Source organism: Miscanthus floridulus, chromosome 2 (genome assembly GCF_019320115.1).
Source record: "Miscanthus floridulus cultivar M001 chromosome 2, ASM1932011v1, whole genome shotgun sequence".
NCBI classification, from domain to species: Eukaryota; Viridiplantae; Streptophyta; class Magnoliopsida; order Poales; family Poaceae; genus Miscanthus; species Miscanthus floridulus.
Window position 1 is genome coordinate 37,208,122 of NC_089581.1, and position 72,089 is coordinate 37,280,210.

General features: G+C 45.9%; 1 protein-coding gene, 1 long non-coding RNA gene and 2 pseudogenes across 2 annotated transcripts; 2 read left to right on the forward strand and 2 right to left on the reverse strand.

Annotated features, from left to right (window-relative positions):
* Nucleotides 1-22,095: 22,095 nt before the first annotated feature.
* LOC136536353 (phospholipase D alpha 1-like) lies at nucleotides 22,096-23,776 on the reverse strand (annotated as a pseudogene).
* A 163-nt stretch (nucleotides 23,777-23,939) lies between these two features.
* Nucleotides 23,940-28,108, forward strand: LOC136538481 (uncharacterized; annotated as a pseudogene).
* A 224-nt stretch (nucleotides 28,109-28,332) lies between these two features.
* On the reverse strand, nucleotides 28,333-34,755 carry LOC136521993 (ARF guanine-nucleotide exchange factor GNOM-like). Its single transcript, XM_066515781.1, has 2 exons — nucleotides 33,688-34,755; nucleotides 28,333-32,123 (listed from the first exon to the last, which is right to left on the reverse strand). Exons 1-2 carry the CDS (start codon nucleotides 34,432-34,434, stop codon nucleotides 28,620-28,622), a joined length of 4,251 nt encoding a protein of 1,416 aa, XP_066371878.1. The 5' UTR covers nucleotides 34,435-34,755; the 3' UTR covers nucleotides 28,333-28,619.
* A 17,305-nt stretch (nucleotides 34,756-52,060) lies between these two features.
* Nucleotides 52,061-53,093, forward strand: LOC136538482 (uncharacterized). The gene is made up of 2 exons (XR_010779356.1): nucleotides 52,061-52,723; nucleotides 52,832-53,093. It is a non-coding gene; the product is annotated as an uncharacterized lncRNA (long non-coding RNA).
* Nucleotides 53,094-72,089: the final 18,996 nt, after the last annotated feature.

Sequence of the window (72,089 nt, forward strand, 5' to 3'; positions counted from 1 at the left end):
ACTATGTCATGAGCATCATATTTATGTGTCAATGCATATGATAAATTATGTAGATCAATTTTCATAACTCAAAACGATCAACAAAAATGCGAAATGGAAGTTGCTCGGCGAGTTGTATAGTTAACATTTAGGGGTGTAAACTAATTTTTATTGAACAAAAATACAATAGAACACGTGTGTGATACTTAAATAAGGTTTGAAGTACAAACTTTGTAGATGACAGTGAAATACTTACGGTCAAAAAATAATATTACTAGCTAATATTTCCACTAGCTTAGAAATTTCAAATTGAAAACAAATACTGCTCAAAAACTTAGAAAATTCCAAGTTTGTCAACAACTAGACATCGCTATGTTTAGCAATTTATTGTGAGAGATTGGGTTAAGGAGTGGTGTAGTGTTATAGCTGATTTGATAGATTTATATGCCATCTTGAGCATGGTGAAGATGGTTTAGGTCCAGAAGCAACCGTTAGGTCGTGTTGAGCGCCTTAAAATTCTTGCATGTCACATGTCTCATCGAATCGTGGTGCATCACTAATGCTTACCCATCACCTCTATTATTTGTTGTACATTGTGGTTCACCGGAATGCGGTTACCACCACTGCAGGTCATCGCCGCCGGGGAGAGCCCGCTCTGCTTCACCCCCGTTCATGCAACCACTGGCCATCATCGCACGTCGGCCCATAGGTGAGCATCGATCCACTAGCTAGGTCTATAAGGGTCTCGGGTGGCCTGCGTACCGCCTAGTGCCACCGCCTGCCATGCTGGCAAGCACGGGGCATCGCAGGGACCTCTCCGGTGCGAAGGTGAAATGATACGAGGGCTCTGTTGCCAAGTCATTGTCTATAGAAATAGTACGTGTAGTGTTCGTGCTATTATATGGCAACACGAGGGCATTTTTGCAGGAGTGCCAGTGCGCGTGGGGGCTCCCTGTCGCGGGCCGCCTCCATGCGTGGGTCGCGCCCTGCGTGGGCCGCGTTGGGCCGAAATCAGTTTATCTTTTTCATAGAAAATAGAAATAGCTTTTCATTTTAATTCTGAGCTGAACTTTGGTAATTGATATAAAATAATGTAGATATCTAAAAATTATGAAACAAATTTTGTTAGGTTCTTAAAATTGTGCTCTATCTGTTAGTTTATTTAGTTCATATATTTGCTTGTTGATACCAGGAGCCCAGCCTGTCTCATCATGGCCAGCTCCAACCTCGCCATCTCGCGTCGAATTGACCGCACCACTAGCCTCGCCTAGAACCCTTCTTCGTTGTGCACACACTAGTCGTAGCCCTAGTGCTGCCTCCATGCCACTGACATAGCCGTGTCACTGCGGTTCACTGTCGAGCTCGCCGCCCGCATGCGGCCAGACTTGTTGGGGGCGTCTCCGGCCAGTACACCGCCACGAGTAGGATCATGGTGCATCATTGATGCTTTCCCATCACCTCTATTATTTGTTGTATGCTTTGGCTCACTAAAACGCAGTTACCGCTACTGCAGGTCGGCGCCGTCGAGGAGAACCCGCTCTGCTTCACCCCCGTTCATGCAACCACCGCCCATCGTCGTGCGTCGTCCCATAGGTGAGCATCGGTCCCCTAGCTAGGTCTGCCAGGGTCTTGGGTGGCCAGCATACCGCCTAGTGCCACTGCCCGCTGCGCCAGCGAGTGCGGGGCATCGCGAGGACCTCTCCAGTGCGAAGGTGAAAAGATACGAGGGCTCCATTGCAAAGTCGCTGTCTACAGAAATAGTACGTGTAGTGTTCATGCTATTGTCTGGTAACGCGAGGGCATTTTTGCAAGAGTGCCAGCGCGCACGGGGCTCCCCACCGTGGGCCACCTCCATGCGTGGGCCGCGCCCTACGTGGGCCGCATTGGGCCGAAATCACTTTATCTTTTTCGTGGAAAATAGAAATAGTTTTTCATTTTAATTATGAGCTGAACTTTGGTAATTGATATAAAATAATGTAGATATCGAAAAATTGTGAAACAAATTTTGTTAGGTTCCTAAAATTATGCTCTATCTGTTAGTGTATTTAGTTCATATATTTGCTTGTTGATACCAGGAGCTATTAAATCATTTGAGAGTGCTCAATATTATTAAGTTAATTATTGTAGGAATTTTTGTGGTAGATTGGTGATAGCAAAAACCCTAAAAATTTTATAGTAGCTTCATTGTATTATTATGTGCTCACTGTAATGTTTGTAGCTATAAAATAGACTATTTAATATGGTAGCTAAATACCCATTAAGGCTAAATGAATAATGGCATGATATTGGTTTATAAAAATTAAGCACTTGTAGAGTGAGCTTGGAATCTATTTGGTAGAGATAATGATTAGCTTAGTATCTTAGTCATTAGAGCTAGCTTAGTATCTTAGCATGTGTATTTTTATTTTAAGAGTTGCTGTTGTCAAAATACTAAGTGTTGCATCATCGTTGCATGCATGTAGAGAACGAGTTGGTGGAGTTCATAACCACCGGAGAGCAGGAGTACGATGAGGTGATTGAGGAGTACGAGGAGGAGGTCCTTGTGCAGGAGGAGGTCCTAGAGCCATCACTGACTAACTTAGATGACAATCCACCTACCCAGGGTAAGCCCTAGTGCATAACTCTTATTTTGAATAATCACTGGATATGTATATATATATATGATGTGCATTTACATTATAGGATTTATATTAAAACTACATGCATAGATAAACCTACATATGAGCCCTACTAGCATAGGTTGAGTAGCTGCTATCCTTGGACTATCGGTAGCGTGACTAACCTACCATTACTCATAATAGGTGGTTATTATTATTACTCTCATGAGAAAATGGTGAAAGGAAATGGAGACTGGGTAGGGATATGGTATGGGTATTGGTCAGTGTATTGGGTTGTGTCTCACGGCCAATGGGGCATAGCTTGGTTACACTATTTTCCCTATCCGTGTTAGTTAAGGACCATTCATTGCTGTGGATTCTAGTCAGGTCACAAACATATTATCCTGAGCACATACTTGCTTATGAGAGCGGGAAGGCTCGTTGCTCTCTTGTCGTGGGTTCTGGCTCTTTCCGAACCGACTGATTGGATGCGGGGATGGTGGAGGTCTAAGCACCACACTGAGTCTGGGACTCAGGAATGGGGGCTTAGGGTCCAAGTTTGGATAGGGACCTAGACCCCTTGACAGGAGAGTGGTGGGTTGGTCTTGCTTGTGCCTAGGGTACAAGCTGGGCATGTGTTTTGGGGTACCTAGCTGGGATACATTGGTTCATAAATTGTCGTGTGATACAGTACGACTTGTCTATGATCTAGCACCGTAGTAAGAACTAGAAGATGAAAGGGGATAAATGGATTTGATTGCTCCACTCTTGCTTGAAAGTAGAACAGGTGCTTATATAGAATGGTTAGCTAATGAACTAATCATGACTGCTAATAACACACATACTTAAGGATTCACTACTAGTAATGGTTTTTACAAAAAGAAAACCCAGCAAACCATAAAACTTATCATATTCTTTGAAGTCAGGAAACTATTCTCACTAGTCGAGTAAGTCTTACGAGTATATTGTGTGCTCATGGTTGATTTACTTCTATTGTAGGTGCAGCTTGAGGAGTGGCTGTTGTGTGGAGGATTCTTCTAGTGGGCACAGATGGATCCTTGTATCTTATCATTAGATGTTTATTTCAATTCCCCTGTTTAAAATCCGCACTCTGAACTTGGTATTGTAATAATGTATTTTCGAGAACTCTTGTTGTATGAAATGGACTAAGTATTGTAAATCCATTCTCATTATTAGATCCTAGATGAAAAACGTGGATTATTCGAGTTCTCCCTTGGGGTGTGCTCGACGGAACCATCCGATGTAGCTTACTTTCAGAGTGCTTAGTGTCTAGTGGAACATGAGCGCCTCCGAAAGCGTGCTATTTTGGGCGTTTTTGCCACATAAAGATGGTAGCAATTGCACTTGAGAGTAAGAAAAACTCATATTAAAACTAATAATTTTTTCTTTTACTCATTTTCATATTCTAATGCACTAACACTAATTGTTACCTTAGAAAAAACAACAACATACTAATGCACCAACACTAACAATTTATTCTAAATTGTATTAAAATCTAGTATTAATTATACTATTATGCATATAATCTTTGGTAAAGAAAATTCAACATCTTAAATCACTATGGTATACGACTGAAATCAGTGTTCAGCCTACCGGTTGAAAAACAAAGGCCCTGTTTGCTTGAACTTATTAGCCATGGTACATTGCTCATAACAAATCAGCGAACAATACTTTTTAGCTTGGCTTTTCAGTGAAGCGAACGGAGCTGAATACTAGAGGACGGCGATAGAAGCGAAAATCACAAAAACCTATGAAAATCGGTTGAAATTTTTGTAAAAAATCATTTTTCAAGAAATTTGAGCTAAAACTTGAAAAAAAATTGAACGAAATGGAATCAAAATCACCAGAGGTTACAGATAGAAACGAAAGTCACTGATCTTTAGTGTTGGGTATCGATATTAGGGATACCCAAAGCAAGAAAGTTAGCGCCCACGCTGACTTCCTCAGATGGCTCAAGACGTATTAAAAGGTCTCATCTGACCTCAAGACCACAGGCTCCATCTCGCCTGACCCCTTGGGTGCCGGCTCCGTCTCGCCCGACCTCAAGGCTATAGGCTTCGTCTTGCCTAACCTCAAGGCTACGGGCTCCATCTCGTCCGACCCCAAGGACACGGTTTCCATCTCACCTAAAGTCACGGGCTTTGTCTTGCCCGTCCTCGAGGACATGGGTTCCATCTCGTCCGACGGGGACCCATACCACCACCAACCACTCCAGGTCCAAGCATATAGGCCTGGGTCAAAACTCTGATGCCAGGGAAGAGACCGACATTCCTCGATGTAACATGTGGCTAGATAGGCCATATCTAGGGATTCACATCAAGAACAGTGTTGGTCGTGCTGGTGCTATTCTGCCTAATCCTCATACGAACGTTGACGGGCGTGTCAGTTCACCACGACGCCCACCAGGAGGGAGTGGAACGCCATGATCGATAGATGATGCCTGCACATGGCACCAGTGATGAATAGGGCCACAACATGGAGCCATCCCTATTGACATCTATAGGATCGGTGGGACCTGCATGAAGAAGAAGGATCCAGCAACCTTTGAAGCCTTATTCTCTCTCTCGTTCTTCACTTTTTCCTCCTCTGTAACCCGTGCTTTCCCTTGGCCTATAAAAGGGGAAGCAAGGCACCCCATGAAAGGGGGAAGGGAATAGATAGATTGGGACGTAAGAGCACGACATGGACACATGGTTGAGTAGCAAGCAAGCTCTCAGCACCCATTCACTCCTTCCACCAGAGACTTGGGATCCTCTCCCTCTCTCGTCTGTTTGTAACCCCTAATGCAAACTAAGTGTCGGTAACATGAGCAGTAGCGAACTGGACATAGGGATATTCCGCCCAAACTAGTATAAACCCTTATGTCCTCCGAGCACACCATCTGAGCTAGACGCACAAATACAAATTTACTTGTCGATGGTTTGAAAACACCGACAGTTGGCGCACTAGGTAGGGTTTTTTTTGCATCTCGACATCCACATCAGGCCTCAGATGGCTAGTCATGGTGTCAGCTAGGTCCTAGGCGCACACATGTGCTTTGGGAACCTAGACTTCATCATTACAACAGAGGGAGAGTTGGCGCAGGTTCCTATCGCCGTCCAACCTCTCCACTCCACCAGCCTCGATGCGATCACCGAGGCATTTGAGAAGCTGTAGCTGCACGCACCAGAGGCCCACGCCCTTAGGAGCAACTAGCTCCTCGGCTTTGATTACAAGAGGCTAGAGCGCCAGCTCAGCATCTTCTTGGGACCCTGACCATCCCGAGAGGACGTGCACCACCTCACCTTCTTGTTCGCCAATGTCATGACGTAGCTTGCTAGAGGAGAGCCGCTCTCCCCAAAATACCGCATCCGGAGTGCCCCGACAGTGCCCCTATTCAGTTTGCGCAACACCGCAAAGACCATTGGCCACCTTGTGGTGCAGTGCACGCCCCCATCCCCTACAAACAACGAGTTCATGGGGATGACCAAATACATCATGGAATCTTCCCATGACCTTCTCGCGGGAGAATTAGAGTCACCCTCCAACTCTTACTCCAATAGGGGGGAGCCATCACCCCTCGCGAGAATGTTTCTTAGCAGGTACCCCTGAGGGATACATCGAAGGCATCCACGAGGGAGGGGCTACCCCAATAGATGACCTCAACGACGAGGTCAAGGGGGATGTAGGGGCCCCACCTCGCCTACGGGTAGAGCAACTGATGGTGTGACACCAAGAGCTCGAATAAGCATGACTCCAGCTCAAGCAGGAACGCATAGAGCTCGAGCGAGAGATCAAGCGCCATGGAGACAGTGGGCGTGCATGCGCTGTGGCCCGCGACATGAACTGGAGGATCATCGAGGACGACGAAGCCCTCCCACACTTCACCCGAGCAAGCTAGAACATCGCTGCCGTGGCGGCCTTGCTCTAGGGGCTTCCAGGGCCCATGACACCCGAGGATCGTCAGGCCCATCTCGAGATTTGCACGTTACTCAAGCGTGCAGCGGCGCAGCAGGCCAAGAGCTTGTTGTCCCTACAATGCTAGCTTGACACCTGCTAGCACATGCCCTCAGAGCGACCCAACTGGGACGTATTAGTTCACCAAGCGCAGTGAGGTGGTAGGCCACGCGCCGCAGCCCTAGTGCATGAGCATCTTGGCCTCCACCATGACACGTGCAACACCCTGGATGCCCATAGGCATGCCCGCGGCGATGAGAGGGAGGAGGCTTGCCATGGCTACCACCCTCATCGTGGAGGATGCTACGACAACAGCGAGGACCGAAGCCCGAGCCCTGACTTACTAGGACCTTAGGCCTTTGGCTGACACATCCTCAACGCCATCTTCCCAACACGGTATCGACCGCCGACCAACATCCCAAAATACTCCAGGGAAACAAACCTTGGACTATGGCTCAAGGATTATCAGCTTGCTTGCTAAGCCGGTGGAGCAGATAATGACAATTTCATTATCTGCAACCTTCCATTGTTCCTAGCCGATTCGGTGTGAACATGGTTGGAACACCTTCCACCCAACCAAATCCAAAGTTGGATGGACCTAAAAGAGATCTTTGTGGGAAACTTCCTGGGCACATACGTGCATCCTAGGAATTCATGGGATCTCAAAAACTACCTATAGAAGTCTAGGGAAACTCTTTGTGGGTACATCCGGTGCTTCTCCTGGTAGTGCAACGAGCTGCCCGATGTTGCCAACGCTGACATCATAGGATCTTTCCTGTCCGGCACCACCTACAAGTCCCTAGTTCATAAGCTAGGATGTAAGGGGCCACGAACCACCAAGGGGCTCCTCAACATTGCCACCAGCCACGCCTCGGGTGAGGAGGCGGTCAAGGTGATTTTTGACCGCCCTAAGGGCAAGGCAAAGTAGGATGAGGATGCTGGCGAAAGCGCCTCCAACCGCCCCAACAAGAAGAAGAACCAGCAGCAGCGCGAGGGCTCGCTCATGGCCACTGCCGACCATAAGGGGGGTCAGAAGCCCACCGAGGGTACCCCGGACAACTTGGAGAAGCTGCTCGAAGGGCCATGCCCAAACCATGCTTTCCCTGTCAAGCACCTATACAAGGACTGCATACTCATGAAGCGGTTCTTGTTTGGAGGCTCCAATAAGGGGAGCATAGGAAGGAGCCCAAGACAGCCACAGACGATGCTGAGGGGAAGGATGGCAGATTTCTGACATTGGATGGTTGTCTCATGATCTTCGAAGGGTCAGCGGCCTATGACTCCAAGCGTCGCCAGACGCTTGCACACCACGAGATCTGTACATCAAAGCCAGTTGTGCCTTCCTTCCTTCGATGGTCGGAGTCCACCATAACCTCTGATTAGACCAACCACTCGAGAAGTGTCCCATAGCCAGGAAGATACCCGCTCGTGGTCGACCCGATCATTGGCATGAAGCGACTCACTAAGGTGCTGATGGATGGAGGCAGGGGCCTCAACACCATGTATGCTGAGATCCATCGATCGCGCATTGAAAAGGTCCTAATGGTTAGAGGGAGGTGAATAGCCTATTAAAAATTCTACAACAACACTTAGCAAACCGGTTAGACAATTATGAGGCAAAGCACTAAGTTAGTGTGCTCTCAAAGGCTAACTAAAGAGCCACACTAACCAAACTAACAAGCTCTGATGACTAGCTACACTAAAGAGCTTGACAACTAGTTTGCGGTAATGTAAAGAGTGTGAGCAAGATGGTTATACCGACAAGTCGAGGAATGAACCAATTAATCACAAGAATGAATACCAATGAAGACCAATCACCTCAGAATCAAATGATAACACAATAATTTTTACCAAGGTTCACTTGCTTGCCGGCAAGCTAGTCCTCGTTCTGGCAATTCACTCACTTGGTGGTTCATGTGCTAATTGACATCACACGCCAAACCCTCAATAGGGTGCCACACAACCAACACAAGATGAGGATCACACAAGCCATGAGTAATTTACTAGAGTACCTTTTGGCTCTTCGCTGGGGAAAGGTCAAGAACCCCTCACAATCACCATGATCGGAGCCGGAGACAATCATCAACCTCCGCTCAATGATCCTCGCTGCTCCAAGCCATCTAGGTGGCGGTAACCACCAAGAGTAACAAGAGAATCCCATAGCGAAACATAAACACCAAGTGCCTCTAGATGCAAACACTCAAGCAATGCACTTGGATTTACTCCCAATCTCATAAAGATGATGAATCAATGATAGAGATGAGTGGGAGGGCTTTGGCTAAGCTCACAAGGTTGCTATCTCAATGCAAATGGCCAAGAGAGTGAGCTTGAACCACCCATGGGGCTTAAATAGAGAGCCCCCATGAATAGAGTCATTGGCTCCTTTGTTTACTGAAAAATTAGGGCAACCGGACGCACCAGTCGGTTTGACCAGAAGCAGGACCCTAGCATCCGATCCTCATATTTTCGCCATGTGTCCCCTACTTCAAATGCTGATCGCCCAATCTCAACAGTCATCAGTGCATTTAAGTTGTGATCGGACACTCTATAGTGTAGGACCGAACACAAGACCCTAGTATCTGGTCACTTCTAGTAAGGTTCCAATCACGACCGGACGCGCTGCTCAGAGATGACTGGACGCACCCCGCCTAGAGTCCGGTCACTTCCAGTAAGCATCCAAAGATGATTTTTTGTGACCCCCTGGCCGGACTCACCCAGCGTCTGGTCAACACATAGACCAAACCCCCGAGCGCCACGTCATACCAACCAGACGCTAAACAGTGTTCAGCCAGAGTTCAGTCGCCTACATCTGGTCTTAGGCCGAGAGTACCACCTTCTTTTATAATTGACCAGACGCTGCTCCCCAGCGTCCAATCACCACATGACCAGCGTTCAGTGCACTCTATGAAACCCTATCTTTTCTATACAGGGCGCTGGTGAAGTTTCAAACCCTTGCTCCCAAGTGTTAAACACAATGTGTATCACCTTTGTGCATGTGTGTTAGAATATTTTCACAAACATTTTCAAGGGTGTTAGCACTCCACTAGATCCTAAATGCATATGCAATGAGTTAGAGCATCTATGGCACTTTGATAACTGCATTTCAATATGAGTTTCACCCCTCTTAATAGTATGACTATTGATCCTAAAGATGATCACACTCTCTAAGTGTCTCGATCACTAAACCGAAAAGCTCCTATTAATTTATACCTTTGCCTTGAGCCTTTTGTTTTTCTCTTTCTTCTTTTCAAGTCCAAGCACTTGATCATCACCATGGCATCACCATCATCATGTCATGATCTTCATTTGCTCCACCACTTGGAATGTGCAACCTATCTCATAATCACTTTGATAAACTAGGTTAGCACTTAGGGTTTCATCAATTCACCAAAACCCAACTAGAGCTTTCACGCATCCGGTCGACCAGGGTGCCTTTCCATGGCATCATGCTTAGAAAGCAGGCCATGCCCTTAGGTAGATCAATCTGCCCGTCACCTTTGGAAATTCGCTCAATTATAGGATGGAGACCCTTACCTTCGAGGTGGTCGGGTTCCACGGGATTTACCATGCCATCCTAGGACGTCTAGTGGCACTTTGATAACTGCATTTCGATACGAGTTTCACCCCTCTTAATAGTATAGCTATTGATCCTAAATGTGATCACACTCTCTAACTGTCTCGATCACTAAACCAAAAAGCTCCTATCAAGTTATACCTTTGCCTTAAACCTTTTGTTTTTCTCTTTCTTCATTTCAAGTCCAAGCACTTGATCATCACCATCATCATGTCATGATCTTCATTTGCTCCACCACTTGGAATGTGCCACCTATCTCATAATCACTTTGATAAACTAGGTTAGCACTTAGGGTTTCATCAATTCACCAAAACCAAACTAGAGCTTTCACACATCTGGCCGACCGAGGTGCCTTTCCATGGCATTGTGCCTAAAAAGCAGGCCATGCCCCTTGGGCAGATTGATCTGCCCATCACCTTTGGGAATCTGATCAATTATAGGATGGAGACCCTTACCTTCGAGATGGTCGGGTTCCATAGGATTTACCACGCCATCCTGGGACGTCTATGCTACATAAAGTTCATAGTCGTCCCTAACTACACCTACTAAAGTTGAAGATGTCGGGTCCATGTGGGGTCATCACCATCAGCACCTCCTTCCAGCATGCCTATGAGTGTGAGGTCGAGTGCTGCGAACATGTCGTGGCAATTGTTGCCTCCAAAGAGCTTGCGGCCATCAGGGAAGAGGGTGTCAAAGAAGTGCCTGACCCAAGCGGTTAGCTAGGTCTTTCGATCCTATAGAGGGCGCAAAGTAGGTCCTCATAGACCCTAGTGCTCATGGACTTCCTCTATGCCAAGTAGGAAAGCGCGCTCATCGACTTCCTCCACGCCAACAGAGACATCTTTGCATGAAGACCCTCGGACATGCCAGGCATTTAGAAAGAAGTCACCGAGCATGCCTAGAAGATCAGGTCAGCCTCTAGGTTGGTGAAGCAACGCCTACGTTGCTTCAATGCGGAGAAATGTAGGGCCATCGGCAAGGAGATTGCAAAGCTTTTGGCGGCTAGGTTCATCAAGGAAGTATACCACCTCAAGTGGTTAGCCAATCCCGTTCTTGTACAAAAAAGAGTGAGAAATGGAGAATGTGTGTTGACTACATGGGTCTCAACAAAGCATGTCCAAAGGATTTGTTTCCTTTGCCACGCATAGACCAAGTAGTCGACTAGACCTTAGGATGCGAAACCCTTTGCTTTCTTGATGCGTACTCCGGGTACCATCAAATCATGATGAAAGAGTCTGACCAGCTCATGACATTTGTCATCACCCCGTTCGGATCGTTCTGCTATGTCACAATGTCATTCGGTCTGAAAAACATGAGGGTTATGTATCAGCGTTGTATGCTGAAGTGTTTCAGGGACCTCATCGGGCAAACCATTGAGGCCTACGTAGATGACATCATGGTCAAATCCAAATAGGCTAACCAGCTCATAGCCAACCTAGAGCAGACCTTCACGAAACTCTGAGCAAATGGTATCAAACTCAACCTCGAGAAGTGCATTTTCAGGGTCCCAAGGGGTATGCTATTGGGTTTTATCGTCTCCAAGAGCGGCATCGAATCCAACCCGAAGAAGATCTCGGCCATCACGAGGATGGGCCTGATTCAGAACATAAAGGGGGTACATCGAGTTACAGGGTGCCTCGCCATGCTCAGCCGCTTTATCTTATGCCTCGGCGAACGAGGTATCCCCCTCTATCGGCTTCTAAAGAAGGCCGACCGCTTTGAATGGATGCCCGAGGCCCAGGAGGCACTTGATAATGTCAAGCAGCTCCTAATGAAGGCCTCGATCCTGGCCCCCCCAACCGATGGGGAACCGCTTCCGCTCTACATTGCGGCCACCACGCAAGTGGTCAGCGTCGCCCTGGTGATAGAGCGAGAAGAAGAGGGACACACCCTCAAAGTGTAGTGTCCCATGTACTTCATTAGCGAGGTCTTGTCTAATTCCAAGACTCGCTACCCCCAAATCCATAAACTCCTATATGCCATCCTTATCACCAAGAGGAAGTTACGTCACTACTTCGAGTCGCATCCGATGACGGTCATGATGTCCTTCCCTCTTAGCGAGGTCGTCCAAAACCAAAATGCCACAGGAAGAATTGTGAAGTGGGCACTCGAGTTGATGGGTCAAGGCATTTCATATGCCCCTCGAACGACCATCAAGTCCCAAGTGCTGGCTAATTTTGTTGTAGAGTGGACCAAGATCCAAATGCCACCAACAGTCGTCGACCAAGAGTATTGGATGATGTACTTCCATAGATCGCTGATGAAGAAAGGTGTTGGCATAGGGCTAGTCTTTGTTTTGCCCCTCGGGTACGTATGAGGTACATGGTTCGCATCCATTTCACCTCCTCCAACAATGTGGCCAAGTATGAGGCACTCATCCATGGCCATCGAGTTGGGTATCCGATGGCTTGACATCTAGGGTGACTCCCAGTTGGTCATCAACAAAGTCATGAAGGAATCAAGCTACCACAATGCCAAGATGGTTGTGTATTGCCGAGAAGTCTGCTAGCTGGAGGATAAGTTCGATGGTCTCAAGCTCAATCACATCTTGAGGTGTCTCAATGAGGCAGCCGACACGCTGGCAAAAATGGTGTTTGATCAAGAGCCAGTGCCGACAGGTATCTTCACCAGTGATCAGTACAAGCCCTTGATTCACTAAGAGGAGATAGAACAAACCAGTGATGGGCTGCCTACCCTAGGCTCAGGGGCTAACCAACCGGCGGCTCCATCCGATCCCAAAGTCGTGGAGCTTGACGAGGATCCAACAACAGAGCCCGACCCTCTAGACGACTGGAGGATACCTTACCTCAACTACCTCCTCCATGAGGCACTGCCGATGGACAAAATAGAGGCTAGGTGGCTCACGCGCTGCATCAAGGCCTTTGTCATTATTAAGGGTGAGCTCCACAGACGAAGCCACACCAGGATCCTGCAGCGCTGCATCCCCATCGAATAAGGGAAGCAGTTGCTAAGTGATATCCACAGTGGGTCTATGGGCACCATGCTGCACCTAGAACCCTGGTCGGAAACATGTTCCGACAAGGCTTTTACTGGTTGACTGCAGTAGCCGACACTGAACAGATTGTGCGCACCTATGAAGGGTGTCAATACTATGCTCGACAGACCCACCTGCCAGCCCAAGCACTCCAAATGATCCCCATCATGTGGCCGTTCATGGTCTAGGGGCACGATCTGGTTGAACCTCTCAAGAGGGCGCCTGGGGGCTATACGCACTTGCTTGTTGCCATAGACAAGTTTACAAAGTGGATAGAGGCTCGACCGATCTCCATGATCAAGTCTGAGCAAGTCGTGCTATTCTTCCTTGACATCATCCATCGCTTTGGAGTCCTGAACTCCATTATCATGGACAATGGCATGCAGTTCACCGAGAAAAGTTCCTCCAATTCTAGGATGAAAACCACATCCGTGTTGATTGGGCTATCGTGGTGCACCCCCGCATGAACAGGCAGGTCGAGCGCGTGAACGACATGGTCCTACAAGGCATTAAGCCTAGGATCTTCAACCGTTTAAACAAGTTTGGTAGATGATAGGTCATGGAGCTTACCGTGGTGCTCTAGAGCCTGAGGACAACCCCCAACCGGGCCAATGGCTACATGCCATTCTTCATGGTCTATGGTTCCGAGGCTATTCTCCTGACTGACCTTGATTATGGAGCGCTAAGGGTCAGGGAGTACGATGAACAAGGAGCTGAGGCGTCCCTCGAGGATACCATGGACCAACTAGATGAAGTACATGATGTTGTCCTTCTCCGCTCGGCCAAGTACTACCAAGCATTGCACCGGTACCACAGCCGTCGAGTGCGGGGTCGGGCCTTCAACATTGGGGACCTAGTGCTCTATCTCGTCTAGAGCAAAAAGAACTGCCACAAGCTCTCTCCGCTATGGGAGGGATCATATGTCATCGCAGAGGTGCTCTGACTAGGCACCTATAAGCTCAAGACCATCGATGGTGAAGTCTTCGTCAACGCCTGGAACATCGAATAGCTACGTCGCTTTTACCCTTAATCTACGCATGCTTTCTCTTACCAGTTTCGCTATTGACTCCTCGATCTTTAGTGACACCCGACCCTAGCAATGACAAGGGGCTCAGAACCATCGACGGTGAAGTCTTCGTCAATGCCTAGAACATTGAATAGTTATGTTGCTTTTACCCTTAATCTACACACGCTTTCTCTTATCGGTTTCACTATCGACACCTCGATCTTTAGTGACACCCGACCCCAGCAATGGCAAGGGGTCAGGCCTCACTCAGGGGCTGATAAGAGCATATCTATCCATAGACATTCTCTATACCCGACCCTTTCTCACATTAAGATCTAGAAGCAAGGGTTGCGGAAACAAACGCTGAGTAAAACTGGTCGGACCGCAAGAAACCTACGCCCCAGCGGCTATGGTGTTTTTTGCTCACCAGCATGATCAGAGTTTTTTGCCCACACCCTGAGCTTTTTAGCCTTAACTACGGAAAGAGTCAGAATGCATTAAAGAGTATAACTATCTGGTAGACATTCTCTATGCCTGACCCTTTCTCATATTAAGATCTAGAAGCAAGGGTTATGGAAATGAATGCTGAGTAAAACTGGTCAGACTACAAGAAACCTACGCTCTAGCGGCTACGGTGTTTTTGCTCACCAGTGTGATTAGAGTTTTTTCACCCGTACCCCGAGCTTTATAGACTTAATGATAGAAAGGGTCGAAATGCATTAACCTTTTTATACAAAAAGGGGAGAAGAGCTAAAAATCTGTTTGGCCATAACGAAATTTAAGAGCTTGTCCACTTATTACAAGGTCGTCGCCTGGCTTATCTACCTAATAAATTTCTTGGGGGGGGTGATATCATCCTCTATCTTGGCAGGTAAGTCATGTGCCAGAGGGGCCACCTCCTTCTTGATGTCATCTAGCTCGGTGTTGGTGTAGATAGGCGCGAGAACCATCATAGGTAAGGAGGGATACGGAGCTAAAAATGTTCCTATAGCCCATTCAGGCCTAGGAGTTCAAAGGCTAGCCCTCCGACGGGTTCACAGCCGCTCTGGGGTGCCCTTAGAGTGAGGGGTGGAAAGGGATGGACCCTCTAGTGCACAAGGACCATGGGTATCTCGACCCACGTTCGAGTCTTGGTTGGTTCACGTTAAAAACCTAGAGGCAAGGTTAGCGGAAAAGAACACTGAGTAAAACTGGTCGGACTACAAGAAACCTATGCCCTAGCGGCTATGGCACTCTTGCTTACCAGCATGATCAGAGTTTCTCGCCCACACCTCATGCTCTATAGTCTTAACAACAGGAAGGGTCAGAATGCATTAACCCTTTTTACACATAAAAAGGGAGAAAGAACAATTTTGTTCAACGGAAACAAAAGAACAAGCTTGTTTCAACGAAATAGAAGGGTTGGAACTTGTTCGCTTATTACAAATGCATCGCCTGGCCTATCTGACTAAAGTAACCCCTCGGGGGATGATTTCATCTTCTATCCTAGCAGAAAGATCATGCACCAGGGGGGCCACCTCCTTCTCGATGTTGTCCAACTCAGCATTGGTATAGATGGGCGAGAAGCCTTGGCTCATCGTCGCCAGATCGATGTTCTCGTAATGAGAACGGGTGATCATGAATGATCGGTGAATGCCAAAGTGAAGTGTGTCCCTTGCCGTATCACGTGCCCGGTCCGTGATCCGGGTGGCGCGAACCAAGAGCGAGCTTGTCTCTTGCTCTAGGGCTAGCTCAAGCTCGTCATAGACTAGCTGGACGATGACGCATAGATTGGCATGTTCATCACTCTCCTTCTGGAGGGTGTACTTCACCTCGCTGAGCTCTTTCTCCAGGCTGTGGCTCTTCACCACCTTTGCCCTGAGCTTTTCATCAAGACCTGACCCAGTCACGTACTGACCATGTCAAAAGGCTTACCATAGATTCTAGGGAGAAAGACAACAAGGGAAACCAGAGACTTAAGGTTCACATCCACCCAAAGCCTGCACACCTCATCACGCTGCTGGGTCACCTCAGCCTCTAGGCGTCAGACCTCTTCTTGGTGCTGACCAACCTCTATGGCGAGCCCAGTGGCCATGCCCTCAGTTGAAACCTTCAGGTCCCTATCCCCCTGAAGCTCATCCCTGAGGTGGTCAATCTGCTACTGAGCGTCGGCGCGCTCCTGGCGAGCCATGTCAATCCCCATGCGGAGCTCCTCTATGGCCTAGAGCAAATCGTCCCACTCCTTCCATAGCCGCTTGGCCTCCACAGCGTCCGTGCGCACCCTCTTGATCAGGGCCGCAAGCTTCTCCTCGGCCTTGCGAGCATCATCGTGAGCGTCCTTCTCCCTGACTCAGAGGTTGTTCACCTTCCAAGTAGCAGGGGCAAGCTCAGCCACCTCCTAATGGGCGGCAGTGAGCTATGCGGCTAGCCCCTCACTCTGTCACATCTCCTTAGCAAGGAACTAGGACTTCTCTCGGCTGCGGGCCATACGGATCTACGAAGAAAATAAGACTTAGAGGCATGGAAAGAGAACATTAGGGTCGGAAGCACGGTCATATCATACCTGGCCAACCGGGGCGACAATGTCGTGCATCGAGCTCAGCATGGTGGTCAGGACGTGAACCACATCCCCAACCTCCGTGTGGATGCTCCCCCATTCCTTCTCCTCTGTTGTGTCATCAAGGGCAGCCACTCGGACCAGAGACCAGAACATCCCCGCTCCGACATCTCTTATGGCGGTAGCTCCTCTAGAGTGGCTCCTCTAGTGATAGAGGGGGTGAGTGACGTGGACACGGAGGCCAGCCCTCTCACCACATCTGCAAAGGATGCCTTGGGAGCACTCCCTTCTATCTGCCCCACTGCGGACGCGGCCACCTACACAGATGACGGCTCAGACCATGCCACCTCCGCCTATGATGTCGAGGACACGACCAGTCACACTGCACCCGCCATGGGTGCCTTGGACATGCCCTCCTCCACCTGCTCCCCTACGGACGCAGCCACTAGCTGCGCCTCCTCGGTCGATGCCGTGGCTGCCCCAACGCCACTCACGCTCACCACTGGTGCAGCGCTAGCTAGCTCCTGGCAAGTTTGCTAGAGGAGGATCTTTTTCAGAGCGAGCCATAGGAGAGTCCCACGTCCTCCGATGCTATAATGGACATGACGGTCGGTTCACGGCAAAAATTCATTAAGACAAAAGGATAAAAAAACTCTTGACTCACCCTGATGCCATCATGTGAGGATGTTTTAGGGCTAGCTTGCTTGACCTCGGCTGCTCCTCGTCGACACGCTGCCGCTTCGAGCCCTCCCTCGGCTCAGAGGGCTCGGATGAATCAAAACAGTTGCCTCCCACCGAATCCGGAGGCGCCATCGAGGGCTCGGACGGAGTGGGGCGACCTATTTCTACCGGCTTCAGGGCCATCATAGACGGCCCGGACGGAGTAGGATGGTCTGATTTTGCTAGCTCTAGGGCCATCATCGAAGGCCCAGACAAGGCAAGGCGGCCTGAGTCTGCCAGTTCGGAGGCCGCCGTCGAAGGTCCAGATGGGCCTGGGTGGTTTGATTCGACCGGCTTTGGGGGCGCGACCTTCCCCTCTTGCCCCATGGCATGACATAGGAAGGGCCCCGCCTATGGTGAAGGTGGGTCTTTGTCCCTGGCGGCGAGATAATCCCATAGGATGAGTGACCTAGAGCCGTCATCCTCCTCCTTCTCCTCTTCTTCTTCTTCCTCCTCTTCTCCTGACGAACCTTGACGCCGCTTCCCTCGCTGTAGCTTCGCTCGCTGCTTCAACCGCCATTTCTTCTCCTCACCATCCTTCTTCTTCTTCCTTTGTTCATTCGTGGCACGGTTCGCCGCCCTCATGGCCGCGTGTTGTGCAGTGGTGCAACAGAGTCCTAGAAGACTAACCCTGCCTGTAGCTCGATGAAGTCACGTTCGGCCACATCATGGGATGCCTCCAGATTGGGAACACAACATTGGCCTCCCCCATGGCCTCCTTGATGCACCGCACAACCTCGATGTCATGGAGCAGCCCCTAGGCGAGCGTTGTCCTAATGAGCTACGTGCTGGGCGTCATCCCGTATAGCGGGAGGACACGTGCCATCAGCGGCACCACCCTCCTCGCATGATACCCCCCATGACATCGGCCTCGTGGAGGCCATGGGTCTTCAGGAACATGATGGCCTCGAGGAGGTCGCGCATCCTCTTCTTCTCCTTGATGGGTGGCCCCCATGGCCATGATAGCGGTATCTCTTCGACCAGGCGCCCAGAGAAGACCGGCAAGGGAGCGGTAGAGTCATTCTTTAGGTAGAACCAGTGCGAGTGCCACCCCTTGTTGGATCTAGAGAGCTAGAAAAGGATGTACTCGGCCACCCGCTACCCCTAGAGGTGGATTCCCATGCATCCCATCGGCACCAGGGTCTCCCAGCCTCTCTTTTTCTTCTTCTTGATCAAGGAGATGGAGAAGAAATATCTCCACAGCTCGAAGTGGGGCTTGATCCCTAGGTACCTCTCACACATCGCGATGAAGGGCACGATGTGCTAGATCCCATTGGGGTTCAAGTGCTACAGCTCAATCTGATAGTGGTGCAACAGACCTCGAAAGAATGGGTGGGGAGGAACCACGAGTCCACGCTCGTGGAAGGGCGTGAAGGAGATGACGTAGCCATCGGGTGAAGCTGGCGCATCCTAACGGTCAGGCACAAGCCACTCCACCGGATCAGTTCTCCTGTAGAGAAGACCATGCTTGACCATGAATCCATGGAGGATGGAGGCGGCTATGGAGAAGCAAAAGCGGTGATGGAGAAGGGGAAGCTACAGATCTAGGGCTTCGACGGCGGATTAGCAAGCATCGTAGATCTGAACGCTGGCGGTGGAGAAACAAAGAAGGTAAGGCTATGGTTTTGGTGTGCAGAAACATGAAGGGGGAGGCCGCTATTTAAAGGACAGAGCGGGGAAAGAAGGCGAATTGTCCACCTAGGTTCACGGGCCCGCTGCGTCGCGTCATGTCACCTCCCTCTAAAGATCATGCGCATGCTATCTCTAGCCACACCCTCGAAGGACACGCTGGATGATGGTTCGCCCAGTCGATGGGTCAAGAACCATCATAGGTAAGTAGGGATACAGAGCTGAAAATGCTCCTATGGCCCATTTAGGACTAGGAGTTCAAAGGCTGGCCCGCCGATGGGTTCACAGCCGCTCTAGGGCATCCTTGGAGCAAGGGGTGGAAAGGCATAGGCCCACTAGCGACCAGTACCCTGGCGCACGAGCGTTGCGGGCATCCCGACCCATGTTCGAGTCTTGGTCGGTTCTCAGTCTATGGTTTTTCCTCGAAGGAAGGCAATGAGCCCTTGGGACCGGCCCAACGGACCTAAGAACTATATGGATTGGCCACCAAGAGTCTAGAATCGGTCACCAGCTAACCCATGCCGCACCCCCATGAATGGGAAGCCAGGGCCCCACTCGGACTAGCTCGTTAATAGCTCACCGAGCACCATGTTTCGTCCATCGAGGAAAAATGTGGCACGGCTCAGCCCTCCGTTTTATCGAAAAAATGCTTAAGGGATGACGATCACAAAGACGAGCTGACCCTCGACCGGACCCCTGCTACGCGCGGGGGCTCAAGGGAAGTTGGACTCACAAGGAGACCGAATGCGCGGTCGTAGGACGACGGCGGACCGATCAGATCCTAGGGGACCGAAATCAAGAAAAATCATTTCGACCTCCCAAATCCTATGGTTACATGCCCCCAGGAAGACCGATCATGACAAAAGGGAATCACCGTCCTACTAGGACACGCTGCGGGCTACAAAAAGAGGGCCAAGGCCCTTAGAGTCCTCCCGTCCGAAAAAGCCTCCAAGAAGTATTATACTCCTCCGTAGGCTCAGGAGCTACTGTCGGGTATCGATGTTAGGGATACCCAAAGCAAGGAAGTTAGCGCTCATGCTGACTTCCCCAGATGGCTCGAGACATATTAAAAGGTCTCGCCCGACCCCAAGGCCACATGCTCCATCTCGCCCGACCCTTTGGGTACGGGCTCCGTCTCGCCCTACCCTAAGGACATGGGTTCTATCTCACCCAAGGCCACGGGCTTCGTCTCGCCCAACCCCAAGGACACGGTTTCCATCTCGTCTAAGATCGCGGGCTTTGTCTCGCCTAATCTCGAGGATGTGGGTTCCGTCTCGTCTAATGGGGACCCATACCGCCGTCAACCACTCTAGGTCCAAGCGTGTGGGCCTGGGTCAAAACTCTGATGCTAGGGAAGAGGCCGACATTCCTCGATGTAACATGTGGCTAGACAGGCCATACCTAGAGATTCACATCAAGAACAGTGTTGGTCGTGCTAGTGCTGTTCTTCCTAATCCTCATACGGACGTTGACGGGCGTGTCAGTTCACCACGATGCCCGCCGGGAGGGAGTGGAACGCCATGACCGGTAGATGATGCCTACGCATGGTGCTAGTGATGAATAGGGCTGCGACATGGAGCCGTCCCTGTTGACATCTATAGGATCGACGGGACTTGCATGAAGGAGAAGAAGGACCTGGCAACCTAGAAAGCCTTCTCCTCTCTCTCGTTCTTCTCATTTTCCTCCTCTGTAACCCACGCTTTCCCTTGGCCTATAAAAGGGGAAGCAGGGCACCCCACGAAAGAGGGAAGGGGATGGAGAGATTGGGATGCAAGAGTACGACACGAGCACACGACTGAGTGGCAAGTGAGCTCTCAGCACTCGTTCACTCCTTCCACCAGAGACTTAGGATCCTCTCCCTCTCTCGCTTGTTTGTAACCCCTACTGTAAACTAAGTGTCGGTAACATGAGCAGCAGCGAACTGGATGTAGGGACATTCTACCCGAACAAGTATAAACCCTTGTGTCCTTTAAGCATACCATCCGAGCCAGACGTGCAAATACAAATTTACTCGTCGGTGGTCCAAAAACACCGACATGTAGTGAAAAACGGCCAATATTCCAAACCTGACTGAAATGATCATTTATGCCACAATAAAAAAAGAGTTAAATGCACCAGAGATCCATTAACTTGTGATGATATTTTAGTTAGGTCCATCAACTTTCAAAGTAGGTTTTTAGGTCCATAAACTTTGTACGCCGTATCACTTAGGTCCATACCACTCCACGTTGGCTTCTCGTGCTGATATGGCATGTCATCGTTGTACAGGAAGGCGACGTGGACAAGGCAGACCAACAACAGATGGGGACGACCCTACGGCCTCGACCACTGGATGCCATGGAGCTCTGGCTGCGGCCGCTCGATGCTGTGGAGGTCCAGTTGTGGCCTCGACGCTCGCCCTCCCCGCACGGCTGCTCGACGCCATGGAGCTCTGGTTGTGGCCGTTGGACGCCGTGGAGGTCCGGTCATGGCCTCGACGCCTGCCCTGCCCACGTAGCTGCTCGATGCCATGGAGCTCCGGCTGCGGCCGCTAGACGCCTGCCTCCCCGTGCACGGCGGCTCGATGCCATGGAGGTCCAGCCACGGGCGCTCCATGCCTGGCTCGCGCCTCTCCCCATGCCGACCCACCTCGACACCATGGAGGTTTAGCCATGGCCCTCCTCCCCATGCCGGCTCGCCCTCCCCATGTTGGCCTGCCTCGACGCCCAACTCGCTCGTCTCCCTCCTCTGCGCACGGTGAGCGAGCTCATATAGTTGGCCACGTGCGCCTCCATGTTGGCATCGAGCAGGATGTTGCTGGGCTTGAGGTCGCGGTGTGCCATGGCCGGCACGCAGTCATGGTGCAGGAGGTTGTCCAGGCTATCGTTCGGCATGTACTCATAGAGGAGCAGTGTGGCCTCGCCGTCGGTGCACCACCCCAGTAGCCGGCCGATGTTGCTGTGCTAGAGGTGGCCCAGCACCTCCACCTCGGCGAGCATGCTCCTGTTTCCCTTGCCGTTGTCATCCGCGTCAGCTGATGGCTCATTCCACCGCTTTGGTGGTGGCTCCCCTCGACGCACCGCGCCACGTCGTCGACGGTGAAGTCTAGCCTCTAGAACACAGTCATCCGCCATGGCCCGACGATGACGTTGGGGCATGCACGTGCGCCGCCCGCGCTACCACCTCGGCCGGGTCGGAGGGGAACCCCACGACCGATGTGTTGTCGATGGACCGGAACACCTGCACGTTCCACAGGTTGTTGCTGATGGGGTCGGGGAACGTCGCCGGGTCAGATCCAGTAGGCAGCGCGTATGTTCTCCGGCGCCTACTTCCTCCACTGCTGCTCAAAGTTGGCGAGCACGTCCCATGCCGCGGGACCTTCCAATGTGCAGTGCACGTAGTGTCGAGGTCCCTGAGCAGCGTGTGGTTCTCATCGTCGTACCTAGTTGAACACCTCACATCGTTAGCTCAGCTTCGGGCTCTGTTGTAGCAGCTAGAGCAACTGCATCAGTAGCTGCCGTCGCAGAGGTCTATGCCGCCGATGAAGCTGATGACGTGGCGTTCGTCGGTGCCCGGCATGGCTGCGTCGAGCGTGATAGTCTTCTGGTGGTGCGTAAACTCGGCGCTGGTCTTGACGTGCTGCACCATGGTCAGCGACGCGTCGGCGTTGCGCGGGCAGAGGAAGCACCTCACGTTGGTGCCCTCGAAGAACCTCCGGGTCTCCTCGTCGTGCGTCTTCATCAAGCCGGCGTTGCCGAGGAACGACACAGACGTGTTGTCCTGCCACGGCATCACCAGCACGGCCACCCCCTTGTCGGCCTTCCGCTTCAGCAGCTCGCCCAGCGTGACGCCGTCGGTGCCGGGGACCACCGCCCAACGGCCCGCGTCGCGCACCAGCGTGATCTCCGTGTTCACCGACCACCCCGCGACATACACGAACCGACGTGCATCGCGGATGGCGGCGAACAGGTCCTCCCACAGCCGTGCCGGCCGGTACGCCAGCCCGCCGTCGAGGCGGACCCCCGGGTCGAACGCGTCAGACAGTTGCGCGTTCTGGTACAGTGTGACGCTGCAGTTGGTTCGCTCCAGGAAAAACACGGGCTTGACACCTGCGAATTCGGGGAGGCGGACGCCGGCGCCCTAGAACGGGTCACGCTCCATGTCAAAGAAGTGAAGGCGGACGCGGAGGCTCGGTGTGTGCGTCTCGTGGGCGTGCTCACCGCCGCGGAGATCGAGCCAGCACTCGAGCGGCTGTCCGGAGGCGACGCGGGCGGCGGGCACGGACCCGGCGCCGAGGACGCCCGCGCCCATGAGGTGCTGGTTCTTGACCGTGAAGGTGCGCGGTGCAGGCGGAAAGACTGGTTCCAGGGCGGGCTGGTGGGGTGGAACTCCACCTCCCGGGTGCGCGCTACCCGCGCCGCGCCGACGTCGATGTCGACGTAGAGCCGGCTGTGCTGGAGGCAGTGCACGCCTGGGGACTCCTGAATCTTCTCTGTGGCCACAGCCGGAGCTCCATGGCGTCCGATGGTTGAGGCCGCAGGGTCGTCCCCGCCTGTTGTTGGTCCGCCTGGTCCGTGTCGCCGTGCCACGTCAGCACGAGAAGCAACGTGGAGAGGTATGGACCTAAGTGATACGACGTATAAAATTTATGGACCCAAAAAACCACTTTGAAAGTTAATGGACCTAACTGAAACATCGTCACAAGTTAATGGATCTCTGGTGCATTTAACTCATAACAAAATATTGGATGTTATCGTGAGAATACTAACTCGGTTTCATATTCTTGGATTGAGAAATTATCCATACTACTGTTTTCACCCTGCGTATGATAGGCATGGATAAGAAGAGTTCAAGACACGACAGATCACCCCAAACAAGACTGCGCTCCCACCGTGCCCCCAGTCCCACAAAGCCAAGCAGCAGTTGGGTCACTGACACCCGCGACCTCGCCGCGGGGCCCACACTACATGACCGACAGCTCGCGGGTCGTGCCCGCCAGCGTAGCAGAAGCGTTTCCGGCAGGGGAGGTTTCCGCCCATCGATCTGTACGCCCTCCCCACCGGCCGGTCGCGCACCTCCACCAACCTACCTGCCCGCCCCGCCCGTCGCCGTCCGTCTCCGCCCTCCAAAACCCTACTACCCCTTAGCCTCCAGCCCCGCGCCCGCCATGGCCACCAACGGCAGCTCCGCGGTACGCGCGCCGAGGCCCAGCATGTCTGTTTCTGTTTTAGATTGGTGGTGTTTTGGCTGATATTTTTTTTGAGGGGGTTGGGGGATTTTGCAGAGGGTTCGGGACACGGAGAGCAGCCTGGAGAAGGTGAAGCGGCAGCTGTCGTCGGGGTCCGGGAGGTACCTGCTGCAAGGGCCCCTGCTCAAGCGATCTGAGACGGTATGGCAATTCCTGGCCCAAGTCAAGCCGTTCATAGGGTGATGGATTGTATTTGTTTAATTAGGCCTGTGAAGAGTTGAACTTGGTGCTAGATTTCGCTAACCATAGGGCCGAATTTTGGCGTTGAAGGGTTCAGCTTTGGCGCTGAGTTTTGGTGTTAATATGTGTTGATTATGTAGTAATTACTGATGTGGTTGGTTGCGGGGGCTTCTTTGGGGTATGGATTTTTAATGTGTTTTCGTAATTGTCTTAGAATGAATTGTGTTTTGCTTACACTTTTGTATTAATAATTTTGGTTCTAGCAGGGACCTTATGTACATAGTCAATATCATCGCATCTGTATAGTAGAATTGGTTGAAATGCATGCTGTTAATATTGGGGATGTATCGTTAGATTTTGGGGGGTGGAAGCGTGAATGGTTGGGATGGCCACACATTGCATAGGAACTCTGTTAGAAAGTACTCTCGAGTGATTCACCTGGGACCATCTGTTTCCATATACACAGCTGTATGATCGTAGTGAACATAGTTTTTTTTCATTTCCTGATTAGGTCGTCCTTCTAAGTCTTATCTAACAATTTCATCCTCCAAACTCTTATGACCTCTCAAGCAGTTACGGAAATGGAATGAACGTTGGGTCATATTGGATCCGACATCTGGAAAGATGGAATACAAGTATGGAACCTTGCCCATTTAATAACCGGGAATGCCAAGTAAATTACAACTAGTACCTAATCAGCAGTCACTGATGTATTGGTGCAGACTCCGGAGAAATGAAACTGCCATTAAGGGGACCATTCTGTTTGACGCCTCAAGCACCATTACTTTATCTCCTGTGAACTTTCAGTAAGATTGCGTCATGAACATAACCTTTCCATAGTACGTCGTACCTAAATTTTTAGCGTTATAACCCAATTGTTGCTCAACTTTTTGCAGAGGGATGCCAAAATATGATGGCTGCTGCTTCTGTATCCTATTTCCCTATATTTCGTTCAAAGAGATTGTTTCAGAAAGGGTTTCTTAAATAGTTATATATAGAGGAATCACATGTTTTAAGGTTTTACTATTCCTTTACTGTATTTAGACATCGGAACTCCGCAAAAGAAGGATTACTTTCTTTGCGCTGAAACTCCTGGTGCCGCGAAAGCTTGGGTATCTACATTACAGTAAGCTTTCTGATCCCTGACCAGTCAGTACATTCCACAGTATTGCTTGTTTCACACTTCTGTCTGTTGTATATTAATAGCCAAAGTACCTAGCAAACCTTTATCTCAGTGCAAGAATGCAGACTCCAATATGAGAGTGGAGTGCTTTCCATTTGATAATTGAATCCTAGCAGTCTCCCAGTTGAAACTACTTTTTCTAATTTCCAACGATGCAGATCTAAAGGATGTGATCTACTTCAATGTTGTTCCGAGAATGCATGATATGAGCCTTCGTGCTTAGACTGGGGATTCTCTATTTTACAGTACTTTAATAATAAAATAACCTGAAGAACCCTTCAGTGCGATCAGATTTACGTGATGTGGTGTAATCTGTTTATTCTTTTCAGCTACACATGCTGCATCTTACTAGTTCCTAATCTAGCGTATTGTAGTATTATGGGAAAATCTACTTTGCGTGATTTAAGCTACTCAATGTTGAGTTCTATCCCTGTTGCTGCATCCTGACTGTAGTTTTGTGTGCTTTGTTGCTACTTGCTATGGTACCATCTCCTTTGCATGGTTAAAACACAACATTGGAGTCAATCTCATTGCTGTATCATGACTAGTTCTTTGTTGTTATTAAACAGTGCAACTCAGTTAGTCTTACAAGCTCATAAAGAGGCAGTAAATTCTTTGGCTGGGAATGGCTCTCCAGCTACATTAGGCACAGTTGCTACTGCAGTTGCTAATGCTAATGCAACAGCCATGGAGGCTACCAAGGAGATAGAAGCTGCACTAAAGGTTTCAATGAGGGCAGCTCTTGGGTTGGGTACAAATAACTCCAACGAGGGCCAACTTGATGACCTAACAATCATGAAGGTCTGCATTCATCTCTTAATAATTTTCACTTCATTTTTGTTCAAAAGTACTGTTGTGGAGCTTTTTAAAATCAATTTTAAATGATAGGTTGTGATAGAATCTACATTTAGTTGCAACCCCAGAAATATAGCTGCTTAGAAGTTAAAAGTTTACTTTTATGCTAATTATATTACCACACATGCATCATTTCTTCAGTATTTTGATACCATTAATTTTAGCTGAGATGCCTGAGGCGAAATACAATGCGCTCAACAAATTTAGAGAAAATTTGTCATGGGAAGAACAGAATGCTCCATGCTGTTATATGCAGTTGAATTTGGTTTCTTTGGGAAGCTGAAAATGTTTTTGTGTCTCATCCTTCCTATTGTTTGCTCATTTAGTAATTTTATGATTTACATTGCCAAACTTTTTTCAGATGTATTTGTGCAGTGACAAACACAGATTTACTCTGTTTTTTTTATTTTTTTGCTCTCCCAGGAGACTCTACGAGTGAAAGATGAGGAATTGCAACATTTGGCTAAGGATATCCGTTCTCGAGATGCTACAATAAAGGAAATAGCAGACAAATTAACAGAAACTGCAGAGGCTGCAGAAGCTGCTGCTTCCGCAGCTCATACAATGGATGAACAGAGGCGACTTTTGTGTTTGGAGATTGAGCGACTAAAACAAGCCTTGGAAAGACAAATAGAGCAATCAATGCTTAAGGTAAAATTTTTATATTATTTTTGATTTGTTAACCCTCTGAATTCGTGATGCTAATATGGTCTTGTGGACATTGCAGCTTAGACAATCAGAAGAGAAGGTTATCAGCCTGAGCAAAGAGAAGGAGCAGTTGATGAAGGAAAGAGATGCTGCATTTCAAGAGGCTCATATGTGGCGCATTGAACTAGGAAAAGCCAGGGAGCAAGCAGTGATACAGGAAGCAACTATTGCCCGAGCAGAGGAGAAGGCAAGAGTTTCTGAAGCTGATGCTGCAGCTCGGATTAAGGAAGCTGCTGAAAAATTGCATACTGTTGAGAAAGAAAAGGAGGAGCTTCTAGCCCTGGTTGGTGTTCTCCAATCACAAGTCCAGAGGTTTGTTCTCACTCCTACAACATATATGCAGTTTGTGTAATATGTGATGGCTAATGACCAAAACACAAATTCACTGATGCAGAGAGCAGAGCAGCACAAAGCAAGTATGTGAAGAGAGGTCTGAATCATGTTCAGGCGCCGACAATTCCCCTCCCTTAACAAAGCATGTTGATGCATCGGATGATGATGTGGACAAAGCCTGCGTAAGTGACTCTAGATCAGTGCTGGTTTCGAGCGATAGCACTGAGGTCCAGCTGGCTGTGGATGGGGTGGACATCCGTCCTGTTGGCGATGCAGAGTGGGGTGGCTTCCAGCAGTCAGAAGCGCTGATCGCTGATGTTCGGGAGGTCTCCCCAGAGGCAGATGGCGGCAGCTTGGATATTCCTGTGGTCAACCCCCCACCAGTCAGTGATCATATCCAGGGAGGCGCCACCCATCCCTGAAGGCCTGAGATTGCTGCTGCTGGCCTGCAGCTACCTTCCGACATGTGATTGCTGAGAAACCGATAGGGATGTCTAAATCTGTAGAGGATTGCCGTTGAGGGTGTATTGCATCAATGCGGTTTGTATGTCCATTGTATTTAAGTATACGACTGAATAAAAAGATAGTACTAGCTGTGGGATTGTAAATTATTCGCCTCGTTCCCGTTACTTGGAACTTTGCTGTGGCATTTCGCGATGAGAAACACTGGGGGGCGCGGAGTATTAGGCAAAATCAATGGTAATATGAACACAAATAAACTAAGCGATTGGCTTGCCAGTTAAAGTTGTCATTATATGAAAGCATATCATCAGCTATATCAGATGTACTCATGTACGGCACGACAGCTTCCTAGCAAAAAGCCAAAAACGAGTATTCTGGTCAGATTGAGGATTAAAAATGTGTACTAGAGAGACAGCAAAACTATTCAATTTACAGAGCATGTCAATTTGATCGTGCAGATGTTTATGTAACGGAAAACACCAATCGCCAGCAAGGAACATAAGCATGTCTTGGGCTCGCCCGAATGAACACATGCTATAATACTTGCAATGGAGGCGAAACACAATTACAATACCAAAACCTTACACTTTCAATGGATTAGGGCACGAGTAGTAGTAAACCTAGTAAAACAAATAAAACTTACACACACACGGTCGCAGACAACTTAAACTTTTAGCACTACGCCTCTACAGGACTGGGCCCTCTTGGGCTACCGGCACTGCTCTGTTGCTCATACTCCTGACTTGGAAAAACATCAGCCAGCAAACTAGTTGAGATGTTGTTCGCATGAAGCCACGTCAGCTCCCACAAGCTGTCACCCCCAATCGTGCTCCTCTTCGCAAGGATGCCCTTGTTCTTCATCACGAGTAGAATGTTCTTGAGCAGGTCCGGGATCACCTCATGCAGCTTGTCACTCCGCTTGCCTCGGACCTTGATCTTGATATACTTCTCCATCCGGCTCAGGACTCCCAGCCACAGTTTGCAGAAACTGCTTAGGCCAAAAAGGTCCGGCAAGAGTTGAAGGTATACTTTTGCAACTAGTTTCATGGCAAGCACAAGGGACCCTTCCATGTTTCTGTAGTCCTTCTGGGAGTGATTCTGACTGATTTCCAGCAAGTCATCAAGCAAGGAAAATATGACAAGGTCGAAGGCATGAGACCATGTCGCAGACTGGAGGCAGATTTCTTCTGTTGCTGTTAGGCATCGTTGGAGAGAAGCCAACGCATAATTTCGCACCTCCTCTCTCTGATCCAGGCTCAATTTTTTCAGTGCTTGCAGCAGTTTGAGCCACATCTCCCTTATCGCCTCCAGCCCTTTCTCCCCTTCTTCACATGTTGCTTTTATCTCTTGGGACCACAAGGCAAGACTTCTGACAGAGTCAGACATCAAGTCCAGGGCACAGACAGACCTATCAGCTAAACCAACTCTAGACTCCGCAAACTGCCGTGACGCTTCGATGCAGAAGCCATAATTCGCTAGAGAAAGGTGAGCCCCCTCTGTCATGATAAACACGATAGCCTCAAAACCAACTTCGGAAGCATCCGGATGGCGAGCTGTAATGGAGAGCAGCAATATTACTGTTCTCCAGCCCATCTGTGACTTTATATGTGCCGCATTTGCTTTGACGAGCCGTGCAACCTCCTGTGTGATGTTCTCACAGTATGCATCTGCTACGCGTGCATCGAGCTTGAGAATTAATTGCAATGACCTCAGTAATTCATCAGCAAGATTCTCCTTGTATGGTAGTAAACTCTTGCATATCCTCAGGAGTCCAAAAATAGCTTTCTCCACAAGAGCACACGGCATAACTGTGGACTGAACTATGTTGGCAATATGCTCGTATACACCTTGCCAGAGGAGCACAATTCGGTCTCGATTATTAAGGGTTATGGCAATCAGCAGTTCCAAGCAGAAAACTGCTGTATCCTCATCATCTGGCGAACTGGCAACCTTTTGAGGTCGGCCTGCAGCCCAAATCAGAGCCCTGGCAAGTTGCAATAGTGAATCAGGCTGCAAGAATTTGCTCTCTGTAAATATACTATCGATGCGGCATTTCTGAATTGTCTGAAGAGTCCTCTGGTGAGCGGCAAGTTGCTGCTCCGTTGGTTGTGATCTTGGTTCTTCACTGTCAAGAGAGAGCAGCTGACTAAATCTTCCCATAAGCCCAGAGGATTTGCGAGGTGTACCCATCATTGGAATATGAGATGGGGGAACTGCGCTAGGAGCAGCCTTTCCTTGGACTGCTTCAGCAGAAAGCTCAGAATCATCAGCTGCATCACTAGCAACACGGGCAGGGAGAAGCCCTAGTTTATGCAGCCTCAGGATGCAATCCAATACATTCCTCCATCCAGTGCGTAAGTAATCCCCATATCTGTTAGCTATAGTAAATAATGTCTCAGCTGCCAACCTAGCTTTAAGGTCATCTCCAAAGGCAGTAACTGGCTCCTCAACCAAAGAAGTATTCAAGAGAGTGGTGAATTTGCATAGAGAAACAACAAGATCGTCCAGAACATCCTCAAGATGATGAAATGCAGAGATCTTTGCAACACCCAAAAAGCCATCTACACAAGTCAAGAGAACTTCATGCTCTGAATGATCAAATACCACCGCAATGGCAGCAATAGTAGGGCCAGACATAACAGCAAACATATCATGGTCGAGGAAAGGCTGAGAGTCACCAACAATATATGGGGACGTAGACTTTGACTTCCGCATTAGGTCTATCCAACGACTAGGAGACATTTCAAAATATCCCAAACCCTGCTCAGGTGTTGTCTTAATCTCATTTCGGCAGATTGAGTGGTATAGCTCAGACAACATCTCACGTGGGAGATCACTGCCCCCATTTATGTTCCTGTTGTTCTTGATGAAGTCCTCCTCAGTCATCTTCTTCTTCACTTGCATGTTATGCTGATCAGTGTTCAGCATTATAATGGAATAGGACAGCACTAGAGCAGTGTCTTTGTTTGCGAAAGACTGAGGGGACTGCTCATAGTATCTATCTGAGAAGGCCTCAAGAACCCTCTGTATCTTCTGAGATTCACCAGGAAGCCGGAAAGTCTCCAAAAATAAACGCAGAGCTGTATCCAGGTTCATCTCATGGAAATCAAAGGTCTGAGCAAACTCATGAAGTACCTGAACACAAAACTCGTCATGATTGCCTAGGAAATCTCCAACAAGATTCTTATCCAAACCAGCTGTGTAGCGGAAAAAACAAGCCACACTCTGGGGATCAAGCTTCTCAGGCAACAGATGAGTGCCTTGAAGAAACTCCAGACCTTTCTTTGGGTCCCTGTTGAAGTGATCAGCACCAATCATTAGCCTCCTTTTGACATACTTCCTTTGACGCACAAACTTCACCCAATGCCGAGGATCAGAAAAGTTCTCACACTTAACAGTCCAGAAAGGAGTGTATTCATCAAGCTCCACAGGCAGGAGCTCAGGGCGTGAGGTTGCACCCCCGATACGATCAGCCATCCCCTGAATCACAGCAATCAAACCTTCTAGAGCAAGAATGTGCATGGAAGACAAGGGGCAGTTGATAGGAAAAGCACTCTTCGATAGAAGATTTGCAAGCTCCTCAAAAACATTCCTGCAGGTTATATCACAGTCAAGATTGGCATACATCTCCACCATAAAACTTTTCTGTCGACAGAAGTCTACAAGAGCTTCCATTGCAATCTCCTGCTGATGATATGTTGCTCCAAAACGAGGTTGTGCAAGCCTTATGATTATACAAGAAAAAAAAGCCTCAAGCTGCAGCTTCAGCTCAGTCCGGAGATGATGGTAAAGGTTCAATGCAATACTGCATACTATTGAAAGGATGAGTGGACTCATTGACAACCCAAACTGCATTAAGTTTCTGAAAAGCTCATCTTGCACTAAGGACAACAACTTTGGATGTTTCTGAATTGAAGACCCACCAAGCTCAATTGCTGAATTGATCAATTTAAGAGCAAACAAAGGTAGATCTTCATCTAAGCCAATCTGTTCAACAACATTGAGGAGAGAGCAAAGGAATTGGAAGATCTCCACCATGCAAGGGATTCCATAAGGCTCTACAACAAGACCACTGCCATCTGCAGAATTCTCATCAGACGTACCTGTCTCGGACACATAGCTTCCATTGCCATTTTCCATTTGCCTGATACCAAAAGGATGATTCACATCCATGCCACCCATCTGTCCATAACATTAAAAAAACAATCAATAAACCTTTTCCAACGAGCAAAAATGTTAGCACACTGCACATGCAATAATACTGTACTTGGCAACAGTTCATAGTAGGGAAACAAACACCAAGGCACACTTCAAACATCTAAAAGCCCTTTTTGATACTCAAATGAGCGAAACCTTTATTAGGGGTTAGACCGAGACCATGTTTGTTTTTGTTCCACCTGGATAAAACTCAGATATATGCACACATATATACAAGTATCAATTGGGTTACTTAACTGTAAAACTAACTTACTTATTTCACTATCTGGATGAAGCAGTCTCTGTGTGTTCCTAATTTTAGCTATAAACATCAATATCCATGGCCTGAACAAGATTTCAATTGGAAATTCAACAAGCTAGTTGAAAGTTGAAATGCATAAAAAGATTTCACTAAACTAAAACCTGCATGACCTTGCTCTCCTCTCACAACCACACATAGAAAGTCAATTGGTAGTGAGCTGGTAGAGTTGCAGTGCCAGTAGCTATCATGATTTCAAAGTGACTAGGTGTCCGGGCGAGAGCTGGGTGTGCCTGGACGCCTAGGCAATAAGGCACCACTATTCCCCAAGGCAAGCTGGGTACGGTTAGACACCTAGGCGACACCTTTGAAACAGGGGTAGTTATGCACACTATTGGATGGAGCTCAAAGATGAAAGGGGGCCAAGAATGCTGCAGCATCGCCACATGGCCAACTGTGTTGCAGTTGCAGCAATGTCACATCAATTGTGCGTGTAGTTGTCTGAGGAGGAAAGCTACATTCGCAAAATACACAACGCCCTTGCAGTGGTGATGTCAATTTATAAACATTTGTCATGTTAGCAGAGTTGACCTGATGGGATTATTAGCTTAGGAGCACCTGACTGAATATTGAAGCATGTTTCTCAAATCAGCTGATTTTGGCTCTCATTAGGGGGATACTTTAAAGAGTTCAAGGACGAAGATGCTTCTTCCAAAACTTGTTGTGGCAAAAACTAAAACATAGCCATATATGCAGCATCAACATTGTCGGATTTAGCCTGTTTGTACATTTTATCAAGCATAAAAGATAAACAATCACCATTTCCCAGCCTCTGAGATCTACCTCACTGTTTGTACGATACAGTTTCATTTGCAATTTTCATTCTATGCGAGGAACTAAAGAGGCATCGCTAAGAGAGTTTATAACAGATCTGAATGGCTCAAAAACTGCAACCTACATCAAGACATTGATTTCTAAGAGCTAACAATTGGACATAATAACTGCATGAAAGGTAATTTCCATCCCATGCGTGTCATTTTCTACCACGCAAGTTTAAACCTACACAAGCGAACCCAAAGGCTCTGCTCGGAATGGTCCTGAATTTGCTACTTAATTGTGAAATGCAGTTCATAGGATGCTACTTTGTGTGTTGGATGTTACTAATGTCTTATACTAACCGGTAAACTTGTTCGAGTCAAGAGTGAGATACGGGGTTGACTGGCATTTGTAATAAGCTCAAAAAAAGCATGAGGAGTGACTATTAATAGCAGGAGCGAGCACTCTTTTTACCTCTGGTTTGACAGCAGCGTCAACTCCATCAGCACTGCTTATCTTTGGGAGGCGCGCGAAGACGCAGCGGATGAGCTCGTGCATCGCGTGGCGCGAGAACCGCTGCAGGAGCTCGCTCTTGGCCGCGGCCTGGTGGACGACGCGGAAGCAGGTGTTGACCGCGGTGCAGACATGCTGGTCCCCGAGCGCGGGCGCGGCGGGCGCGCGGAGGCAGGCGAGCAGCGCCTGCAGCATCCTCATGAGCACGGCCTCCTCGGCCGCGGGCTCGGCGCCGGCCTCGAAGCGGCAGCTGTCGACGGCGTCGACGACCTCCCGGAGCGCGGCGCCCGGGAGCGCGGGCCCCGTGAGGGACATGACCTCGTGGAGCGCGGCGAGCGAGGCGGAGGTGACGGCGGCGCCGGCGTCCACGGAGCGGACGGCGTCGAGGAAGGGCCGCAGCGCGGCGGCGGGGAGCGCGGCCGCGGGGGACGACGGGGAGAAGGCGAGGCGGCGGAGCGCGCGGAGGGAGGCGACCAGCGGGTGCTCGGCCACGGCGTCGTCGGCCGCCGTGGCGCGCGGGTGCCGGAGCCCGCGCCGCATGACAGCGAGCACGGCGCTGGCCTCGGCCGAGATCGCGCAGGCGAGGGCCGCCGGGTCGGGCCCGAGGCCGAGGCCGCCGTCGGCGGGGGAGCGCGCGTGGTGGTGGGGCTCCTCGGCGATGGGGTCGATGCCGCCGCTGGCGCCGCCGAGCATCCTGGGGCGACCCATTTCCGGGGGGACGCGGCGGGTGAGCCCGGGCGGCTAGAGGCTAGTAGGGTGCGGTGCGGAGAGACGGCATGGGCGGCGGATCTGAGGAGGAAGGGAAGGGATCGGGGACAGGCAGCGTGGAGTAGAGCGGGGCCGTGCCCCGGTGGAGACGGCGAGGTGGTGTTGGGAGTAGGACGGAAGTTCGTGCGGGGGCGTGCCTGCCTGCCTGCCTTTTTTCTCGTGTCGGCTTTAATTTTTCAGCGCCGGCGCCGCGACGTGAGGCGGGCGAGCCGGAGCGAGGGAGGCAGAGATCGGTGGAGGTGCAGTCGCGCATGGACTGGCTCCCCCGGCTGGGGTTGTGCTTGTGCGGAGGTCAAGACAGCCGTGAAGGCCCCTGTGGGCTGTGGCCCGTGGCTCGTGCTTTGGTAGCTCCAGATAAATTAGAAAATTACGCAAACTTCTCTAGCCAAAGTGAAGACTTTTGATTTCTCGACTGCAGCCTGATCGGTTCGCTGGTTCGTATCGTTGCTGGTTCGTGAAGAAGTACTGTTGATTAGTTTGTGTGAGAGAAAAATATTATTCTGGCTGAAAATTTATGATCGTTTACGACAGGCCACAGCCAAACGAACAGGTTGTACCGTGCCCGTGAGTTATACGAGACAACTAAATCTTTTATACTAAAAATATACGGATCGCATGATAAGATAACAATACTGTTAAATTAAATACCGACGTTAAAGTAATATTTAATTCAAAAAACAAAGTTCGTGAAATTAACAGTCACGGAGAGCGCGACGTCGCAGGCTCACAAACTCTATTGTATAGACTTTTTCGTGATATGACTAAGATAATATTTTATATCGGCAAAAAGAATTCTCCGATATCAATTTTTTTCATGCGTCAATAAATCCATGAATAAGTTCTGATGCATCTCCATATAATCCTGTACACACAGGTTCGAGTATATATGTAAATATTAGTGCCTGTCACATAAATAATACTGCGTGTCTTAAAAAATCTCATAAAATTTTAAAACAAAGTATGTTATACTCACCGTATAAATATGTGTGGCTTTAGGACTATTCCACACATACATATATTGTAGAATAAAGTATCCACTTGAGTGTTTGTTCCAAGATGTTGAATTAGATGTTGTAATTCTTAATTTCGATATTTTTTCAGGTCAAGTCAACCAATGGTGACACTTTTCTTAGTGGTGCATAATTTTATGGTGCACCTCTTGACTATCTGAGTAAGGACAAGTTAGCACTGCAAAGGCTCAGAAAAGCTGTTGAGAAGGCTAAGGTTGAGTTTTTCTCTACTATGCATACTAAAACATATGTCTCTATTTATCATTGTCGATGTTTTTGATGCAAAACAATTCAACATTACCATGATCAGATATAAGTTTGAGTCTATTGTGAGCAATCTCATAGAGGGGCTCTCATCCTATGTTGGAATGTCGCATAAAAAAGTGTCCACGTTTTGTCCACGATTTATTTATCATGAATACATACATGTACTATGATAACACTAACTACACCAAATAAAAGATTAGAGAGAATTTGCATCGCCTCCAGAAGGATTTATTTATTAAGTTCTTTAGACTATAGGTAGTTTTGAAATATATGTTTGCATGTCTTACCTCGTATCCTAATTCAAAATTTTGTAGTTTAATTAGAATATGGGGAAATAATTCAAAATGAAAAGACCCAAGGACAATTTCAGCAAGAAACAACAAGCGAGGGCGATGGAACACGTGAGCGTGAAACCAAATGAAATGAGGAAAAAGCTGTCCCTTTTATAAATGCAAAGAGGGAAAGTAATTAAATGTAGGCAGATTTGACAAGGTTCTTAGAAATGCAAAGATGTTCCTTTTGTCTTAATATTCTTTCCTTCTGTGTTAATTCTCTTTCCTTTTGCTCGTTGCCATGTATGCTGGTGCATGCAAACGTGCAATGTGTATATGAATAGCACAATAATTTTCTACTTCTTATTTTACCGTGATTTCTCTATCACCTGATAGGCAATATTCAATCAAGAAGAATCGCACCAAAGGACGCAGCATGTGAAAGATATCGTGGGATCGCAGGTATGGACAGATGAACGAACCAAAACAAATATTACACTAAAAAAATATTCACACTTTATTCTTTTTAGTTGCAGGAGATACAACCTTTGGAGGTCCACTTTGATGGTGAATTTCGTTGCGGCACCACCAGCGTCGGAGGAGCTCTCTCGGGCCTCTCGGCTCAAGTGGGCAGTGCCGCAGTGAGGCACTGCCATTTTGTTCTCGGCTTCGGCAGTTGAGGCAGCAGCATTTTCTTTTCCTTCTAGGGACCTTGCCCTACAGTCCTCAACCCATTTTTTTTTTAGAAACTGGAGGGGTCTTGGCCCCTACAGATAAATTTTATTAAAAATAAACAAGAGAGGGGTTCAACACAACAAAAGCTCTAAGGAAAAAAAAAAGGAAACAAAGAAAATAAACTTAGAACTAAGGGTTACAACAGGTTTTGGATCCATTCTTCAAACTGAAGATTAAGCCTTGTCATCACTCTATGCATAAGCAAGAGAATCTCTTTCTGGAAGAGGGCTCTACCATTGTTCAGTGATGGCTGAATTCCTTTAAAGATCAGATCATTCCTCGTTGCCCAAATGGTCCAGCACATTAGAACAACAGCTGCCATAAGGAATTGAGTGTGCAATCTATCCTTGAAGTAATCTGCAATTTCTAGGAAGTCAACATTCAGTGGGATGTCAATGTGGATTAGCTACCAACATTGATTTGCAAAAGGACACCGGAGGAAAAGATGTTGGCATGTTTCTTCCGTGTTCTGTAGGCAGAGAACACAGTTGTAGGACTCAAGATGCATGTTCCTCCTTCTCAGAATGTTTCTTGTACTCAATCTGTCCTTGATTAGGAGCCAAAAGAAAACTTTATGCTTTGGCTGATATAGACAATCCCACAGCCACTTATAAACATTATGAATCTGCTGGTGCCCCATTAGGAGTTTGTAGGCCCTCGAAGAGTTGAACTTATCCCCCAGCTGTATTTCCAAACATCTGCATTTCCTGTTGTTGTTAATCTGTCTAGCATTTGTGTCATCTGCTGCAGCTGCTCAAAAGCTATATCTGAGATTGGCAGATGAAAAAGCTGGGTAAGGTCCTCATGAGTCAATACTTTCTTTCTTGTGATGAGCTTATTTTTGGCATAAGAAAAGAGTTCAGGTACCCCCAATTTAAGCTCCTGTCCATTCCAGCTATCCTGCCAGAACAGAATACTGTCCCCACATTGCAATTGTATTACTGCCAATTCCTTGAAATGAGTGAGGTTCTTTAGGTTGTCACTCTACCAAAAGTATCCTTTTCTTGTATGTCCTGGCAGCTTTCCATTCCTGTAGTATTTCTCTAAGATCATTTGGACCCAAGGGATGTCCCTCTTGTTGAAGAATTTATCTAGGTTCTTTAGGAGTAGGGCTTCATTTTGCTTTTCAATAATAATGACACCTAGCCCTCCTTCCTTAGTTTTGCAAATCATCTTCGATGCTGCCTTTAGTGGTTTCCTAGCATTGATTTTATTGCCTCTCCAAAGACAATGCTTTCTGAAACTGTCTATCCTCTTGATCACTGTCTTGGGGAGAGCTAGAGTGCACATGTAGTAAGTGGGTAGAGTAGTGAAGACAACATTTGTCAATTCTAGTCTTCCAGCCTGTGACAGAAAGCTTGAGACACTTGCTAGTCTTGCCTCACACTTGCTTATTAGGGGTTGATAATCTTGAATTGTTGGTCTGGTCAGCCCCAATGGTAGTCCAAGATAGGTGAAAGAGAAAGATGTGGTTGTCTAATCTAATGTCTTCCAGGAGTGCTTATCTTTCATTAGACACTATGCACTCAGGGGAGAACACTAAATTACTCGGTTCCGTCGGGCACACCCCAAGGGAGAACCCGAAAATCCATATTTTTGCTATCAGGATCACAAATGATAGAATAAAGCTTATATCATTCTTAACTATTTCTTACATAACTTTTAATACAACATCAGAGTATAATATTTATTATTATAACAGCAGAATGTAATCATACTATCAGAGTTATGAACAATTTAATTTAACAACGGAATATAAACATGTGATCAGAATTACAGCGAAAATAAATACCTATTCATGAAATGATGAAGCATTGATATATAAACTATGACAACAGATTATGAAACTTTCATTTATAAAGGCATTTGGTGAGAATTATAAATAACAACTACGATCACAGCATAAAGGAATTCTCGTTGAGCCTACCAGGAGGTATCCACACACAAGGGTCAGCTCTAGCATCCACCTGTCACCTGCAACAGGGGGAATAAAACCCTGAGTACTCATTTGTACTTAGCAAGACTTACCCGACAGGAGGAGAGAAAAGACTCCAAGGATATGCAAGACTATCTGGCTTGTGAGTTTATTGCATTTGCAGGAAGCATTACTAAGCGTGCGTCCTTATATTCGATTTTTATTAATAACCGCATTGGTTCATTAACTAACCATTCTACGTAAGTACATGTGCTACTTTCAAGTAGGTGGTAAGCAATCAGATTTTCTTTTTCCATCTTTCATCTTTCAGTTCTTACTACGGTGCTAGCCACGAAACAAGCCGTACTGGATCGCCCGACGATTCGCGAATCAATGACCCTAGCTAGGTACCCCGAAAACACACGCCCCGCTTGTACCTAAGGCACAAGCAGGACCAACTCATCACCCTCCTATCCTAGGTTCCTAGGTCCCCATCCAAACTGGGACTCCAAGCCCGCGCCCCTGAGTCCTGGACTCAGTGCGGTGCAAGGACCTCCTCCACAAAAAAGAAACCCTGATAGTCGGTCCGGAAAGAGCTAGAACTCACGACAAGAGAGCAACAAGTCTTACAAGTGCCCATACCCAAGTATGTGCTCACGATAATAAGTCTATGACTTTGCCTTGAGTCTTATGCAACGACCGATCCTTAATCGACACAGACAGGGAAAGCAGTGTAACCAAGTCATGCCCCGCGTCCACGGCGACACAACCTCTTACACCCACCAATACCCAAACCATATCCCTGTCCGGTCACCATTTTTCCTTTCCACCATTTATATTTTCCAAGTGATAATGATATAGTAACATATTTCCTATATCTCGCCAGTGATAGGCAATCACTCGACTTCTATCGGTTTCTGTAGCATAGCAATCTACCCGATCCTATCATACTAGTAAGACTCATAGGATAATATATAGGATAATATATATATATATATATAATATATATATATATATATGCAAGTGGGTTTCATTCAACTCCTTAAAACTTAATGCACAAATATAATTTAAACTGCAGAAAAGTAGGGGTTATGCACTGGGGCTTGCCTGGGTAAGATATATATTAAAAATTTAGTATGTGCATCTTCAGATCATCCACCATCATCTAAATAGAAAGCCCATTTGCATCATCTCCTAGAGAGAATACCATTACACCATCTTCGGATTCCCAATCATCCTTCAATTAATCCGTTGCTCCATCATCGTACCTATATGATATGCATTGATGCAAATGCATAGATGTAAATAATCAACGACAGCCGAAATGCTTAGAAACCCGATTACGCCTCACAAGCTAACGAGCTCGCTCTAACAACGTCCGTACTTAGGCTACATATCCATGTTGGCGAATAAGACGTTATTTCCCCAACCAATGTTTTAGTTAAATAAACTCAAGTTGTTTCTTTATTTCATTCTATCGATTTAATCATTATTCGAAATAGGACGTCATTATCTATTTAGCAAACTAATTATTACGGAGCTACAAAAATTATAGTGAGTACCTAATACTGCTAGGAACCTACTGTAAAAATTTTAGATCCAACACTATTACCAATTTATCACAATAATTCCTACAAGTTCACATTTTAACAATACTAAGCATGTTAAAATAATTATAGCAACCCTAAAAACTTACTAAAACTCACTGAACTAATTATGCTAATAGATAGATCATGATTTTAGGAACTTAATAAAATTGGTTTCACCATTTTAGGATTCCTATACCATTTTATATTGATTTTACAATTTAAACTAGAAATCGATTTTTGAAAAGCATTTCAGAAATGAAAAAGGGCCGGCGACCACTAACTGGCCCAGCAGCCCATAGACGCACGTGCGGCCTACAGCCAGGCGTGGCATAGCGGCACAGCAAGGATGCGGCGGCCTAGGCGGATGAGCGGCCAGCCCACGTGTGGGAGCAGGGCGGCCCCGTGTGGTGAGCGTGGCCCAATACGGGCGACGGTGGTAAATTTGTGATAAGGCTCCTATACTTCCCTTAAATTAATCTGCGGTACTCTGGACACTATTCCTAAGAGTCACATATTTCGCAATCAGACCCTATATTAATTCTATTCTTGGATTCTCACCCTTCCTTCCTTCTCAAAGCAGAGCATAGAGCAGAGCCACTGGCCGGCGTCGGCGACAATGGCGCGGTGGGGATGGGAAAGGCACGGCGGCGACGGACCACCCGCCGGCGAGCTGCACGGGGAGCCCGTGCGACCACGCCTGCCCGTAGCAAGGCCCGAGCTGGCCCTAGGCAGCCTGCCCACGAGAGCCGAGGAGGCGGGCATGCCGGCAGTGATAGCGCCGGCTAGGCGAGGACGGCAGGACGACACTCGGGGCTACGGCGGCTCTAGGAACGGGCATGGTAGGTGGCGGCGCAGCATGGCGATGCTTGGCCCAAGCGACTGCGGCGATGGCCGAGCACGGAGATGGAACAGCGCAGACGTCGGCGGAGGAGGCGCCTGGGAAGAGCAGCGCGCTCGATGGAGCCTGGCGACAGTAGGGGCAACCTGGTGCAGCGGCAGAGGCGGTGGTCAAGCTTGGCGTGGACGGATAGTGGCGTGGCATGACGATGGACAGCCATGGCGCACCGGAGGAACAGGAGAAGCCGCGGCGGAGCCCGGGCACGCTGCGCGTGTAGAGGCAGTGAGGTCGCGATGGCTGACGAGGCAGCTCGGCGCGCAGAGCTGAGATGGCGGGGCAGCATAGCCGAACCGCATGTGGGTGTGCGAGGGGAACCAGGGTGACGGTTGAGAAGCTGTGGGCACGCCCATGGCTTGCGACGGGCAGTGGGCGGGTTGCGTCCGGCCGAGCGACGGCGGGCACAGACAAGCAGAGTGAGGGCGAGGGAGAAAATGGCGTTGTTGGCACGGCAGCGGGACACGGTGGCGGGGAAAGAGCCGCACGTGTGCTCGGTGAGAGGAAGGAGAGCGGCGGCGCTGCGAGCACACGGGCGTGGCCACTACGACGGGAGGCGCGAGGACTGGGCGGACAGCGCCACTGGCTGCTGCGGGAAGGAAGAAGAGGGCACTGCTTCCAGATGCAGTGAGATGGGGAAGGACAAGGCCAAGGCCGTAGTTGGTGGCGTGACGTTCACGCGATGTGGCTAAAGAACACATGCCGTGAAGTACCGTGATGAGATGACTCCGGACGCAAAGGCAGACAACAGAGTCAGACCGGAGCTGGAGCGTCTCCTCCACGGTAGTAGAAAAGGAAGGAGCGGGAAGCAGCATGAGGGGGGTATTCGTCGTACACACGCCAGAGCACCGACGCGGAGGCCGGATGGAACGGGGCTGCGTGGCCGGCAGCGGCGCACCAGCGCACGTATAGGGACATGAGAGGACGCAGCGTGGGTAGGGGGGCGAACCACGTGCTCATTTTCAGACGCCCAGCGCAGTGGACCAGTTCGTACGCGATTGGATGGGAAGCTTTGCAATGCAGAGAAATGCAGAGCCATGATGAGAACGAGACGGTAAATAATTGCCGTGCAATGAGTACGCTGTATGCTAGGAAAAATAAACGAAGCTGCTGCGCTCTCTCTCTCGTCAGTTCTTGCTTATCAAAATAAACCGGTGAGTATATATATTAATGGATTTTATTCTATTTATATCGTTCTATTTATTAATGGATTTTATTCTATTTATAAAAGTTGCTTTTCATACTTAATCTAACAGGACAAACCGTTTGCTAGAGTCGTCGTTCGACATTCCTAAATATCTTTACGTACTGAGTAATTTAACTTGAGTGTTTATTTGAGTCCATGAAACTAAGTCACACAGGATTCGCTTATCGCCTCAAGTACGTTTTAAATTAAAAATCCAAGAAACTCAATTCAAAAAATTTCTTAAACCTAAATCACGGTGCTAAACGAGCTCGTAACACCAGGAATGTTACAAAAGACTCCTTGGAACAACCAAAAGTCCTGGCTAGAAAATCTAGCCTTGCATCACTGATGTTAATTGGTAGCATCATGGGCTTTTGAGATTTACCTTTAAACCTGTGGCTTCAGAGAAGGTGTTGATGACTGATTTGAGGAAAAGCAGCTGTTTGGTATCCCCTTCTAGTATTATTAATGTGTCATCAGCATACTGTATCACTGGAAAGTCCTGATTTGTTTCCATGGGGATGGGTAGTCTTCTCAGTCCCATGTCTTTGCCCTTGTTTATTAGTGATCGGAGAAAGTCAGCAACTAGCACAAAAAGGAGGGGTGATAGGGGATCACCTTGCCTCACTCCTCTCAAACAATGGAAGGTTTTCCTAGGGGATCCATTCAGCAAAACTGCTGAGGTAGCTGATGAGAAGATTGATTGCATCCAGCCCATCCATTTCTACCCAAATCCTTTTTCTTTCATAAGTGTCAGCATTGCTTGGTGTTCCATTTTATCAAAAGCCTTTTCAAAGTCTAGTTTAAGAATAACAATCTCCTTTGAGTGGTGACACATGTGGAGGTACTCAAAAGACCATGCCAGGCAGTCCTGGATGGTTCTATTTCTGATGAAACCATACTGATTCCTATGCACCAACCTTGTGACTATCAATTGCAGTCTATTTGCTAGGAGCTTTGTCAAAAGCTTGACAGAAGCATTTAGCAAAGAAATTGCCCTGTAGTCACTGACTGTTCTAGCTGCCTCTACCTTGGGGATGAGTGTGATATAAGAGGTGTTGATACTTCTTAGGCACACATTATTGTCATAGAAAGATTTGCAAAGGCTGTAAAGGTCCCCTTCGATTGTTGTCCAGGAAGCTTTGAGGAATTCATTACTGAAGCCTGTTAAAGTGTGAATGTAAATGAACAAGATTTGAGAGAACTGTTTCTTTCATTGATCTCTGAAATATATTTATACAAGTGAAGGGGTGTCACGAAGGGACACGACTGTTCCCAAAGGACATGCCCTTTGGAGTAAAACTAACTGTCTAATCCTATCCACTAATCTTGTAATTGATGGATGAGATCACTTCATGAATAGGTGTCTGTTCATGGCGTTGTTGATGAGATCACCGAAGGGGTGTCTGTTGAGAGACACCGTTTCGTAACACTCCCCCTTGATTGAATCTTCCTTCAGATCAATGCAGTTGTAAGCTGAAATTCCTCGAAAAACCCTATGGGAAAAATCTGAGGAATATATGATATGCCATAAAAACTCCTTTAAACCTTATTGGAAAATAAGGAGAAAATAGCATATTTATTTGTGATTTAAGTAAACCACTATGTCATTGGTATCCCATTAAAAACCCCAATGGAGAAAAATATTTGAGATACGACATAAAGATAACTCCCCCCAAAACCTTTTCAGGAAAAATATGAGGAGCAATATAAAGTGATATGTCGCTAAAACTCCTGTAAAAACCCAGTGGGAAAATTAAGAGAAAATATGACAACATATTATTGGTATTGCCTCTTGGATAACTCACATGAAAAACCTTCTCAGGGAAAAACCATGAATGAGTTGTGAGGGCAATATGTGTCTTTGATATTTCCCACAAAAACCCCAATGGGGAAAATAGAAAATATGACACATGCTTATGTTAATATTACCTCATTAAAAACTTTGACAAGAAACCTTGTAAGTAAAACTTGTGAAAGAAAAGAGTATAATATGATGCTGGTACAGATCAACATTTAGGAGATGTCTCCCCCTGATTCTGGCAAATCTTAAAGTCGACGCATACCAATTCCATGTACCAATTTTTTGAAACATAGAAGTTGGTAAGGACTTAGTAAATAGGTCAGCGAGATTATCACATGACTGGATTTGCAAGATGTTTATTTCTCCGCTTTCTTGTAATTCATGAGGATAAACCAGTTTAGGAACAATATACTTAGTGATATTGCTCTTTGTATAACCTGTTTGCATCTATGTAACACAAGCGGAATTATCTTCATAGATAATTGTAGGTGATTCAATTGAACCAATACCACATGACTATTGTATGTGGTTAATCATTCTATGAAGCCATATACATTCTCGTGATGCCTCGTATAGAGCAATAATTTCAGAATGATCAGTAGAGGTTGCCGTCAGAGTCTGTTTAGAAGACTTCATGAAATAGTTGTACCTCCATGTAAGAATACAAATCCAGTTTGGGATAGGGACCAGATAAGTAACCAGCATCCGTGTATCCAATCATATTAGGATCATGATTTCTCTTAAAGAATAAACCAAGATCCTTTGTGCCACTAAGATATCTGAGGATATGCTTTGCTCCCATCCAATGACGATGAGTTGGATTGGCACTATGTTTAACTAGTATGTTCACTGCAAATGCAATATCAGGCCTGGTGCAATTTGTAAGATACATAAGTGCTCCAATGACACTAAGATATGGAGCCTTGGTCCCAATATCTTTTCTCCAATATCTTATGATCTAAATGGATCTTTCTCTATTTCTAAAGAACGAACAACCATCGAGGTATTGTTATGATATGATTTGTCCATATTGAATTTCTCCAATATTTTTTGGATATAGGCTGATTGATGCACTAAAATCCCTGAGGGACGGTGCTCAAGTTATAAGCCTAGGCAATATTTGGTCTTACCCAAATCCTCCATCTCGAATCCACATGATGGAAATTGTATCTCAAATGATTGCATAATTATTTCTGTATCATGATGATATCAAAATAACCAATATGCGCAATCATGCTTAATTATACATAATGTATGTTGCGATTTGTATTTGGATTCAGAATATGAAGTCCATTGGAACTTATACGTCCGAATCTATCAAATTCATTTGATCCGCCAATTATTGAATTTGGAAAACTTTATTTTCACACATACCATGGGGTATGCTATGCTGGGTCTCTGCGTGAAACCATATACTACAAGCTCTCATTGTTCACCACCTTGCTTCTGAAAAGAAACTCTTTGAGGGAAGATATTACTATGGTAATACTTCTCATCATTGAACAAGAGCAATCTCCTTAATTGTCACCTTTTAGTTTGACCAAATTTGAGTGTGAAGATACTCTGTCTAGGATTTTTTGGTCTGGATGCAGTAAGATAAAAAGGCAATCTTTGAGGAGTATATGCCGCGACAATTTGTAGTCTTTAAATGATTGATTCAGTTCTTGAAATCAATATAGCTTGTGAAAATGTTAACCCTTTTGGACTCTGAGTCATTTCTCATATGGAGTTAGGGTGTTCCAATGTCCCAGGATCAGAATTTGGGTGCACCGTTGATCCGGGTGGATTTTGATCCAGGTTTTGGATGCTCATCTATTTTGGGTGTCTACCAACTTGAGGTTGGCTTGGATTTACTGATTTGGAGGATATTGTCCTCGGTATCCTCGGACGCTTACTTGAAGCATTATCCTTAGGAGCGGCCGTACTTCTCCCCCTCTTCGTTGGAAGTGGGAGTTGAATGGTTTTAATTGGTACCTCCATTCTTTCGGGCGCATTATAAGTAGGATAAGAGGATTTTGTGACACCCTTATTATCAGTAAATGTTTATGACAGATTCTTTGCAATATGATGCAAATATAAGACATTCTAAACGATTAGGTTTAGAATTTTTGGTACGTAAATGTGAGGATTGCTCTTTTGATTCCTGGCATTCTTAATGTGGTATAAATCTCCCCCTAATGCCTAGAATTATCCTCAAATGTGATCAACATACGAGCAATTTATAAATCCCTTGCAGAGTTACCTCTTGGGATCCCTAATGCCTATTGGTATGTTGGGGTGGTGATATGGGTATGTGTAAACATACTCGATGCGTAGATGGGAAATGTTTGGCTACAGCCAAAGTTTCACGTACATATTGCAATGGAGGGAGTTGTATAAGTGCAGCTTGATGAATTTGAATTAACGATGCGGTGTGTAAGACCGCATGAAAACAACTTAGTTCTGGTAAATTACAATTCAATTTTAATATGTCATGCAATTTGATTCTCAATAAGAGACTCAATAAAACCATTATTGGTATGGACATAAGGTACTTGATATATAGTACCCAAAAACCAAACAGTTCCATATAAAATGGATTTGATCCCGTGTCCAGGATAATTTGTTCTAAATTGAAGATTTTGAGCAATGAGTTTGGTATAGTGATAGTTCTTATGACTAAGAGACACACCTAGGACTATATTATAGATGCAAAAATATGCATTACATAGTATCTTTATAGTCTATAAAATGGTAAATAGAGTCACATGTATGTTCTTAAATTTCTTCAAGAAATGTAGTGGCTCATATTGATGCTATGACCAATAGAATTCACAATAATTCTCAAGTTATCTCTATAGTTGAATAACCAAGGCAAATGTGCCAAGTCTTATTGACATCAAGAGAGAGAATTATTTGTACGCAACATTGGATACAGGTTATGTATGTGTAGTCAAATCAAACTGAGGATGTTCTATTTAAGTATTGCCATATCCGTTGTCAAGAGAAAAACACTCCTTTTAGTTATCATCTTGGGGTTTCTATATGAAAACCACATTGACGGATATCTCTATAATTTTAATTAGGTACATTTTGGAATCAGAATACAAGAATGGATTCATGATTATTATTTGAGTACCAATAGGGAGTATGATAGTAGCACGACCAAAGCCCACTATCATGACATCGTGTTAAGCGATTAACAAAATATTTTCTTGTCTCTATGTAAGAGTTTAGGAATATTTTGCTTCCCTATATATAGAGTTTGTGGTGCAACTATCCACTAGGCAAAATTCCTCTTTGCATTTGGATTGACTCCCGTATAGGTCTATATATAGCATGAAGAATATAATGACATTCTTTGTAGATATATAGATTACATACAAGTTAATTAATGAAATATCAAATGTGATGGCACATTATTGTGATATTCAATTGAAATTGGTGACACCGTTTTATATTACAGCACCAAAATGAAATGTAGATACTAGGTATCTTTGTAAATGAAAGACAAATTTGGTCTCCAAAATGGATCAAGCGAAGTAAATTCGATGATCGTGCTCTTCATGCTCATAAGACCCACTTATTAATTAAGTGTTTGGTTGCTACTTGGTTTCTTCATGAAACTTGTTGTGAACAACTGGCCTTCTTGGTGGTGTCAGGTTGAAGATAGAAGCGTGCTTCATATCTTTATTGTTGAGCCGGATATTTATGTCTAATGGATTTGTAATACCGATCAATTAAATGTTTCAAGGTATGATATTTCCAAGTTGTGTGGCAGTAACATACACAATTGGGACAAAATATGGTTCTGTCATATTTCGGAAATGCCTTGACCCTAAAGAATGCACGGGGCTGCTACTTCTTTTTGAGTTAAATCTTACCATTAAAGTTCTTTAGATGGCATTATTACATGGCATCGAACTTGTAATGATTCTGGAAATTCAATGTACTTTCGATGATAGAGCATCACTATAATGCTAATGATGATTCCTCGATAAGAGTTTATTATACACTTAGACCTGAAGTAATGTAGTAATTAATCTAGAATACATTTGGTAAGTTGTGTGCTTTCACGAAAATGCAATGTTGGGGATATTTTGGAACAACATAATTATATTCTCAAGTGGACTTAAGATCCTAGAGATAAAGTTGTGGCCAATCATAGTTGGCATTGGGCAGAATGACTGCCTTGTGTTGTTCATATCACTCATTGAAAGGTAGCCATATAGTGCTTCGATTTGCACCCATTGAGCATACGTGTGACCTGGATGTATATGGTGTTTTATTTAAATAAAACTCCGTATTTAAATTGATCATAAGTGGTGATGCTCTCTTATGAGGAGCATCAAATATTGCTATGAATCCATAGAACATTAAGTTTAACATTACGTCTATTGACCATGTTAGATAATGATGGCCATTAAGAGCAAGAGATCAAACTCTTTGCAGGCTATTATTCTAACAAGGTTTAAACCATAGATATTCTGAATTTACGCTAAGGGTAAATTTAAAATTGCTATGGTGATGCTATATTAATTAATGCAAAATAAATAGGAGACAAGATCTATCTCACTAATAGTGTAAACCTCATTTATGCTAACACATTAGAGGTAGTCATCATAAAGATATAGACCTCTAATAATATGGACATAGTCTGTTGAACAGTAGATGCCAAGTGGTGTATGCAATTTGTATAAACACATTTTAAGGTAATCATCAAAAGATTGATGTAGACCTTAGTTAATCCGCAAATGAATTGGGTACGTACGTTGAGGATAGTCACTAAGTTGTGGACTTAGTGTAGATCCCATAGTAGCAACTATGGTGCTACCTTATGTATGACCAATAGGAATGCTGATTAATGATAGTTATCTTGTGAAAAGATGTAGACTGTATGTTCCAATTTGTGATGTTGGGTACGCACATTGAAAGGTCCTTGTTTGGTTTTGATAATTGAGTGACAACTTAGGTGGACTAATTGTGTTTATGTGAGATACACATGTGATTAGTCCACATGTACATGTGTGTGAGCAACATATGCCATGGAGGTGAAAATAGCTTGGAGATGTTGCAAAGCTCACACATGTGATGATGAAGGAGCTTAAATGCACATGAGACATGACATTGAGTTATGTGATCAAGGTGGAGAAGATCAAGACAAGACTTGGCTTGATGGACCAGTTGCAAGCGTGAAGGGCAAGTCGAAGGCTTTGGAGTGATGGACCGCGTGGCGGTGAAGCTTGAGCAAGACTTGGCGCCGATGAACGATGGCAACGGTGAAGAGCAAGTAAAGTCAAGATCGATGAACCAATATGATCATGTGATGATATGAAGTGGATCATATCATTGTTGATCGTGTTGGTGCATGTGTTGCATCGACATTAGAAGAGATGGAATGGAATGCGCAAGGCAAAGGTATAACCTAGGGTATTTCATTTCACCGGTCATAGGTGTGTAGAGAAGTTTATGACCGGGTTTAGGATAGATGATCGTACTATCAAGAGAGGCAAACTTGTTTACATATCGGTCATCTAATGCCACTCGAGTGATCTAACTTTGCATTGTCGCTAGGATCGAGTGGCATGGCAAGTTGAGTGGCTAACATCCTTTGGGGAATGATTGTGAAAATGCTAACATACTTACACATGGTGGTGTACACTTGGTGGTGTTGGCACATTTACAAAGGAGGTGGTGTTTGTAGGGGTGAGATGGGTTTGGGTCCCTCTCTCCCTCCCGCCGAGCTTGCGAGGTGGGATTCAGCGCTTTCGGAAAAATGGAATGCCTATTTTCTATTGCGCCGGATACAAATTCTTGGTGGTTAGCTCATTGGAGCAAGGGTGAAGAAGTTAGAAGTGAAAACGAGTTGGTCGCGAAGATGCTGGCGTCGATCAACTGACCAGACGCTAGATCTAAATGCACCGGACGCTGGCAGGCTGCGTCCGGTTAGGCTGACGTACGATGACGCAGAAGCTAGAGTGTGACCGGACGCTGGCTGCATCCGATCAAGTGTGACCGGACGCGTCCGGTCGAGGTCGGTACCTTACTGGAAATGACTGGACGCTGGGGGTTCAGCGTCTGGTCAGTTGAAAGCTGCTGCGTCCGGTCAAGTCAAGTGACCGTTGGAACCGGGACACGTGGTCGTCTGCGAGCGACCGGACGCTGAGGTCCAGCATCCGGTCAACACGATCGGAGCGTCCAATCGGCCCGACCGTTGCCCAGTGAAGGGGTAACGGCTAGTTTAGCCCTTGGGGCTATAAATAGAAGTGGCCTTCGGCCATGGCTTGTGTGGAGCACCTCAAGGGACTTAGTGTCCATGCTTGTGAGTGCTTGGGAGCCCTCCATCACACATATACTTGATAGTGATCATTCGATTGTGTGAGTGAGTGATTCTAGTGCGATTGCATCGTGAGGTTGCATCGAGTGGCACTAGGTGATCGAGTTACAAGCCGGTGGTGCTTGTTACTCTTGAAGGTTGCCACCTCCTAGATGGCTTGGTGGTGGTCTCTGTCGAAGCGCGCAAGAAGCTTGTGCGACGTTTCGGAGAAGTGCTTGTGAGGGGCATTGTGCTCGCCCCGCGGGAGCCGCGAAGAGCAACTCTAGTAAAGCGTGTCATTGAGCTACCCTCACTCAAGGGGTAGGTTCTTGCGGCGCACGATGTGCGGGCTTAGCGGGTGGTGCTAATTAGTCGCCGAACCACCAAGTGAGCGGTCGACACAACAGGGACTAGCGTGTTGGTAAACACGTGAACCTCGGGAGAAAAATCATCGTGTCAACCTTGTTCTTCTCGTTGTTTGCATCCCCATTACACAAGCTTGCAATTACTTTTATATATATTAAGCTTGTGTAGTTGCTCTTGTAATTAGATAACTTGTATAGCTTGCTAATTACCTTCTTACTTGTGTAGCATAGAAGTAGCTCCCTTGCGTGGCTAATTTGGTTTTAGTAACCTTGTTAGTCACATTGCTTAGTTTGTGTAGCTAAGTATTTACGCTCTCTAATTAGGCATTGGTTGTCTTGTTATTGAGCATTGCTAGTATCGTTAGCTTTGTGCTTTTGCTTACTAGCATGTGTAGGAGCTCCCTTGTTACTTAAAGAACTAGTGGCATAGGTTTGTGTAACCTTGCTCCTAGAATTATTTAGGAGAGCTCTAACTAGCACGGCATCTTTGTTACATAATTGTTATTTTTGCAAGGTGCTAGTGAACATATATAGTGGGGTATAGTCTTGGCTAGACCGATAGTTTTAATTTCGCAATTTGTATCGGTTAGCCGACGCGATTAAGTTTTATAAAAGACTATTCACCCCCCTCTAGTCCACCATCTCGACCCTTCACACATTGAGGATAGTCACTAAGAATTTAGTGTAGATCCCACAGTAGCAACTATAGGGCTACCTTGTGTATGGCCAACATACAATGTGGAACATTTGTGTTATATATAAATAATGAGGTAATACACTTAATGAATTTTGCATTAATAATGTAAGCGCTATGAGCCTTAAATAAAGCATGAATGGGCTTAACATGAAATAAAAATTGCAAATAACAAAGTAGTTACAATGCAAAGGTCGTGATAATAATATTACATGTTTATTGGGTTTGCCAATTTGGACAAATACTTTGAACATACAATGTTAATAGCACATGTTTATTGGGTTTGCTAATTTGGACAAACGCTTTGAACGGTACTAAAAAAATTCCAGAAAACATAGGATCTGAAAAGCGAATTTACAGTGGTAAATTCATCTGCAGCAATACATGCCATGATGCTTTTTTTTATGACACATGGGTCTCAAAATACTTATTTACTGAGGTAAATATTGTGCATCATATTGCATTTTAAACCTAGGGTCTAAAATTAATATTTACATGAGATAAATGTAGTATGCTTCAAACATGTTAAAACCTGAGGGCTTAATCATGAATCTGGATTACAATAATAATTCATGAAGATCATTATGTAATTCACAAGTAATAAGGGGGATTTTTCAGCAAAAAACCGCATAATCTTATCCCTTCCACACTGACGGTTTCCGTCGCTCGGACTCGCGGCTTCTTCGTGGGGGTCCGTCCGCCGCCGAACTGGCCTCTGGCCGCCGGCGTGAGGCCGCAGCGAGGCGCGGGCCCATTCGCGCGGACTCGCCTGGCCATGGCGCGCGGCCGCTAGCGCGGGGCTGCCGGCAGCGGGTGTGGGAGAAGCAGGAGCCATGCAGGGCCAGCCAGCCGCAGGGGCAGGAGGAGGCGCGCGGGGTCACCAGCCGCGAGCTCGTGGCCGCGGCTGCTGGCCTGGCCACCACGAGCGCCACAGACGCGCGGGTCGCCGGCCGCCGGCCGCCGGCCGCCGGCGCCGAGGGCGCGCGGAGCTGGCCGCCACCCGCAAGAAGCCGCACGCGCGGGCTTGCAGCGCGTGGCCACTGGGGCGAGGTCGCAGGTCGCGGCGCGAGGCCGCTGGTGCGTGGCCGCCGGATCTGGCTGACTGCAACCTGAGCGACGCGATGGTTGTAGTTGCTGGCTTGCCGCGACCGAAGTTACGGCTTCCGTATTGGAAGAAGACGCATCTGGCATCCTCCAGGAACAAGGTACATAATGTATCCGTATTTCATAAGTTGATGGCTACTTACCTTTGCCATCGAATTAGATATTGTTCCTGTCGGAGTTCATCGTCCATATTGCTCTGGATTCTCAAGGAAACCATTGGCCTCCCATCCTTCTCTTGAAGACGACATGGAGGACAAAAACAATGTCATCAGTCATCACGGCAAGGCAAAAGCCATGTTCATGTTCATCCTCTTCTGCCCCCAGCGACAGCGTGCGATGATGGTTCAGAGACATGCGTGTCTCTGTCGTTCGCAGAGCAAAAGTGCTGATAACGTGTTAAAGTGTGAATGTAAATGAACAAGATTTGAGAGAACTGTTTCTTTCATTGATCTCTGAAATATATTTATACAAGTGAAGGGGTGTCACGAAGGGACACGACTGTTCCCAAAGGACATGCCCTTTGGAGTAAAACTAACTGTCTAATCCTATCCACTAATCTTGTAATTGATGGATGAGATCACTTCATGAATAGGTGTCTGTTCATGGAGTTGTTGATGAGATCACCGAAGGGGTGTCTGTTGAGAGACACCGTTTCGTAACAAAGCCATCGGGTCCAGGAGACTTATCATTTGGTAGGTGCTTGATGATTGTGTCTATTTCCATATTAGAGAAAGGCTCTTCAAGAAAACCAAGGTCATCCCTTCTCTCTAAAATGGTTGAAGGATCAATACCGAATCTTGTGAATTCAGACTTTCCCAATCTTTCCTTGAAGTCTTCCCAAAGCAGCTGTTCTTTATCTCTATGAGATGTCAGGATGGTGCCATCTTGCTTTTCTAACTACTTGATCAGATTTCCCCTCATTCTTATTGTTGCATTTGCAAGGAAGAATTTTGTAGTTGCATCACCTAATTTAACCTATTTGATAGCCCCCCTATGTTTCCAATATGTTTTCTGCTGCTCAAGAAGTGCCAGAAGCTTGTTTCTCAGAATAATTCTAAAGTTCCATTCAGGAAAGCTGAGATCCCTGCATTCCTCCAAGATGTCTAGAAACTGTATTAGAAATTTAGTGCTTGCAATTACTGACTTTAAGCTTGACATAGATGCCTGCTTCTCTTTGAGGCTTTTTCTCAGCTTCTTGAACTTTGCAGTTAAGATTTTGGCATGATCAGACTGAGGTACTGGAGAGAGCCAGACTTGGTTTAGAATTTGCTGAAAGTCCTGAAACTACAACAAAAAATTTTCAAATCTGAATACCTTGGGTCTTGGGATCTCAGTTGAGATGTTGACTAGGCAAGGACAGTGATCAAATGGTGTCATCTCTAGCCCCTTTGCAGTAGTGTCAGGGTATTTTAAATTCTATGAGCTTGAGGTGAATACCTAATCTAGCTTCTGCAGTAAGGGATTAGGTTGCATGTTTGACCAGGTGTATTTTCTTCCTTGTAAAACTATTTCAATCAGACCCAATGCACTGATGGCATCATTGAACATGAACATCTCAGCAAAGATCACCCCCTCTTTGTTTCTATCTTCTTGTTTTCTCATTAAGTTAAAATCTCCCACAATTAACCAATCAATCTCTTCAGGCATATGGATTTGCCTGAACCATTCAATAAAGCTTCTTTTTCCCTCAACAGAACATGGCCCATAAATATTTGTCAAGATGCAACTCTCATTATTATGCATTGAGGCAAATTCAATTGAAATAGCATAGTCATTGGAAAAGATTAGTTCTCCATTGAACAGAGAACTTTTCCAGGCAGTCAAAATACCTCCAGAAGCTCCCACAGATGGGAGGAATACAAACCTGTCAAAAGTTGGACAGATGTTTCTGATGAAGGCTACATCAAAATCTTCCTTTTTTTGTTTCCTAGAAACAGATTATGTCACAAGCAGAATCAACAACTTTGTCTCTAATGGCACTCCATTTATCTCTGGAATTGATTCCTCTCACATTCTAATTTAATAGCTTCCAACTTCTATTAAAGTTTTGATCCATCACAGACATTATAAAAAAAGAATAAGGGCTGACATTCAAATAACTGAGTCAAATCATAGACCAAGCAAAAGGTCTGCAAAATCAATCATTTAGAAAACTGAGCCATATCAAACAGGAGAGAAATTATCAGACTAGTAACCACTGTCTTCGCCATAATCCAAATCTGTCCCAGCAGCATCACAGAGCTGATACATAACCATCCCAGCAACATCACATAGTTGATACATAACCAATACTGTTCAAAAGACATACTGCCATTACAAGAGCAAAAGGAACAATAAAGCCTAAGATAGCTGATACAATTCATTGAGTTGTTACAACTCAGCACTGTCAAAGGAGAGATGCCTACTTCAGTTCTTGTTGCTATCATTGTCATCCTTCTTCTTGCCTGCTCCTTCTCCAGGGTTCTTCTTCTTCTGGCTTGGAGCTATCTTCTTTTTCCCCACAGGGCTTGCTTGTTCTCTCTTTGCCAGCAGCACTTCATCGGTGAGTTCCTCCACCTCCAGCTGGCAGAGCTCAACACCTAGCTTCCTGATAACCTGAGTTGATAGTGTTGGAGGTTAGGGGTACATGCCAAGCACTTTCTGTTAGTGCATGTATCTTTTTAAACCAACCACTCACCTGTTTGAGTCTGTTGCTTCTTCTCAGACAAGTGTCAACCACAGGGATGTTCTTTTTTTTTCAGACTCCTTTCTTGGTGGTGTGGCCATTTCCTACAGGCTAGGGTCCTTCTCCAGAACTTCTTTTCCTTTCTTCTCAGGCATTGGGTCACTGTCATAAGCTGTAATACAGGGTATCTATTTAGGACACTGTTTCGGCACATGGTAATCAATAACACCAGCCTCCCTTCCTAAACAGGTAACAACTTTTGATGCAAGAAAATCTTTGGCCCACCCAAATAAATCAGGAGATAGCAACATCACTGTGAAGAAATTGGCCCATTGAGAAGGAATAGAGATGTGCAGACTTTCAGCATTACCTTTTGCAAAGAAGTTGGCCCATAGTCTGGTGGCCTCAGCTGTTCTGTACCTTTCCATCCATACTGGATCAGCTTCATGTGCATGGATCAAGGCAAGCCCCACATTCAGATGGTGGACTTGATTTTCAGGTAGTTCAGGATCCTTCTGCTCAGCTGGAATTTGGCCTGCTTGCTCGTTCACCTGCTCATTCAGTATGTGCTGCACATCTGGGAAGCCTTCCTCACCAGGCCCAACTAGCTCATCCAAATTAATGTCATCTATATTAACAGCCCTATCATTGTTTCCATCCTCTTCATGCATATCATCTTCATTCATAAGCTCATCTGGATCAATTTCATCTAGCCAGATGTTCACATTGATAATATGAATATGTTGCATGTCCTGATTACCTAGTTGGAGTAGGTTTTCTTCTTCTGCTAAAAGGTTGAGATCAATCTGCATGCCCTGCTGCTGCTCATTGACCTACATTCCCTGCTGCGGCTCATTGCCTGCTGCATTTGCAATTTCTTCAGCATGGTTGGCAATAAAGTCATTGATTTCCAAGAATCAATTCTCCATTTCAGGTTGATTAAGATCAATTTCCATCTCATCCTCAACTTGGGGTACAATATTGAGATTCAGCCCCAAATTGACCTCCTGGTCCTGCTGTGGTTCAGGCCATAGGCACCATGCAACATTCTCTTCAGGTGGGTTCTGTGGCCCATCCTGCTGCTGATCCTCCTGTTCCTGCTCCTGCTCTTCTTCCTGTTCTTCGTCTTGGTTCTGAACTAGCCCATTTCCTAGTTGCCCCAGACCGAAAGAAGTCAAAGGGGCCCCAGCAGCAAAAGGCTGATCAGGTAGAGGATCTTCATCTTAAGACTGTCTCTAATAAGGAGACCCAAACTCAAAATAGATAGTGAAAGACTCAAAATCAGTCTCCAACAGAGTACCTATATGGGAGATCTATTTTGAGTTGCCTGAGAGACACAACCCAAATATGGATATCATCTCTCCTGAAAACCCATTTACAGAAAGGATTCTCTTTTGGGTCTTGTTGTCGGAGAAGATGCCGAATAGGTATCGAACCTTTTGCCTGTAGCGCTACCCAAAATACGAATGAGTCTTGTATTTTAGGTGGTGTTGTTGGAGATAGCCTAAGAACCACCACCCAACAGCCTGCTCTGCAAAACTTCGCATTGTACTGTCCAGGAGTCACTTTCAAGACCTTGAGTTTCTGAATAGAGAATGAACTGCGGTACTGATTGCAGATCTATTACTCGAGCTTTGACGATTAACCTTGTCAGACGCCGCTTATCATTGTGCTAGTACATCAGTTTCCCAAAAGAAGCAAGGGAATTCTGAATGTAATGGTGCTCCCAGTAATCAGCTAGGAAGCCCATCAACATCAGCCAGCACTCATGTTGACGGTAGTTAACAACTATTATAAACCATCAATATAACATGTATAAGAGCATAAATATAATCACCAATGAAGGTTTAGGGGTTTAAACTAACAAATTTCATAAATTTTGGTGAATCTGTATTTTCTGCAGGGTTTATCTAGAAAACCGTCAAGGTGGACCTACATGTCAGATTTAATTGCGCTTATCCGCAGCGAAACAGACACTAGAGGACTCTAGAAGACTCGGGAGGACTTCACACCAAAGCGGAGGGCGAGACGCCGCCCACCTGTAAGCCGTCCGGCCCCTAGGGCCTACCTGTTAGCCCCTCGTTGTTACGTCGGTTCTCCACCACCTCCTAGGTTGCATCTACGTCGTCTTTTATGTCGATTTAATTCAAGGGCTCACGTTGGACGCTCCGGTCTATATATATCAGCCCCTAATCATTCCCAAAGCTCAGAGCTCCACCATATTCTAAGGCCCAGCTAGTTAGGCTAGGTCTAGAAGGAGGTAAGCAGACTTCGCTTGGATTCTCGATCTTGTCAAGAGCGTGGTTTAGTATAATTTTTGTACCCCTCTCTCTTTTGTATCTCCATTACTTTTATATGCTAGTTATAATTATTATGACAATATGAGTATTCATCTTATTCATGTTCTTTGTTATAATGTTCATGATCTATTTTGATTATATGCTTAGTATAGTTGGATTATCATTATGTTCATGCATAAGTTCGTATAGCGCTCACTCTAAGGATCCACGGGTGGGTGGTCGACATTATGTAAGCGTGGTGATTATATGTTGTTTACCTGCAGATACACCATATATTCTGGGTCATGTGGTAGATCACGGATGTGACACTCTCGTTGAGTCCTTTGTAGTCCACTTCCCAAATATAGGCGCACGTGGGGTTCGGTTACGAAGGAAGAGCAAGCTATGTTCTTAATTTTCCTTAGTAATATCCCTTATGTGTAGATATGACGATGATCTTAGCAATGATTATTAGGTATAATTGCACTAATCAATGTATACTTTGAGTTGTAATTAAGAATGACTTAGGAATTATTCTTCAAATATTCTACCTAACTATGCTAATGCTATAGAAATAAATACTAATTTATTATTATCATTGATCAATACTTATTATATATATTATCCCCAAAAGATCTGAATAGAGCCGGCCGTGACCCGTTAGGCACACGAAACTAGCCCGAGTTAGCATTAGGCGCTACCGTAGTCTTCTCATTAATCTTGCCCCGATCCTGTCGCTGAACAAAATCTTTTGGCGCCTGATCTTGTCGCTGAGGCTGAGCGACCGGCACAATGCACGACGAGGCGATATGTCCCCAGCCCAAGCACGCTTGGCACTTGATAGGCCAAACACAGCGGCTCCTCTGGTGGTCCAGAGAAAGACATCGAGTGCCAAGGGGACTGCGCCGAAGGATTCGAATTTGAATTAGAATTTGAAAAAGTTTGACTTTGACTGGCCATACGTGGCTTGTTCAACGGCGGCCGAGGAGGTGGCTGAGCACCGCCATCAGGATGCACAGGTGCAAGATGCCGAATGCGGGTGAAGACCGATCAGAATGCACAGTTTGAGTTCATAACGCCAGTTGGGGCCACCATTGCCCCAAAGATGGAACCAGAGCTTATAGGGCTTGCATTCAAAAGAGAGCAGCTTATAGATGAAGAGGCCAACATGTTTTGAAGAAACAGTGAATCGGAAAACACGATCACTAAGCTGAAGAACTTTGAAATGAGTGGCGACGCCACCAATGGTGGCCTGCAGGATCAGGCCAACCGAGCCAACCGAAAGCTGAAATTTGCACCGACCAAAAGCAGCAACAAGGAAGAAGGACTCCAGCCCAAGAGAAGGGTTGGAGACTGGCAATCTGAGTTTCTCCCAAATCTCCTCTTGCAGCCGCAAGCCAGTTGAGAACGACAGCCCTGCCAACTCCATGGCGGCGCCCAGAGGAAGGAAGGAGAAGGAGAGCTTACTTGCGTCCGAGGCTGGACCGCATTGGCAGTGGCGATCCACTTGGGGGGAGCTAAAACAACCATCACCTCCCTGCCACCAGCCATGGAGGGGATGGCCGAGCTCCAGGTGGCGGTCGACCAGGGCCAGGTGGCCCGAGGCCGGGACGGCCGCCGGCGAGCGCAGGGCAGGGGCCTAGCGGGGGCTCAGCGTTTCCTCATAGTCCTCCACAACGGGTTGCTAGTCAGACTGTATGGCACCGGTAAAACTCAATTCTCCTCAACCCATTTGACTAGCATCAGAGCAGCTCAGTGCCTCGGCCACCCCGGGCGGCCTGCGGGCTCGTCACCGACGTTATCAAAGTAGAATCATGTAATTTTAGCTAAATATTTTTACATAATAAGGCCCCGTTTGGCCGGGCTCCTGCGGCTCCGGCTCCGGCCCGTCGATGGCCCAGCGGCCGACATTTGGTTACTGTTCATCGGAGCTATTTTTCTCTCTCCTCCTTTTCTCTCTCACTGACACAATTGGAGCCGGAGAAGCTCGTTTTTCTGGCTCCTCCAGGCACTTGTCGGACGCCCAGCGGCCGACACCCTGCTACAGTACAGGAGCCGGAGCCCACGGGAGCCCAGCCAAACGGGGCCTAAGAATTGTTCGGACTCCTAAAAGCTTCTGGCTCCGCTAATGGAGCAGCTTGTCTACCGTCGCGGATCACGGGAGCAATAACATGTTCAATTGAGATGTGGAAGTTTAATGACATCGTGCTAATGAAGCCCGATGTAGTTAACGATATGGTTTCCATTTTCCAATTCGAATATTAAGAGAGATTGCCAACCAAAAAAAGATGTTGATACTATTGTCTACAAATTAATTAAACTTAAGAAAAATTTGATTTATTAGTACAAATCTAGAATTGCACTCTAGAAGAGACTGAGAGTCAGAAGGTAGGTAGAGAAAAAAAAAAGAAACGCTCTCAGTGCCCCTCCTTTTTTTTTGAAAATTTTAACCGTACTTAACAAATAGTTTGTATTGTTGGAACAATTTTCTTTAACACACAGAACTAGCATTCCTTGAAACCATGCTAGCCTTTGTGGAGACGTTTATGGGGACTCTTTGACCGAAAATAGAGAAAGAATTTAACAATTAAGAAGAGGGTAGGGGTGGATCTCAACTCTCAAGTTCTTTTTTTTTTTGCATTCGGTGGAATACAAGAATCCTTAAACAACTAGCTACTGAAGTTGCAAAGATGAAACAAATCAGGTAGAAAAACTGCCGATGATATTAAAAAAAAAATACCTAGATTGGATAATACAACAAAGCAACAACAAATCCAAATGACGAGTTACCGACAACAATGACGAAGAAGACAACAACTACAAAAACAAAGAAAGCAAGCAACTTAAAGCAACCACCTTAGACTAGCCACAGTGTGGCGATGCTCAAATATTGGAGTCAACACCGGTGCTCCATTTTCATAAAGAGCTGCAGTGGCGAGCATCGCATCAGAACAGCATGTTAGAAGCAATTAATTCACTCATCTAGTAGCAGGTCTCGTCTCCTCAAGTCACTTACAAGTGGGGTCATGTTTTTTCTCCCCAGTCAGGCATCGATGCTTGAACTTTCCTCGATGCTTGATTTTCCGATGCTTCAATTCCACCCTGCAGTGTGTGGCATCGAGGCTCAAACGAAAAAAGAGGTTTGAAGCATCGGCAAAATAACACACTGTGGGTGGTCTAAGGTTAAGACCAGGCAACAACAACCACAAACAAGTTGCAACGACGATGATAACAGAGATATGCTAGAACTAGAAGTATATATCTAGACTACTACTACTAGCATCTTATTTGTCCAGCAGCTTGGGTAGCTTCAAGGGCTATGTTCACGTGCTCCAAACGAAGGACGCTTCACCACTCAGCATCAATCCATTTCTGAAAAAGAAAGAAGCCCACTAATTAACAATTAGATTTTCATGCCTATAGTTGATCAGCAAGAAAAAAAAAGACGAAGCAAGTATACAAAACACACAAAAGACATAATCAAATAGAACCAAGAGTAGTTGCAAAGAGAGAGGTTCAACCTTGGCAGGAGTCTCCGGTGTGAGAGTCTACCGGAAGGGCACCATAGCAGACGTGGTACATCTCCAAAATCTTGTGGACGTCAAGCCCCGTGGCAAGAAAGGCAGGCTCTCTCGCTACGAGGCAGAGACAGGGCACTTTCCCTTTACCCCCGAAGCCAATGCCGACGGACGCTAGGACCATCTCGCTGCAGGATAGACGGGGTTTGTCTAGCCCCCCTACACAGTCAGAAGCCCATTCAGCAAGATGGCTGGCAACACACGCCTGCGACAAGGGCATTTCAGCCGCGGCAGAGGAAACAGTGAGGAGGAAGAGGAAGAAGAGGATGAGTTGCTTGCTCTGCATTTTTGGACTAACGTGTTACACTCCTAATTGCTAACGACTGCGGCAGCTTTAGGTGAGCTATCTCTATCTTTATTCACCCTGGCTGCCAGGACGAGGACTTGTTTTGGAAGCAGGAACGGCTTAGGCAGGTTGGTGCAGTCATTGGTGTAATGGTGTGTAGGTACAAACGCGACAGGTATGAGTGTACTGCATCCAATAAGAGTATTTGCCCGGCCCTGGAACAGAGAATTTGGCATGACTTTTCTAGACCAGGGCCATCAGTCCAGTTTCTATTGAAAGCTTAAAACAGTTTTGAAAGTATTATGGATTTGGGTGATAATGACTACGCAATTAGATGATTAATGAGATTTATCGAGTTTATAAGCAGAGAATCTATAATCGAGGATGTTATACGAGACGGAGGAGTCCCCAATTTCAAGTGTTGACGGCATCAACTCAAAAGAGGCCTAAATTCTTTTATATTTCGAATTTAAGTTTAGGAAAAGCCCTACTATAAAGGGGACACAATCCTCAAACTAAAATGTGCTACCAAGTGCTCTATATTTCACTTATATCCTCAGTTGCTCAGCCAGCACTACATTCCTGCCCTTGCTGTCTTGCCTAGTGCGGCAGTGCCGCACTCGAAGAGAGGCACTGTCGCTGAGCAGCACTGCCACACTTGAGCCGTGGTACTGCCACAACTTAAGTGACCGTTGGGGGCTAGGGGTATTTATACATTTTCTCATCCCCTCTAACGTCTCTCTCTTCTTCCCAAAAACCGTTTAGTTCGAGCAGACACAACAGAGTGCTCATCTCTCTCTCCTTCATTAGTGACCTTGAGCTTCCAAGCTTCTCCATTGATTTTCCCATCAACTCTTGAGAGAAAAAGGTCCCAAACTTGATTAGAGAGTAGATCCTTTGATTCCCCAACTCAAAAAGAGCACTTGGTTCATGTTTTGGTCGGCGGTTGTGTTTGTTACTCTTGGAGCTTTGCTCCTAGCTAGCTAGAGCGTCGCCAGTGGAGCTTGCCAACTTGTGTGGCAGCCCCAGAAGGTTTGTAACCATCTCTTGAAGCTAGTAAACTCACCCATCACCTCAAAAGTTGAGTCTCTTGACTTGAGAATGAGAAATGGTTACAAAGCCCTAAGTAGCCTTGGTGGCTAACATCAATAATGTGGACTTAGGCAAGCCTTGGTGGCGAGCTGAACCACGGGATAAATCCCTATGCCACCTTGTGCTTAAGTTACTTCACTTGCATTTCATATTATTGTTGAGGTGATTTCTAGAATTTATGGCCGATCTACTTGTGTGTGGTGTTCTTACCACTTCTAGTTGTCGATCTGTGTTACATATACCTGCCGGAAGCTCAGTAATTTCTCTGATCCAAGTTAGCATTCACGGTTTTTGAATTATGCCTTGAAGTTGTTTGCAGGTGCGGCAGTGCCGCTGTTCTGGCTCGGCAGTGCTGCAGAGCAGCAGTGCCGTGGGCACAGAGCAGCATTGCCACAAGTTGAATTTGACAAAAGTTCAAGTATTTATTTTAACAGGCCTATTCATCGCCCTCTAGGCTAACCAGAGATCTTACAAGTGGTATCAGAGCATGTTACCTCGTGTGCGCTTCACCGCGTGAGGTATGGAGCCCGGAGGAGGCACTAGTGGTGTGAAGCCGATGGATGTTGATCTAGAGCGAGTTGAGCTACATGACACCGATAGCAGTGCACTAAGTGCTTCTACAGCAAGTAATACCACACTTCCACAGCTTGAGGCTACCGATGTCGAGAAAGCTCACAATGATGAAGAAAGAAGAAAAAAGAAGGAAGCTAGAAAGAAAAAAGAGAAGCAAGAGAAAAGAAGAAGAAGGAGCAGCAAAGGCTTGAAGACAAGAAGCAAAGAAAAGAAGAAAAAAAGCTCAAGAGAGAAGCAAGAAAAAGAAGATAAACAAGGAAGAAGGAAGAAGAAGAGAAGGCAACTAATGCATCATCAAGTGACATCTCAAGTAGTTCTGAAGATGGAGATGATGATGAGTCCTACCAAGTGTCAAAAGGGGGCAAGATGGAAAAGAAAGGAAAAGGCAAAGTCGACTCCAACAACAAACATGCCGCCGTATCCTTTAACTATTCCTCTATGCCTATGACTAACCTTGATTGGAAGTCTTTCATCAATGTGCACGTGGGAAAGTTACCTCATTTTGATGGGACTAACTTTGCTAAATGGAAGCACTTGATGAGAGCCTATCTTATAGGTCTTCACCGCGGCATTTGGGTGGTTGTTTGCAATGGATTCGAGCCACCGCTTGATCCCAAGAATCCAACATTAGATGAAATGAGAATTATTCATCTCAATGGCAACCCACAAGTGTGTTGCTTAGTGCTTTGGATGGTGATGAGTACAATAAAGTCATTGGTGTTGATGTTGCCAAGCAAATATGTGACACTTTGTACCTTGCACATGAAGGGGTTGACAAAGTGAGGAAGGTAAGAATTGATTTATTGATGGCAAAGCTTAACAAGTTTGTGATCATGGATGGAGAAGGGCCACAAGAGATGTTTGATAGATTGATGACTATGGTGGGTAAGATTAGAGGCTATGGTTGTGATGAGCTAGATGATCATAAGGTTGTGAGGATCATGTTGGAAGCTTACTCACCTAGAAATAAGACTGTAGTGACTCTAATTAGAGACAAGAATAAGTTTGAGTACTTCACACCAAATGATATACTTGGGAGGATCTTGACATGCAAAGAGAAGAAGCAAATGAGAGGAAAAGGCTTGGTGAGTTGCAAGCAAAGCTAGATGACATAAAGATCAAGGATGTATCTCTCAAGGCCAACAAATCAAGCAAGCATGGCTCTTCAAGCAAGTCCAAGATCAAGAAGCAAGCTTCAACAAGCAAGCCCAAAGCAAGCAAGCAAGTCCAAGAGAAAGTAGAGACTACATCATCCTCAAGTGAGAGTAAAAATGATGATGATTAATATGAGAAGGTGGATGATGTTGCTCTCTTTATGAAGAGATTTCAAATGGGGCTAAAGAAGCAAGGCTACAAGGTAGTGAAGAGGAAGTTTCTAAACAAGAAGAGGAGGACATGCTATAATTGTGGTAGCACCGATCACTTCATTGCCAAGTGTTCATATGAGATCAGAGACAACAAGGACAAGAAGGATAAGAAAGAGGACAAGACCGACCATAGAAAGAGCAAGAAGTATATGGGAGATGCTCACATTGGACGTGAATGGGATTCAACTTAAGAGAACACAAGTGAAAAGGATGAGAAGGTTGCAACCATTGCTATTCACAAGTCATCCCCTACACCAAGGCTCTTCCACAACATGTCCGATGATGACTACTACCCCCCTCATATTTGTCTCATGGCAAAGGGTGAGAAGGTAAAACTAAAATCTAAGTCTCCACCTCCACCTCCTAATGATATCTCTAGTAGTGATATTAGTGATAGCTCTAGTGATAATGAATCTAGTGATAAAGAAATAAACATGATAACTAAAAATTTGGATGGAAAGACCAAATTATTTATCACTAAACTAATGGAGGAGTTAGAGAGTGTCGAAGCCAAGCTAGAATCTAGAGAGGAAACTCTTATCCAACAAGAGGATTTCTACATTGCTAACAAGAAAGCTCTTACATTAGAGAGAAGTGAGGTGGAATCCTTGCACAAGGCTTTGGCCAAAGAGCAAGAGGAACGTGCTATTACAAAGAAAACAAATAATGCACTCAAGAAAAAGTATTGTGACTTGGATAAAAAGCACAAAGAACTTGAGTTGCAATATGGCATTCTTTGGGAAAGAAACTCACATCCCTCTAAGGCAAAGGAAGCCCAACTCCCTCCACTAGTCAAGGTTGTGGAAAATGTTATAATCTTGATTCGAATGCCTATTCCACTAATCTTGCAAACATGGAGGCTATGAAAAAGGAGATTGCTAGGCTCAATAAAATCATTGGAAAAGGGTGCATGGATAAGGCCCAATCCAATGACAAGAAGAAGGATGAATCAAAATGGTCACAATTCAAGCAAGGAAGGCACCCCTCAATCAAGCATGGGCTGGGCCACACAAAAGGAGCTAAGACAAATGAAAGAAGGATAGTGAATGGCTATAAATGTGTGTAGTTTGAGAGGAAGGGTAGAATTGGTGTAGAGCAGCCTGCACAGACCACGGCAGTGCAGCGTCCCCGAGCGGCTGTGCCGCAGAGCGACAGTGCAACGGTGAAGGGCGGCAGTGCCGTGCCTCGCAAAAATGGGAAGTCTACTAATTCTGTTCCTGATCAGACAAAGTCCATGAAGAAGGTGTTCTAGAAGAAATAGGTTTTTTAGAAGCCTAAAGAATCAATGTGGGGCACCCAGAACAAATATGCCTACCAACCGAAGACCCAAGCACCTCGACAAAGCTTGACATCATGCTTTGTTTTGAAGAACAACAACAGTGGAAAAGTGGTTGCCAAATACATTGGAAAGAAAATTAATATATATAGGAATACTTCTATATGGGTTCCTAAGTTTCTTATGACTAACATGTAAGGCCCCAAATCAAATTGGGGACCTAAGTCAAGCAACTAAATCTATTTTGTAGGCATACTCCTCTGGTGGATCAAGTTGGGTGCTTGATAGTGGATGCACAAATCATATGACCGGAGAAAGAAGTATGTTTTCATCATATTCCCCGATGACACATTCAAATAAAAATATTGTCTTTGAAGACAATTCAAAGGGGATGTGATTGGTCTCGGTAAAGTTGATATAACTCTTGAGCATTTAATTACAAATGTATTACATGTTGATTCGTTAAGTTACAATTTGTTGTCCATTTCTTAATTGTGTGAGATGGGCTATAATTGTCTCTTTATGGATAAGGGTGTGAAAATCTTTAGAAGAGAGGATTCCTCTATTGTCTTTACCGGTCGATTAAAGAATAAGCTTTACCTAGTTGATTTCAAAAAAAATTAAACCTAATCTTAATTCTTGTTTAGTGGCAAAATCTAGCATGGGTTGACTTTGGCATCGCCGACTAGCTCATGTCGGGATGAGAAACTTGGCCAAACTTTTAAAAGATGAACACATCCTTGGGCTAACAAATGTTCATTTTGAGAAAGATAGGATTTGTAGCGCTTGTCAAACCGAAAAGCAAGTAGGCGTGCCTCACCCACCAAAGAGCATCATGACCACCAAGCAACCATTGGAGTTAATACACATGGACCTCTTTGGACTGGTCGCCTACATAAGTCTCGGTGGTAACAAATATGGTCTTGTTATTGTTGATGACTATTCCCATTTCACTTGGGTATTTTTCTTGTATGACAAGTGCCAAGTTCAAGAAAAGGTGAAGACATTTGTTAGAAGGACACAAAAGGAGTTTGGTCTCCCAATCAAGAAAGTGAGAAGCGATAATGGGATTGAATTCAAGAACACTCTAGTTGAGGAGTTTCTTGATGAAGAGGGTATCAAGCATGAGTTTTCAACTCCATACACCCCTCGACAAAATGTAGTAGAGAGGAAGAACCGAACACTCATTGACATGGCAAGGACAATGCTAGATGAGTACAAGATGCCGAACATCTTTTGGTGTGACGCCGTCAACACCACTTGCCATGTCATCAATCGCCTCTACTTACACAAGAAGTTGAAGAAAACTTCATATGAGCTTCTAACCGGTAATAAACCCAAGGTGTCTTACTTTAGAGTGTTTGGGTGTAAATGTTTCATACTTAACAAGAAACCCAAAATCTCTAAGTTTGCACCTAAAGTTGATAAAGGTTTTGTTATTGGTTATGGATCAAATGAGCATGCCTACCGTGTTTTCAACAAAACCTTTGGGAGAGTTGAAATTGCGATAGATGTGACATTTGATGAATCTAATGACTCTCAAGTGGAGCAAGTTGATTCAAGTGTTATAGGAAAGGAGGATCCACCTTGTGAAGCAATCAAGCAATTGGCCATTGGTGATATTAGACCACAAGAAGATGAAGCTATTGAAGTGGTTGCTTCTGTACCAATTTCCGCTGACGTACCTGATGCTGAACAGTAGTAGACACCCACTACAACTCCAGCACATGGCAGTGCCACGTCTAAGAGCGGTAGTGCCGCACCTGTTCATCCAGCAGCAACTGATTCGACTCTAGTCCATGGACAAAACCTACAACACATCTTTGAGCAAGAAGAAGATGAAGAACCAAGAGATGAACAAGAGGCCATTGATCATCCAAGGCTAAGGTAAACAATACAACGAGACCATCCCATTGATAATATCCTTGGGAGTCTCCAAAAGGGGGTTACAACTCATTCTCACTTAGCAAGTTTTTGTCAATATTACTCGTTTGTTTCCTCTTTGGAGCCTCTTAAGGTAGAGCAAGCACTCGGTGATCCAGATTCGGTGATAGCCATGCAAGATGAGCTCAACAATTTTAAAAGAAATCAAGTGTGGACCTTGGTGGAGAGACCCAATACCAATGTCATTGGCACCAAGTGGGTCTTCCACAATAAGCAAGATGAGAATGGCGTGGTGACAAGGAACAAGGCAAGAGTGGTTGCTCAAGGTTTCACTCAAGTAGAGGGCTTGGACTTTGAAGAAACATATGCACCGGTGGCAAGGCTTGAAGCAATCCGAATGCTTCTAGCCTATGTCGCTCATCACAATTTCAAGCTATATCAAATGGACATGAAGAGTGCATTCCTCAACGATCCTATTCAAGAACTTATCTATGTTGAGTGTCGCAGAACCGACCAATTTATAAGAGCACAAGTACAATGGCAGCCCGCAAGCGGTCGCACTGTCATACTTGAGCCCATACAAACCCGGTAGTCTGTCGAGTACCATGACGGGTCTCGATAAACGATCCACAAACAACCAAGATCGTACATGATTCAACATGCATGTCACATATTACATAAAGTTCACAGATACATTTCCATCATCAGAGTATGAAATAAAGTTATTACAAACCAAGTTTGATCGATAATAGTGGAAGCAAATTAAGTTCAAAAGTAGCATTTGCTAACATAGTTTAATATAGTGCCAACATACGATCACAGTCCACAAAAGCATATAGAGGGATTAGTAACGAAGCCCACCCAAGGCTTACTCCTCATCCACAGTGGGATAGAAGCAACTCTTGCAATATCCATAATATACTGTGCCATCTGTAATAATGGGAATAAAACCCTGAGTATGAGAAGGTACTCAGCTAGACTTACCCGTCATAAACCGGAAATAAATTGACTCCAAGGATTATGCAAGGCTGTGTAAGTGGAGGCAGCTTAACAACATTTTCCATAAAAAGCGATTAACTCAGTTATACAATTATAGTTCTATTATCAAGTTAATTATAACTATCCATCTCTAGATTAGCAACTATCCTGTGCCAAACATGTGATATATCATTTTAAGAGCATACAGTAGTAACCATAGCAGGTATAGTAATTCCATGTTTATCCGAACCATCATATTCCATAATACAATTACTATGATATTGGTACTAGCTAAGTTTCTCACTATCCGGGAGAGACATCGATTCAAATTGATTTCAACCAGCTGGAAATTTATTCCTAACACAAACCCAAGTAGACCAGATCAATGGTCACCTTAGGTCACCTTTGGTACAACTCAAGTACACATTTTGCGGGTTCACCTAGCGCCGCACAATCAGGGACAACCAACACAATCAGGGACAACCAACTGTCAGGACGTTCAGGCCCAGCCTGCTCTTGGGCTCACATCTAGCTCCCTACACATCCTTACTACCATCCAGAGTGCCCACTCTTATAGAGTAGGGCCTAGCTTGAGTTGAGCTACTCAGCTTCGCGATCGGAACGAGTTATTCAGCCAGCTAAGTGATAGGCATGCGTTCAATCTTATCAAACAGCACCAACAACGGTATGGTCCTTAATCGGCACAGACAGAATCACATGAGTCAACCTATACATAGACTCCACCCCACGTCCATTTACTTTTACCCCATGGTTCTTTTCCACGATAGCAAATATAGCCAACCGTGCCTCGATATCCACCTATATCTCGCAGGTGATAGGAAATCACCCGACTTCTACCGGTCTAAGCAGGGCTAAGCATATATTTGATCTTAGACCTACATAGGGTTAAAGGTGTATATATCTGGACAAGGTAGTTCCATGCATCAAGTGTTTCTAGACAACTCTTATAACCTAATGGATCAATCATAAAGGACTCAAGTAGTATTTTATAAAACACTGGGAGACTTAGAATGCTCTAGGGCTTGCCTTTCAGAAAGGAAGTGGGGCGGTGGTCAGGGCACTCCAAAAGCTCTTCTGGGGTATACTCCTCTTCTTTGGGAGCTATGGCTTGAGGAATCTCCTGCTGGTCCTCTTCCTCTCCTTCGTTGAATTCCAACAACGTTATTTCCTCTGTCGATCCTATATGCATGAATATGGCATAAGATATTGCAAATCTATACATGCTGATAAGTATAGTATGATGACACATGATGAATGCATTCTTGTAAGTATTCTTAACAGCATGGTGTTAAAGTAATAATAAGTGTATCATATTTTACTGAGTAGGTGCATATCTCTTCTTGATTACTTAATCAAACACTTCTACCATTCATTTACTACACCACAAAACAACATCTATTTGTTTTACTCATAACTAGAGTTATATACATCGAAATCATATGGTTGTGGACATTCTGAAAAGCTTAAGAAATTGTCTACAACTTTATTTTAATACCCTTACTATGATTCAATAGTTATATAGGGCAAACAAATCATTCAATCAAATCTGTCTAGAAAGTAAACCTTTCGGATAGCAAACTTGTAATAGCTAGAACTCTTAAACCTTAAGTCCTATGACTGTGAAAATTTAACACAAGGTAGATTAGTAAGTTATCTACAACTTTGTTATTAACAAATTTTACAGCAAAGATCATTAGCCACATGAAAGCATCCACACAATCAAAACTATACATGCAGCCATCTATTTAAATTACAAAGTAACAATTAATTAATTGCATACAACCAATGGTTTATAAACCTTACTATTAACATCACAGTTACTATGCATCACAAGAATCATAGAAAACATCATGGTGAACCCCAATTTAATTACTTAAATGCCTTTATTAATTTAATTAAATAATTAGGATAAATAACAAACATACACCAAAACAGCACAATAAATTCTCATAAAATTACAGTGGACTCCTAATGCTCAAAATAGGCTACTGTAAAAATTTCGTACCATTTGCACTTGTATAACATCCTATGCGAAAATGATAAGCTAGCAAGGGTTAATTTAGTGAAAATAGTAAACCCTATAGAAAATTGAGAAGCAATAGATTATATATTTTTCCTAGCTTCATATTAGTGCCATACTACTATACAAAAATTTCCATAGCAATATATTACATATTTTTACCCCTACAAATTTCCTTAGAAAATGCCATTTATTAATAAATAAATAGAAAGACCATATTTAAATCATGTTTACAGCAAGCTTAATATTTTTACTAGCTATAGCATGTCAATACAAAACTAACAAAATTGGAATCACAGTTTTAGGAGTTTTCTAGCTCAAGATACCTATTTTACAAGATTATTAACATTCAAAAAGCATTTATCTAAATACATTTAAATCCCCAATAAAAATATCAGAAACTGTACATATCATATTTTTACAAAACACTACACTTCATCAGGGACACAACAAAATTTGTTTCACAAGATTTGGATTACCACAGCTCAACTTATCATTTTTCAAAGTTAGCATGAAATTTTGAAAATAAATGAGCTATCCTTTGAAATGTGTTGCTGATAGCCGGGGTCCACGCTTCAGATGGGCCCGCGCGTCAGCGAAACAAAACAGGGGAGTGGCGTAGCTCGACACGGCTCAGCCCCAGCTCATCGCCGGTGATCTCTCCGGCCAAACCAACTGCACAGACGTGTTCTATAGACCAAGGTGCATCGGGTGACCTTGGTAGTGACGGCGCGCGTGCACAGGAGCGTGCTCGTCGCCGGCCATGGTGGCACGGTGGCACGGTGCTGCGGTGCGCTGGCCATGGAAGGCCACGATGGGGCTCAGCGAAGAGCGCACAAGAACCACGATTACTACATGGATCTATTACGACTATCTAGGTAACACGAGGTGCTCCAACGTGCTCCGGCCACATGCGCGGTGGCGTGGAGGTGAGAGCGCGGTGACGCGGGTAGTTGTGTTCCACGCTGGTGAGATCACTACCCACGTTAACATCATGCACACAGAAATAACACACCCTAGACTAGCCCTAACGCAAGGAATCAAAGCAAATGCTCGAGCGAGCAGTGCGGCGGTGAGCTCACCGTGGAGGCAGCCATGGCGGCCGAGATCTCCGATGAGATGAAAATGGCGAATACACCCTCACCGAAGCTCTTCCGACGCTACAATTACGTCGAGGAGGTGGAGAGGGACGTGGCACAACTATGGGCTAGACGTACGCGGTGGCGGTGTGGTGGAGCACGCATGAGGCGACGATGGAGCTGGTGCGATGCTCGGCGACGCTGTGCTTTTCCGCGGCGAGAGGAAAGGCGAGCAACCGAGAGTGAGGGAGCGGGCAGGAGTGAGTGGGAAGGAGGCATGGGGTGGTGCAGATAACAAGCGCCAGCTCGCGATGTCAAGGGCCGTCACCGGTCAGCGTTGGCCACGCGGCGGCCATGCTCTGTGGCTGG

Bases quoted from the DNA above. Each gene is read 5' to 3' on its own strand.
- LOC136521993 (XM_066515781.1), bottom strand. From the start codon at position 34,434: ATGGGTCGCCCCAGGATGCTCGGCGGCGCCAGCGGCGGCATCGACCCC. The intron at 32,124-33,687 runs GTAAAAAGAGTG...TGTTATGGACAG, and splicing joins ACGCTGCTGTCAAACCAGAG to ATGGGTGGCATGGATGTGAA.